Here is a 72,089-nt window from a genome sequence, read left to right on the forward strand (position 1 = left end):
GCTATTGAGGAGCTAGGAGTCTGTAGGTAAGGGACCCTGCTTCTTACCTTCCGCTCTGCGTGCCAGCATGGAGGTCCATGTGCTGACCGGACACTTAGTGAGTTCCTCCGGTCTTCAGAACGCTCCTCATCGCATCCCGATACTTTCGGTGCATTGCAATGATGTCACAGGAAGTTGCATGCATTCCACATGAGTCCAGCGGTACTTCCGGTATGCGTGACGAATGTAAAGGGGGCGGAGCTCAAATGACGCAGAGATTAAGGCGGAAGTCGCCCTCTGATCTGAGGTCTGCAGGTAAGGAGAAAAAAAAAGGGGGACAGACCTTGGAGAGGCCTGACAGTATGTCGGAATTAGGATCAGGCCAGATGGAGTCCTCTAGTGATGACCGAGCATGCTCAGCCGAACACGTGTTCTGCTCGAGCATCTTGATGCTCAGCACATGGTGGTACTCGGCCGAGTACCACGTGTGCTCGAGCGCAATGCTCGAGTCTTCTCCCCGCACGTTTCTTGGCCAATAAACGTGCAGTGAGGTACTGTCACACACTGTAATGCCGTAGCCATGTTGGCTACTGGCATTACATTGATTGGCTGGCCGGAACGCGTCATCGGGTGCTATAAAGCACACGATGACACGTGTTCGGTTCAGTCTTAGTCAGGGAGGGCTGAGCGTAGGAAGGGAAAGACAGTGTAGGGAGTGTTATTGGAAGAATAGAATATATAGCAGTAATATATGTTTGTAGCGCAACCTGCGCTAAATTGCTCAGTCTTAGGGAGAGCTGTGCATAGGAAGGGACAGAGTGTAGGGAGTGTTATTGGAAGATTTTTATTAGAAAAACTTTTCAGAGAATCAAAAGTCCTTTGAAGGACTATTGTGTGTGACAGCAGCAATATATATTTTTAGCGCATCCTGCGCTAAATAACGTCTAATAGGCCGCTGCGGACAGTTAAATGATCTGCTCCACATCTCCTGTGTAAAGTGTGCTCATCCCTAAAATATTAGTGACATCCAGTGTACTTTTTCCGTAGACGGTGTCCGCAGTGGACAGTTAAATCATCCGTGCCACATCTCCTGTGTAAAGTGTGCGCATCCAAAAAATATCTGTGACATCCAGTGAACTTTTTTAATAGATGGTGTCCGCTGTGGACAGTGAGATTAGCTGCGCCACATCTCCAGTGTAAAGTGTGCACATCCAAAAAATATCTGTGACATCCAGTGTACTTTTTCAATAGACGGTGTCCGCTGTGGACAGTGAGATTAGCTGTGCCACATCTCCAGTGTAAAGTGTGCGCATCCAAAAAATATTTGTGACATCCAGTGTACTTTTTCAATAGACAGTGTCCGCTGTGGACAGTGACATTAGCTGTGCCACATCTCCAGTGTAAAGTGTGCGCATCCAAAAAATATCTGTGAGATCAAGTGTACAGTACTTTTTCAATAAACAGTGTGTCCGCTGCGGTCAGTGACATTAGCTGCGCCACATCTCCAGTGTAAAGTGTGCGCATCCCTAAAATATCCGTGAAACCCAGTGTACTGTTTCCGTAGACGGTGTCCGCTGTGGACAGTTAAATTATCTGTGCCACATCTCCTGTGTAAAGTGTGCGCATCCCTAAAATATCAGTGACATCCAGTGTACTTTTTCAATAGACCTTTTTTTTGTGCATACACTTCCAAACCCTACCCTACTGTACGTGTGACATACTTTCAAGCATATATCACATTTAAAATGAAGAAGGTGAGCAGTAAGGTACGGGAAAGTGGCTGTGATGCTGATGGTGCACGCAGAGGCCGTGGCCCTGGGCGCGTTGAAACTGTGCTTGCTGCCAGAGAACAAGAAAAACAGTCATCCACGATACTTAGCTTCATGTCCCAGTTTGCAGGGCAGCGCAGGACACCACACTTGAAGTCAGACCAGTGCGACCAGGTGGTCAGTTGGATTGCAGCAGATAATGCTTCCAGTCAGTTAAGCACCACCCTGCCTTCCACCAAGTCCAGTCTTGATACTCCTTTCTCCCACCATGGAGAGTCTGGCCAAACAAGTGATCCCACGCTCAGATATTCCGAGGACCTCTTTTCCTCGTCATTCCTTGATTTGGCCCTCTCGCCAAGCATGCTTGAAGAGGGACAGATCTTGTGCCCTGATTCCCAAACTCTTGAGCATCCACAGTCACAAGAAGATGACAGTGGGGAACGGCATTAACTGTTTAATGAGGTGGATGATAATGAGACACAGTTGCCAATTACTTAACAACAATTACTGTCTCAAGAGGTTGAGGATGAGGATGAGACACAGTTGTCTCACTGAAGTTGTGGTTAGGTCAACAAGTCAGGAGAATGAGCAGAGTGAGGAAGTGGAAGAGCAGGTGGTGGACGATGAAGTCACTGACCCAACCTGGGAAGGTGGAAAGCCGAGCGAGGACAGCAGTACAGAGGCGGAGGGATATGCTGCACAGCAACAGGCTGGAAGAGGCAGTGGGGTGGCAAAAGGGAGAAGGCGGGTCACACCAAACAGGCCCGCAACTGTCCAGCGGAGCTCCCCCTTGCGGAAATCTCCCTTGCCAAGGGGTAGGTGTTCCGCAGTCTGACGCTTTTTTGAGGAAAGTGCAGACGACAAAAGAATTGTAATTTGCAACCTGTGCCATACGAAAATGAGCAGGGGCGTGAACACTAGCAACCTCACCACCACTAGTATGATTCGCCACATGGCATCAAAGCACTGTAATAGGTGGGCCGAACGCCTGGGTCCACAATTTGTGTCTTCGGGTCACACCACTGCCTCCTTTTTCTAGGTGTTACGTGCTGGCCAATCCCCTGTCAAAGGCACAGGCCCAGATGCCTCCTGCCCTGCACCTGGACCTTCGCAAGCACCATCAGTGACCATATCCACTTCCGTGTCCCAGCGCAGTGTACAAATGTCCTTACCCCAGGCATTTGAACGCAAGCGTAAATACCCAGCCACCCCCCCCACCCACAGGCCATAGCACTAAATGCGCAGCTTTCCAAATTGCTGGCCCTGGAAATGTTGTCATTTAGGCTTGTGGACACTGAGGCCTTCCGCAGCCTGATGACGGCGGCCATCCCGCGTTACGCAGAACCCAGCCGCCACTATTTTTCAAGGTGTGCCGTGCCCGCCTTACACCAACATGTGTCCCGTAACATCACACATGCCCTGACCAACGCAGTTACTGGGAAGGTCCACTTAACCACGGACACATGGACGTGCATTCGGCCAGGGATGCTACATTTCCCTGACGGCACAATGGGTGAATGTTCTGGAGGCCGGGAGCGAGTCGTACCCTGGGATCGCACAGGTGCTACCGATGCCAAGGATTGCGGGCCCTTTGTCGATCAGGGTTTCCGCAAGCACCTACTTTAGTGGCTCCAACCCTCACTTCTCCTCCTCTGCCTCCTCTGTGTGCAGCACCAGTCAGTCATCAGTCAGTAGCTGGAAGCAGTGTAGCACTGCAGTGGGGAAGCAGCAACAGGCCAAGCTGAAACTGATATGTTTAGGGGACAAACAGCACACCACCGCAGAGCCTTTGCAGGGGATAACAGACCAGACTGAGCTGTTGCTCTCGCCACTCAACCTAGAACCAGGCATGGTTGTGTCTGATAATGGCCGTAACTTGGTGGCGGCTTTGGAGCTCGGCAAGCTCAGACACGTACCTGAGCTACTGGTGAAGGTGCGCCGCGTGTGTGCCCATTTCCGCAGGTCATCGACAGCTTCTGCCGGTCTGGCAACGCTGCAGTAGCACTTGCAATTGCCAGCTCACTGACTGTTGTGCGACGTGAGCACGCGCTGGAACTCGACGTTCCACATGTTGGACAGGCTTTGTGAGCAGCAGAGGGCAGTAGTGGAATACCAGCTGCAGCATGGTCGTCGCCTTTTCACTCACCTTCTGCTATTTACAAGCAAAGAGTGGGCATTGATGTCTGACCTCTGTGAGGTTTTACGCAACTTTGAGGAATCAACACAGATTGGGAGCTGCGATAACGATATTATCAGCGTAACCATCCCACTTCTATGTCTACTCAAACGCTCGCTGCTTACAAATAAGGCGGACGCTTTGCATGTCGAAGAGGTGGAAATGGGGGAAGACATTACACAGGGTGATAGCCAGACAACCCTCAGTTCGTCTTCTCAGTGCGAATTGGATGATGAGGAGGAGCAAGAGACGGTTGACTCCGCTACAGAGGGTAGTACCCATGGAAGTTTTATTCTATCTGTTCAGCGTGGATAGGTAAAAGAAGAGGAAGAGGATGAAGAGATTGAGAGTCATCCTCCTGATGAGGACAGCGAAGTCTTGTCTGTTGGGACTCTGGCACACATGGCTGACTTTATGTTAGGCTGCCTTTCCCGTGAACCTCGCGTTGTATGCATTTTGGCCAACACCAAATACAAATTGTTCACCCTTCTCGATCCCCGCTACAAAGAGAACTTCTCATCTCTGATTCCTGGATGAGAAAAATGGTGCAATACCAGAAGGTCTTTGTGGAAAAATTGCTCCAAAAATTTCCAGCTGGCAACGCTGGCTGCAGAGTACGTAGTTCCTTGGCCAACCGAGGAGGGGAGACGAGGGGAACACACAGCAGTTCCAACAGAGGCAGGGCAACACTCTCCAAGGCCTGGGACAGTTTTATGACACCCCGCCAGCACCCTCAACCTGATGTGCGGCCTAATGTCACAAGTAGGTACAAATTTTGGAAGATGGTGAAGGAGTACGTAGCAGACTGTGTCAGCGTCCTCAGTGATCCCTGTGTGCCTTACAACTATTGGGTATCCAAGCTGGACACGTGGCACGAACTGGCGCTCTACGCCTTGGAGGTGCTGGCCTTCCCTGCCACCAGCATTTTGTCAAAGCGTGTATTTAGTCCTGTGGTGGGCATAATAACTGATAAGCGCATCTGCCTGTCAACTGAAAATGCTGACCGGTTGAACAAGGCCTGGATTGCCCCTGACTTCTCTACTCCACGAGAGGAAAGCGGCTGAACATAAGGCACTCTAAATGTGGCTTTTATGGTGTATTAATACACTGTATTCCTATGCACCCCTTCCACCACTAAGAAGGGTATATGGTTCAATCTCCCTTTTCTCGTCCTCATCCTCCATCTTATCAACATACTTATTAGGCTGCCCTCGCTCCTAATGTCAGCTCAGCAGCGGGCCCTCACCTATAATGTTTTAGAGGGTCGCAACAGGCCCTCACCCATAATGTTTTTGAGGGTCACCAGCAGGCCCTCAACCATAATGTTTTAGAGGATCAGCTCAGCAGCAGAACCTCACACCAAAATTTTTAGATGATAAGCTCGGCAGCAGGCCCTCGCCCATAAAATTTTTTAGATGGTCATCTCGGCAGCAGGCCCTCCCCCATAATTTTTTAGATGGTCAGCTCGGCAGCAGGCCCTCGCCCACAATTATTTTTTGATGGTCAGCTCAGCAACAGGTCCTCGCCCACAACATTTTTTAGATGGTCAGCTCGGCAGCAGGCCCTCACTCCTAATTTTTTAGAGGGTCACCAGCAGGCCATCAATCATATTTTTTCAAGGGTGTGTATGATGCTCTCCTCTATGTGTAATAAAGGGTGTACTGGAGAGCCGCGTCTTTGAAATTTTTGGCAGCCCTTTCACTTAGTGCATAGGCTTTATGAGTTTAGGAGTCCCTCTACCTGAGCAATTGTACCACAATGTGAATGAGGCCCTCCATTATGTGATATACAGGTTGTATCGGAGTGCCTCTTCCTTGTAATTTTTGGCAGCACTTGCACTTTATATACAAGTAAATATACAGGAAAGAATGTTTCCTAACAATTTTCCCTCTAAAATCGATTTTATCTTCGGTTTGCTGCGTATTATCATCAGTCTGTAAAAGTGGCGTACTACTCGGACAACATCGTTCCCAGCAGCGGCCTGGGATCCAAGATGCATCCAGACATCCTCCCCATGCTGTTCCCGAACCATTTCAGTGTTTTTTCCATCAATTTCTGACCTTTTCCTGTGAACCAGGCACCCTCCCCTCTTCAGAGCAGGGGGTGCCTGGTTTAATACTCGGGTTCTCCCATTGACTTCCATTGTGCTCGGGTGCTCGAGCATCCCGAGGTGTTCTACTCGAGCACCCAAGCACCCGAGCACTTTGGTGCTCGACCAACACTACTGAAGACCCATTTCAAGATCAGTCTCAACATCCTGGGCAAAAAATCTAATGCTTCCATAGAACAAATTTGTAGGGCAGAAACATGGCCAAGCTCTCATACATTTACCAAACATTACAGAGTGGATACTAAGGCAAATCAAGATCTGTCTTTCGGAACGAAAGTTTTGCATGCCATAATCCCTCCTTAAGCAAGATTTAATCTGTTATATCTCATGGTATGCCGTCATGGAGGATGAAAGGGAAAAACCATATTACTTACCAGTAATTTCCTTTTCATGAATCCTCCATGACGGCATACCATGAGATATAACAGATTAAATCTTGCTTAGGGAGGGACTATGGTATGCAAAACTTTCCTTCCGAAAGACAGGTCTTGATTTGCTCTAGTATGCACTCTGTAATGTTTGAATCCCCCCCCCCCCCCCCCCCCCCCCCCAAAAAAAATAAAATAATAATATTTGTATATTTAGGTGTTGGATAAATGTTGGTGTGAGTGAAAAAAAAAAAAAAAAGGGAAAAACTCTCTAGGCTGTTGGTACAGAAAGACACTGAGGAGCCGAAGGAGGGTCAATTTTATTCTTCCTGTCCCTAGCTGGTTGGAAGCGGGTCATCTCTCATGGTATGCCGTCATGGAGGATTCATGAAAAGGAAATTACCAGTAAGTAATGTTTTCTTTAACCGGATTAACCCCTGAAAGGCCTTAATTTTAATCTCAGATGTCGCAATCAGTGATGAACACGGCAACTGAAGTGTTCAATGATGGGGGGTGGTGCGATCACCGTTCCCAGTCTTTGCGCCTTCTACCTACAAAGAAATGCACTTTGTGATGAAGTAATTAATCACAAATCAACTTTCTTTGTGAAATTCGGAGAAACAGGCAAATCAATTTTTTCATAACTTCTCGTATCACTACTGGTGATATTCAAGCTACTGACAGATACAGTTAATAAAATAAATGTTACTATAATATATAATGCTAATTGAGGTTATGGAGTTTTTCAGTTTGTGGAAACTATCAGAAAAGCATATACAATACCATTAAAAATATTCCGACCATAAGACATTTCTTTACCAAGCGTAACCATTAAGAATGAGCTGAGCAGATGAGTTACATTAATGAAGTATAAGCTATGCCACCAGGTTACTTCCGTTATAAATAAACTTTTCATATATTTGAAGGTTGCATATTGTATTTGTACCTTTGAGACACTAAAATATTTATGGCATTACTAAAAAGTTCTCATCTGGATAAAAACTGACATTAGCTATTCATACCAGTAACAAGTATTTAAAGATTAGGCGGTCATCAAAGAGAAAAAGCGAAAGCTCCTGTAGAGCGCTGAGACCTGCTGGGTCTTGCATACAAATTACTATAATTTAATTTATATACTTTATATAAATTTTTCCTATTTGCTATAAAGATTTGTATTCTTTTATTTCTCTTTAAATAAGACGACTATAGTCATTAAGGCTGACCTTCTGTACCTATTGTGAGATTCATGAATCCATACAAAGCCTCGAAAAGAGATTTTGAATAAAAATGGAGCTTGTGTATCCTGCATGCAGATGACAGCTTTGTAGTGTATGTAAGTCTATGTACAATGAAACTGATTGTCAAAGTCCATTTTGTAGTTACCAAATTTAAGTCTTAAAATATCCTTCAAATTCAAACTTTCTGAGAGATCTACAATACAATGATTTTGTCAATGCCCAATAAAACTATCAACTGACTTTGCAACATTGCACTGAAGAGACCGGAGAAGGTTTATGTTATTAATAGTTGGAAATAATCGTCCATAAAGTTATACTGTAGGTTATGCTTATTATTAGAGATGAGCGAATCAATTGCAAACTAATTAGATTCGACACAAATTTGATGAAAATTCATGGTGGTTCTGAATCTGGTTTGGTGATTCAGGAGAATTTTGGCAAAAGAGAGAGATAGAGAGAAAGAGGCTCAAGGAGAAATTAATACAAAACCTTTAAAAATGTGAGAAACAAGAGAGAGAAAAATATCCAGGGAGACCTCAGAGTGTCATACGCCAATTTTTGGGCCAATTGGAGTACCTTCTATTAAGGTTGAATAGATTTGGACATGGATCGAATCTGCCAACTAATTCAGCCAAATAAAAATTTTAATAATTTGCAATTTATTATAATTTCTTTAAAATGTAGAGGGGTATTCCCATCTAATAATGTTATGGCATATCAAAAGGTTATGTCATAACATATCTTCATATACTGTATATCACATATATATAATAAGGGAGCAGTGGAGGCTAACTAGTGCTATAGCTCCTTCATTCTGATTGGTGGATATTTCAGCCTGGATCAGAACCTAACGTAGCGATATGGCGTTATTTCTAATAATGGAATTTCCCTTAAAATGTGCTGCCACCTGAGTGTGCAAAGTAATATAGTTATTTAAAAAAACTGAGAAGTCCTATAGATAGAGCTGTGCAATACTGACACCATTAATATACAGTTGCAAGAAAAAGTATATGAACCCTTTGGAATGATATGGATTTCTGCACAATTTGGTCATAAAATGTGATCTGATCTTCATCTAAGTCACAACAATAGACAATCACAGTCTGCTTAAACTAATAACACACAAAGAATTAAATGTTACCATGTTTTTATTGAACACACCATGTAAACATTCACAGTGCAGGTGGAAAAAGTATGTGAACCCCTAGAATAATGAAATCTCCAAGAGCTAATTGGAGTGAGGTTTCAGCCAACTGGAGTCCAATCAATGAGATGAGATTGGAGGTGTTGGTTACAGCTGCCCTGCCCTATAAAAAACACACACCAGTTCTGGATTTGCTTTTCACAAGAAGCATTGCCTGATGTGAATAATGCCTCGCACAAAAGAGCTCTCAGAAGACCTACGATTAAGAATTGTTGACTTGCATAAAGCTGGAAAGGGTTATAAAAGTATCTCCAAAAGCCTTGCTGTTCATCAGTCCACGGTAAGACAAATTGTCTATAAATGGAGAAAGTTCAGCACTGCTGCTACTCTGCCTAGGAGTGGCTGTCCTGTAAAGATGACTGCATGAGCACAGCGCAGACTGCTCAATGAGGTGAAGAAGAATCCTAGAGTGTCAGCTAAAGACTTACAAAAGTCTCTGGCATATGCTAACATCCCTGTTAGTGAATCTATGATACTGTACGTAAAACACTAAACAAGAATTGATTTCATGGGAGGATACCACAGAGGAAGCCACTGCTGTCGAAAAAAATCATTGCTGCACGTTTACAGTTTGCACAAGAGCACCTGAAGGTTACACAGCAGTACTGGCAAAATATTCTGTGGACAGATGAAGCCAAAGTTGAGTTGTTTGGAAGAAACACACAACACTATGTGTGGAGAAAAAGAGGCACAGCACACCAACATCAAAACCTCATCCCAACTGTGAAGTATGGTGGTGGGGGCATCATGGTTTGGGGCTGCTTTGCTGCGTCAGGGCCTGGACAGATTGCAATCATTAACCCCTTAAGGACTTAGGACGTATCGGTACGGCATGGGTCCCGAGTCCTTAAGGACCCATGACGTACCGGTACGTCATAACTTGAAATCGGTATTCCGGCGCCCCAGGGGTTAATCGGAACGGGATTTCGGCTGAAATTATTCAGCCGGCATCCCGTAACAATGCAGGGGGGGTCATTTGACCCCCCCGCATCGGCGATCGCAGAAAACCGCAGGTCAATTCAGACCTGCGGTTTGCTGCGCTTTCTGCAGTTTCTGATCCCCGCGGGCCCTGACCGCGGGGATCACAAGCTTTAGTGTCACTAAAATATATATTTTACACCCCCCCTGCACCCCTGCATGATTTTTTGCCGGCGGGTGGTGCAGGGGGGGGGAGTTGTGGGCGGTGGAGGCGGTGGGGGCGGTGCGGGAGGCGGGCGGTGCGGCAGGCGGGATCACGATCCCCCGCCCGCCTCCCCTTGAATAATCGTTGGTGTTCAGTGGGTATACCAGGGTGCCAGCACATTGCTGGCACCCTGGTATAAACGGCTGACATTGATGATGCGATGTCAGCCGTTTAACCCTTTCCATACAGCGGTCCGTACGGACCGCTGTATGGAAAAAGTTAACAGTAAGAGGGAGCTCCCTCCCTCTCCCATCGGGGGGCTGCTGTGCCTTTACAGCCCCCCGACAGCCCCGTTTTTACCCTTCCCCGTCTGCGCAGTTCTGACAACTACTGAGCAGACGGGGAAGGTTCCCATGGCAACAGGACGCCGTCTCAGGCATCCTGCTGTCCATGGTGCTGAACAGATCTGTGCTAAAGGCAGAGATCTGTTCAGACAAAGTGTAAGCAAACTACAGTACTGTACAATATATATTGTACTGTACTGTATTACACAGACATCAGACCCACTGGATCTTCAAGAACCAAGTGGGTCTGGGTAAAAAAAAAAGTTAAACAAAGTGAAAGAAAAGTAGAAATAAAAAAACACTTTTATCACTGATTAAAAATGAAAAAAAAAAAAATTCCCTACACATGTTTGGTATCGCCGCGTCCGTAACGACCTGATCTATAAAACGGTCATGTTACTTTCCCCGCACGGTGAACGCCATAAAAAATAAAAAATATTAAGAAATTTAAATTTTGCCCTCCTTACTTCCCAAAAAAGGTAATAAAAGTGATCAAAAAGTCATATGCACCCCAAAATAGTGCCACTCAAACCGTCATCTCATCCCACAAAAAATGAGACCCTACTTAAGATAATCGCCCAAAAACTGAAAAAACTATGGCTCTTAGACTATGGAGACACTAAAACATTTTTTTTTGTTTTAAAAATGAAATCATTGTGTAAAACTTACATAAATAAAAAAAATTGTATACATATTAGGTATCGCCGCGTCCGTGACAACCAGCTCTATAAAATTACCACATGATCTAACCTGTCAGATGAATGTTGTAAATAACAAAAAAAAAAACGTGCCAAAAAATCTATTTCTTGTTACCTTGCCGCACAAAAAAGTGTAATATAGAGCAACCAAAAATCATATGTACCCTAAACTAGTACCAACAAAACTGCCACCCTATCCCGTAGTTTCTAAAATGGGGTCACTTTTTTTGAGTTTCTACTCTAGGGGTGCATCAGGGGGGCTTCAAATGGGACATGGTGTCAAAAAAACCAGTCCAGCAAAATCTGCCTTCCAAAAACCGTATGGCATTCCTTTCCTTCTGCGCCCTGCCGTGTGCCCGTACAGCGGTTTACGACCACATATGGGGTGTTTCTGTAAACTACAGAATCAGGGCCATAAATAATGAGTTTTGTTTGGCTGTTAACCCTTGCTTTGTAACTGGAAAAAAAATATTAAAATGGAAAACCTGCCAAAAAAGTTAAATTTTGAAATTGTATCTCTATTTTCCATTAAATCTTGTGCAACACCTAAAGGGTTAACAAAGTTTGTAAAATCAGTTTTGAATACCTTGAGGGGTGTAGTTTCTTAGATGGGGTCACTTTTATGGAGTTTCTATTCTAGGGGTGCATCAGGGGGGCTTCAAATGGGACATGGTGTCAAAAAAACAGTCCAGCAAAATCTGGCTTCCAAAAATCATACGGCGCACCTTTCCCTCTACGCCCTACTGTGTGCCCGTACAGTAGTTTACGGCCACATATGGGGTGTTTCCGTAAACGGCAGAGTCAGGGCAATAAAGATACAGTCTTGTTTGGCTGTTAACCCTTGCTTCTCAAATTTCATCCCCATTTGCCAATAACTCTTGTGCAACACCTAAAGTGTTAACGAAGTTTGTAAAATCAGTTTTGAATACCTTGAGGGGTGTAGTTTATAGAATGGGGTAATTTTTGGGCGGTTTCTATTATGTAAGCCTCGCAAAGTGACTTCAGACCTGTAGTGGTCCCTAAAAATTGGGTTTTTGTAAATTTCTGAAAAATTTCAAGATTTGCTTCTAAACTTCTAAGCCTTGTAACATCCCCAAAAAATAAAATATCATTCCCAAAATACTACAAACATGAAGTAGACATATGGGGAATGTAAAGTCATCCCAATTTTTGGGGGTATTACTATGTATTACAGAAGTAGAGAAACTGAAACTTTGAAATTTGCAAATTTTTCAAAATTTTTGGTAAATATGGTATTTTTTTATGCAAAAAAATTAACTTTTTTGACCCAATTTTAGCAGTGTCATGAAGTACAATATGTGACGAAAAAACTATCTCAGAACGGCCTGGATAAGTCAATGCCTTTTAAATTTATGAGCACTTAAAGTGACACTGGTCAGATTTGCAAAAAATGGCCAAGTCCTTAAGGTGAAATAGGGCTGAGTCCTTAAGGGGTTAAAAAAATAAATAAAAAAAATACCAAGTTTATCAAGACATTTTGCAGGAGAACTTAATGCCATCTGTCCACCAGCTGAAGCTCAACAGAAGATGGGTGTTGCAACAAGACAACGACCCAAAGCATAGAAGTAAATCAACAACAGAATGGCTTAAACAGAAGAAAATACGCCTTCTGGAGTGGCCCAGTCAAAGTCCTGACCTCAACCCGATTGAGATGCTGTGGCATGACCTCAAGAAAGCGATTCACACCAGACATCCCAAGAATATTGCTGAACTGAAACAGTTCTGTAAAGAGGAATGGTCAAGAATTACTCCTGACCGTTGTGCACGTCTGATCTGCAACTACAGGAAACGTTTGGTTGAAGTTATTGCTGCCAAAGGAGGTTCAACCAGTTATTAGATCCAATCACATACTTTTTCCACCTGCACTGTGAAGGTTTACATGGTGTGTTCAATAAAAACATGGCAACATTTAATTCTTTGTGTGTTATTAGTTTAAGCAGACTGTAGTTGTCTATTGTTGTGACTTAGATGAAGATCAGATCACATTTTATGACCAATTTGTGCAGAAATCCATATCATTCCAAAGGGTTCACATACTTTTTCTTGCAACTGTACAACTAGGAACTAGGAACAACTGGCAGTTAACCTTACCTATAACCCCTACTATATAAGTCTTATCTTCGAATCTTTCCTCGTGCTTCGTGGTAGCGAATCGATTTTCCATGAATGGTCGTAAAAAAATAAAAATTTAATTTTAACGGCGTGGGGTGGATCATATGATATTTTTTTTAAAGAGCTGGTCGTTATAGAGCGGAGATGCCAAATGTGTCTTTTTATTTTTTTCTATTTTGTAAAATTTAAAACTTTTTAAAAACCTGAAAATTATGATTTTTTAAATATAATACTTTTAAATTTTATTTTTATTCTTTGTATTTTACACTTTGTGTCCCCCCATAAGGTCATAAAAGACATTACTTTTTTTTGAATTGCTGATTTCCCCTGTAACTGGGGCTGACATATTATAGCCCTAATTACAGAGGGAGTACAGCCCCCAGAAAGGCTGTACAGCATTATACAGCGCCATACAGCATCACTGCAGGGCTGATCGAGGTCTCAGGAAGACAGGGTCAGAACAGGAAGTGCTTCGTGAGCTGTATACACAGTGCTTCTTTAGCACACTGTCTACAGAAATCCAGAAGGCAAGGACTCTGAAGAACGGCTCTTGCCTTCTCTATGGGAAGCCCTGCTGTCACTGACAGTGGGCACCCGACTCAGCAGTTGCACGATTAGCGTGGAGTTGCGATCTCTGAATGGACATTTCAGAATGTCCATTCCGAGACAAGTACTGACCGCTAGAACATTTATAGTCAATGGGCAGTGAGGAACAGATTAACAAAGCTAGAACCAGCCCTCTACCATACCTCACATGAATACACAGATCTCACCATTTATTGCTAAAATAGCTCTGCTAGATTTATTTCAAGCTGGCAGCTCAGGTGTGTGCCCTTTCTAATGGAGCATGTTCTTCCTGCTGAAGTTATCGCTCTCTCAAAATCACAACTTAGAAGTGTGTATCCTTTCTGTTGCACTGGATAGACTGTCGGATCCCGGACAACCCCTTTAACCCCAACCAGACTGATTTTTGCAAATCTGCCATGTGTCACTTTATGTGGTGATAACTTTAAAACGCTTTTACTTATCCATTCTGAGATTGTTTTCTTGTCACATATTGTACTTCATGACAGTGGTAAATTTGAATCAAAATATTTCATTTTTATTTATAAAAAAATACCAAATTTACCAAACATTTTCAAAAATTCGCAACTTTCCAAATTTCAATTTCTCTGCTTTTAAAACAGATAGTGATACCTCATATAATAGTTATTACTTTACATTTCCCATATGTCTACTTCATGTTTGGATCATTTTGTGAGTGCCATTTTATTTTTTGGGGACATTAGAAAGCTTATAATTTTAGAAGCAAATCTTCAAATTTTTCAGAATATTTCCAAAACCCACTTTTTAAAGGACCAGTTGAGGTCTGAAGTCACTTTGTGAGGCTTACATAATAGAAACCACCCAAAAATGAACCCATTTTAGAAACGACACCCCTCAAGGTATTAAAAACGGATTTTTCAAACGTCGTTAAGAAAAATCACTAAAATAAAGTGGCCTAAATGGGAGGAAATGCTTAAAAACCCTAAACACTTTTATAACCGGGGGAGCAATTCCTCCGCATGTGATCCGTTGCTAGCAGAAATCCAAAGCAAAAAATTCATACAATGGAGGATGTCGGCAGCGGACCACATGCACCACAAAGGCATCCTACACAAGATGGAGCAGTGTGTGGATGAAAATATACAAATACATAAATCACTGAAAATATTTAACAGCTTTGCTTTCTCCTCGTCTCCTTTTTGAGTCCAGAGGGGAAACAAACCAGGCTGGTGTATTGAGCTGCATTTATATTTATATAAGGAGATATATAACGCGAGTTTGACCGCGACGCGTGGTTGATTAAGTGTGGTTGCGTAAGTGTGTGACTTAAGATTAAGTGACTTTAGATTCAGGGACTTCAGTGGGGGACTGCAGTTAGCCTGTTTCTTATTAATACATTGTATTGTATTTTTTGCTTTTGTGGTGTAATCCCCATTTAGTATGTGTTGCACAATTGACAACGCAGTCCAGTGCACATCTTGCATGATGTAGTCCTGGAACAGCCGTTCAAGGGTGTATTTCTTTGTTCAAGATGTGAGCAAATTACCCGTTTGGAATCGCTAGTCGAGTCTCTAAATGGGCAAGTTGCAACACTGAGAGGCAATGACAATTTGCAAAAGAGTTTGCTTCTCACCGAGCAAGCACTCTTTGGGGTAGATGAGGGGGAGGGTGACAGAGAGGAGGCTGAGGAAAGTGAGGTAGCTAGCTGGGTAACAGTTAGAAAGCGGGGTAGAGGGAAGAGTGCCAGGGAGGCTAGCCCTGATCTGACACACCCCAACAAGTTTGCACGTTTGGCAGATGAGGGGCATATCAGTCCAGGGACGGCACTGCCGCAGCCGGACACTTCCTCTGCCAGTCAGGGGAATGTCAGCTCCGGTAAGCAGGGGACCAGGAGAGCAGGGCAGGCCAGACAGGTGCTGGTAGTGGGAGACTCAATTATTAGGGGAACACATAGGGAAATCTGTCACAAAGACCGTGATTACTGGGAGGGGCTGGAGAAGATCCAGCGGTCATGGTCCATATCGGAACCAATGATAAAGTTAGGGGTAGGTGGAGAGTCCTTAAAAATGATTTCAGGGATTTAGGTCAAAAGCTTAGGGCAAGGACCTCAAAGGTAGTATTTTCCGAAATACTACCTGTACCACGGGCCACACAAGAAAGGCAGCGGGAGATTAGAGAAATTAACAAGTGGCTCAAGAACTGGTGTAGGATGGAGGGGTTTGGGTTCCTGGAGAACTGGGCCGACTTCTCTGTCAGCTACAGGCTCTATCGTAGGGACGGGCTGCACCTCAATGGGGAAGGGGCAGCTGTGTTGGGGAAGAAGATGGCTAGAAGGTTGGAGGAGTGTTTAAACTAGGGACTGGGGGGGAGGGTAATTACACTATAGAAGGGGAAGATAGTGCAGATAGAGACCGGGGGCAAGGTAGTGGGACTGGTGGAGGAATGGAAGGAGGGACTAGAACAGTTCAGAAGGAAAGGTGTAGGGTAAAAAATATACATAAACCTCTCAAATGTATGTATACTAATACCAGAAGCCTGACTAATAAAACTGGTGAACTGGAATTAGTGATGTGTGAGGAGGACTATGACATAGTGGGAATAACTGAGACATGGCTGGATGATAGCTATGACTGGGCGGTTAATGTACAAGGTTACAGTCTGTTTAGAAAGGATCGTCAAAGGGGGTTTGCCTTTATGTAAAGTCCTGTCTAAAGCCCACATTCCGTGAAGATATAAGTGAGGGACATGAACATGTGGAGTCACTGTGGGTAGAGATACATGGAGCTAAAAACAACAATAAATTACTAATAGGAGTTTACTATAAACCACCTAATATACCAGAGTCCACAGAAAATCTACTACTAAACGAGATAGACAAGGCGGCAAATCATAATGAGGTGCTTATTATGGGGGACTTCAACTACCCAGATATAGACTGGGAAACTGAAATTTGTATATCTCATAAAGGAAACAGATTCTTGGCAATAACCAAAGACAATTACCTCTCCCAACTGGTTCAGGACCCGACTAGAGGGACGGCCATACTGGACTTAGTATTAACCAATAGACCTGACAGAACAACAGACGTGCAGGTTGGGGGACACCTGGGAAATAGTGACCATAAAGTAATAACCTTCCAATTATCATTCAAAAGAGCGTTTCTACAGGGAGGAACAAAAATACCAAACTTCAAAAAAGCTAAATTTAGCCAACTAAGAGAGGCCATAGGCCTAACTAACTGGGACAAAGTCCTCAAAAATAAAAATACAGCCACAAAATGGGACATCTTTAAAAACATCCTAAAATCTCATTGTGAGAGGTACATACCGTATGGAAATAAAAGGTTAAGGAACAAAAAGAAGGTAGGTAAGTTCTAGACTTGACAGCGGCGAATCAATGGATGTCGTATATCTGGACTTCTCCAAAGCATTTGACACTGTACCACATAAAAGGTTAGTATATAAAATGAGAATGCTTGGACTGGGAGAAAACGTCTGTAAGTGGGTAAGTAACTGGCTCAATGATAGAAAACAGAGGGTGGTTATTAACGGTACATACTCAGATTGGGTCACTGTCACTAGTGGAGTACCTCAGGGGTCAGTATTGGGCCCTATTCTCTTCAATATATTTATTAATGATCTTGTGGAAGGCTTGCATAGTAAAATATCAATTTTCGCAGATGACACTAAACTGTGTAAAGTAATTAACACTGAAGAGGACAGTATACTACTACAGAGGGATCTGGATAGACTGGAGGCTTGGGCAGATAAGTGGCATATGAGGTTTAACGCTGAGAAATGTAAGGTTATGCACATGGGAAGAAATAATGCAAGTCACCCGTACATACTAAATGGTAAAACACTTGGTAACACTGACATGGAAAAGGATCTAGGAATTTTAATAAACAACAAACTAAGCTGCAAAAAACAGTGTCAGGCAGCTGCTGCCAAGGCCAATAAGATAATGGGTTGCATCAAAAGGGGCATAGATGCCCGTGATGAGAACATATTCCTACTACTTTACAAATCATTAGTCAGACCACACATGGAGTACTGTGTACAGTTCTGGTCTCCAGTGAACAAGGCAGACATAGCAGAGCTGGGGAAGGTCCAGAGGAGGGCAACTAAAGTAATAACTGGAATGGGGCCACTACAGTACCCTGAAAGATTATCAAAATTAGGGTTATTCACGTTGGAAAAAAGACGACTAAGGGGAGATCTAATTACTATGTATAAATATATCAGGGGTCAGTACAGAGATCTATCCCATCATCTATTTATCCCTAGGACTGTGACTGTGACGAGGGGACATCCTCTGCGTTTGGAGGAAAGAAGGTTTGTACACAAACATGGAAAAGGATTCTTTACGGTAAGAGCAGTGAGACTATGGAACTCTCTGCCTGAGGAGGTGGTGATGGTGAGTACAATAAAGGAATTCAAGAGGGGCCTGGATGTGTTTCTAGAGCATAATAATATTACAGGCTATAGCTACTAGAGAGGGGTCGTTGATCCAGGGAGTTATTCTGATTGCCTGATTGGAGTCGGGAAGGAATTTTTTATTCCCCTAAAGTGAGGGAAATTGGCTTTTACTTCACAGGGTGTTTTTGCCTTCCTCTGGATCAACTTGCAGGATAACAGGCCGAACTGGATGGACAAATGTCTTTTTTCGGCCTTATGTACTATGTGTCACTACCAGAGCTTTGGGACGTTCTCACAGCTCTGTTTCTCCACCCCTGTGATGATGTCACTACTAGAGCTGGGAGGAGTTTTCTGTTTCCTTCCTCCCAGCTGCGTTTGATTTCCCTGCCTTTATATTCCCCCTCCTCCTATTGTAGGTGTGGATTATATTTCTCATTTGGGTTGTAGCTCTTGCTTGAGTATCTTCCCTTGCATGCTATCCTTTCACTGGACCTGTGTTCTGCTGCAGCAAGTACTCCGGATATTGCCAGCCTGTCTTTGGATCTGTCTTCACTCCGGCTGCAGCCCCTTCAGCTAAGTGTGCAGACATTGTTGTGTATCTGTGTGTTTTCTGACTGGATCCGAGGCGACCACGGTTCCCTCCATATACTGAGCAGGGCACCGGTGGCCGTGCCCCTTCCACTATTGTAGGGGTTACAGTGGTCATCAGTCTTAGGTACGCGGGCATGCCTCCCTCCACCATTTGGATCCGGGCATGGGCTTAGCAGCATAGGGAGAGCTTTCGAGGGTCTGACAGGGGTAACCCTTTATCCTCCCTAGTTTGGGTCCGGTCAGTATCTCTATTTTCTGTGCATGCTCTTGTTGCTCACATACAGCCGTGACATTATAATCCACCAAAACCGTCTTTTTTTACATGGATCCGCTTTCTGGCCTGGTTGACCGCATGCAGGGTCTTTCTTTGGAGGTAGCGGATCTCCGTCAATCTATGACTCAGCTTCAAGCATTGGGCTCTGCTCCGGCCCATGGAGTCTGTTGCGAGCCAAAGGTCTCACTTCCGGAAACGTTCTCCGGGGGCAGTGAGAGTTTTGTTCGCTTCAGAGAGGCATGCAAACTCCATTTTTGCTTGTGTCCACATTCCTCTGGTAATCAGGAGCAGAGGGTGAGGATTGTCATCTCCCTGCTCAGGGGTAATGCTCAGACTTGGGCTTTTTTGCTGCCATCAGGGGATCCCTCCCTTCGATCCGTGGAAGGATTTTTTGTGGCCCTGGGGCAGATATATGATGACCCGGATCGTGTTGCTCTGGCCGAATCTAACTTACGTTTTTTATGCCAGAGCAAACTGTCTGCGGAGCTTTATTGTTCTGAATTTCGGAGATGGGCAGCTGATTCAGGTTGGAATGATGCTGCACTCCGGAGTCAGTTCTGTCATGGTCTCTCAGAGAGATTGAAAGATGCGTTTGCTTTCCATGAGAGACCAACGTCCTTAGAGTCTGCCATGTCATTGGCGGTACGCCTTGACAGGCGTCTAAGAGAAAGAAACGAGACCTCTCTGTCCTGCCATTGTCAGTCTAGGGGCAGTGGTGCGGACTCATTCAGTGTGCAGGGGCCTCATCCTGTCTCGCTCCCCTCTGAGGAGGAGCCCATGCAGCTAGGTCGACTTGCCCCTGATAAAAGAGGATTTAGTCTTCAGAGTATGGTGTGTTTTTGTTGTGGGGGCATAGGTCATTTGGCAAATGTTTGTCCGTCTAGGAGATTCTTGAACTGTACTAAGAGCGATAATAAGAGAAAAACCTCAAAAGGTAAATCATCAAACTCTGCTTCATCTGCTACTTTAGGCAAAGTTGATGTAGGAATTGATGCTTTTCCTCGGACCTGCAGTTCCCATTTTCTCCTGTCTGCCAGGGTGGCGCTAGAGAGCAAAGTCATTTCTTGTGAGATTTTTGTTGATAGTGGAGCGGCCGTCAATCTTATTGACACTCAATTTGTAGCCATGCATGGTTTTCAGGTTTGCACATTAGAAAAGGATATACCTGTTTTTGCTATTGACTCTGCTCCACTCTCACAGAGATCTCTGAAGGGCATTGTTCACAATATCCGGTTAGCTGTAGGTGACACTTATGTGGAGGATATATCTTGTTTTGTCCTTAACGGATTGCCTTCTCCTCTAGTTTTGGGGTTACCCTGGCTCACTAGACATAACCCCACTATTGATTGGCAAGGAAGGCAAATAAACGAGTGGAGTGACTTTTGTAGAGAGAATTGTCTTACAGCGACTTTTGCAGAGGTGTCTACTAAAACTGTGCCATCATTTCTCTCTGATTTCTCGGACGTGTTTTCCGAGAGCGGTGTTCAGGAGTTACCTCCTCACCGGGAGTTTGACTGTCCCATTAACCTCATTCCCGGCGCCAAGCTGCCAAAAGCTCGCCTCTACAATCTCTCACAACCGGAAAGAATCGCAATGCAAACCTATATCTCCGAAAGTCTCGATAAGGGGCATATTCGTCCCTCAAAATCACCTGTTGCCGCTGGTTTTTTTTTTTGTTAAAAAAAAAGATGGCTCTCTGAGACCTTGCCTAGATTTTAGGGAGCTGAACCGTATCACGATTCGCGATCCCTATCCCCTTCCTCTGATCCCGGACCTCTTCAACCAAATTGTTGGGGCCAAGGTTTTTTCCAAATTGGATTTGAGAGGCACGTACAACCTGGTCAGAGAGGGGGATGAATGGAAAACGGCCTTTAATACCCCTAACGGGCATTTCGAGAATCTCGTTATGCCTTTCGGCCTGATGAATGCTCCGGCCGTCTTTCAGCATTTTGTTAACAGTATTTTCTACCATTTAATAGGGAAATTTGTATTGGTGTATCTTGATGATATTTTGATTTTTCCCCCTGATGTTCAGACCCATCAGGATCATCTTTTTCAGGTTCTGCAGATTCTGCGGGAAAATAAATTGTACGCCAAGCTGGAGAAATGTGTTTTTATGGTATCGGAGATTCAATTTCTGGGTTTTCTCCTCTCTGCTTCTGGTTTTCGCATGGATCTGGAGAAGGTCCGTGCTGTACTTGAGTGGGAGCTTCCTGAGAATCAGAAGGCATTGATGCGCTTTCTGAGTTTTGCGAACTATTACAGAAAGTTCATTTTGAATTATTCCTCTGTTGTCAAACCCCTCACTGACATGACAAAAAAGGGGGCGGATTTTTCCTCTTGGTCGGAGGAGGCGCTTGCAGCTTTTTCTAAGATTAAAGAGAGTTTTGCATCTGCTCCCGTTTTGGTGCATCCCGATGTTTTCTTACCTTTTATTGTTGAGGTGGATGCTTCCGAGGTGGGTGTGGGTGCGGTTTTGTCCCAGGGCCCTTCTCCTGCCAAATGGCGACCCTGTGCCTTTTTCTCTAAAAAACTCTCCCCGGCAGAGAAAAACTATGATGTGGGAGATAGGGAGTTGTTGGCCATCAAGTTGGCTTTCGAGGAATGGCGCCATTGGTTGGAGGGGGCCAGGCACCCTATCACCGTTTTTACCGACCATAAGAATCTGGCATACTTGGAGTCGGCCAGGCGTATGAATCCGAGACAGGCCAGATGGTCTCTGTTCTTCTCCAGATTCAATTTTGTCGTCACATTCCGCCCTGGGATCAAAAATGTGAAGGCTGATGCTCTCTCTCGCTGTTTTCCGGGAGGAGGAAACTCCGAGGACCCGGGTCCCATTTTGGCAGAGGGGGTAGTTGTTTCTGCTCTATATTCGGATTTGGAGGCCGAGGTCCAGGCTGCCCAGACTGAGGCACCTGCCCGTTGTCCTTCTGGGAAGTTGTTTGTGCCTCCTGAGCTACGTCACAAACTCTTCAAGGAGTATCATGATACTGTTCTTGCTGGTCACCCCGGGAGTAGAGCCACGGTAGATCTCATTGCTCTGAGATTTTGGTGGCCGGCTCTTCGTAAGTCGGTGGAGGGTTTTGTGGCTGCTTGTGAGACGTGCGCTCGCGCTAAGGTCCCTCATTCACGGCCTTCAGGTTCCCTTCTCCCGTTACCCATACCTTCCCGTCCTTGGACACACCTGTCCATGGACTTTATCACGGATCTTCCTCGTTCCTCAGGGAAGTCGGTGATCCTGGTGGTGGTGGACCGTTTTAGCAAGATGGCTCATTTCGTACCTTTCCCTGGTTTACCCAATGCTAAAACGTTGGCGCAAGCTTTTGTCGACCATATTGTTAAATTGCATGGCATTCCCTCTGATATTGTTTCCGATAGAGGCACGCAGTTTGTGTCCAGGTTCTGGAAGGCTTTCTGTTCTCGCCTGGGGGTTCGGCTGTCCTTCTCTTCTGCTTTTCACCCGCAGTCGAATGGTCAGACTGAGCGCCTCAATCAGAATCTGGAGACATATTTGCGCTGTTTCGTGGCAGAGAACCAGGAGGATTGGTGTTCATTTCTCCCTCTTGCTGAGTTTGCTCTGAACAACCGTCGTCAGGAATCTTCTGATAAGTCGCCATTCTTTGGTGCATATGGGTTCCATCCGCAGTTTGGGACATTCTCGGGAGGGGCTCTTTCTGGTTTACCTGAGGAGGAGAGATTTTCCTCGTCTTTGTCTACCATTTGGCAAAAGATTCAGAGTAATCTTAAAAAGATGAGTGAGAAGTATAAGCGTGTGGCTGATAAGAGACGTGTGCCTGGTCCGGACCTGAGTGTGGGTGATCTGGTGTGGTTGTCTACAAGAAATATTAAACTGAAGGTTCCCTCCTGGAAATTGGGTCCCAAGTTTATTGGGCCTTATAAAATCTTGTCAGTCATCAATCCTGTTGCCTTCCGTCTTGATCTTCCACGGGTTTGGAAGATACATAATGTATTTCACAGATCTCTCTTAAAACCATATGTCCAGCCCACGGTACCCTCCTATTTGCCTCCTCCTCTGATTTTGGTTGATGGCAATCTGGAGTTTGAGGTTTCCAGAATTGTGGACTCTCGCATTGTCCGCAGTTCTCTCCAGTACCTCGTTCATTGGAAGGGTTATGGTCCTGAGGAGAGGATGTGGGTTCCGGTGTCGGACATTAAAGCCACTCGCCTCATCAGGGCATTTCATAGGGCTCATCCTGAGAAGGTGGGTCCTGGGTGTCCGGAGTCCACCCGTAGAGGGGGGGGTACTGTCACTACCAGAGCTTTGGGACGTTCTCACAGCTCTGTTTCTCCACCCCTGTGATGATGTCACTACTAGAGCTGGGAGGAGTTTTCTGTTTCCTTCCTCCCAGCTGCGTTTGATTTCCCTGCCTTTATATTCCCCCTCCTCCTATTGTAGGTGTGGATTATATTTCTCATTTGGGTTGTAGCTCTTGCTTGAGTATCTTCCCTTGCATGCTATCCTTTCACTGGACCTGTGTTCTGCTGCAGCAAGTACTCCGGATATTGCCAGCCTGTCTTTGGATCCGTCTTCACTCCGGCTGCAGCCCCTTCAGCTAAGTGTGCAGACATTGTTGTGTATCTGTCTGTTTTCTGACTGGATCCGAGGCGACCACGGTTCCCTCCATATACTGAGCAGGGCACCGGTGGCCGTGCCCCTTCCACTATTGTAGGGGTTACAGTGGTCATCAGTCTTAGGTACGCGGGCATGCCTCCCTCCACCATTTGGATCCGGGCATGGGCTTAGCAGCATAGGGAGAGCTTTCGAGGGTCTGACAGGGGTAACCCTTTATCCTCCCTAGTTTGGGTCCGGTCAGTAGCTCTATTTTCTGTGCATGCTCTTGTTGCTCACATACAGCCATGACACTATGTTACTATGTTACTGCAAAAGGTGCACCACAATTATAATACTGTGTGGTCCGCTGCCGGCATCCTCCATTGTATGCTTTTTTGCTGGGGATTGCCGCTAGCAACGGATCACAGGCGGAGGAATTGCTCCCCTGATTATAAACACGCTACAGTGTTTGGGGTTTTTGAGCATTTCCTCCCATTTAGGCCACTTTATTTTAGTGATTTTTCTTTATATGTATGTAATGTGCCATTGCGCAATGCTGGTAACATTCTAGTGCACCTGGTAGCCTGTGTCACGTTGTCTGTTATAGGTGGGGCTTCCAGCCCTATCCCTTCTCCCACTGCATGAGTGATCTCACTATGGAGGTATGAGGGAGCTTGGATGTGAGTTAGATCTTAGCACCATTCAGATCGTGTTCACACACCATAGGTAGTCTAGTGGTAGGACCCATGCCTCACTGAGATACCTTGACGGTGGTGCAAAAGGGCTCCGTTGTGTTCCTGACTGGAATACATTGGCTAAAGTCTCAGTTTTTACCATCAGCCTGAGGGATTAGCCAGTATTGTCAGTTGCATATCATTGTGGTGCACCTTTTGCCGTGATTTATCCAAAGTTGTTAACCCTTTAGGTGTTCCACAAGAATTAATGGAAAATGGAGATTTTTTGGGCAGATTTTCAATTTTAATCATTTTTTTCCCCGCTAACAAAGCAAAGGTTAACAGCCAAACAAAGCTCAATATTTATTGCCCATTGGCTGGCCCTGTCAATCAACATGAGGAGGGGGCGTCATTATGAATGGAGGATGCGGCTGCTAGCAGCAGGTAGCTGCTCTACCTGCTGCTAGAGAGGTAATTTGCATATTATAAAAGTCCGTTTTTTTTATATAACTACTGAACCAAACTGAGTAATAGCCCTATATATTGAGAAATCGCAGCATAATGATTTTAAGGAGACAAAAAAAAAATAATGAGTTTAGTGGAGTGACAGAAGCCCTTTAAGGTGTATAATTGATCAGAGAATGGTTGAACTTGATGTATCTATCACCTTTGTCTTTATTCAACCTATGTAACCTTGTAATTAGTACAGGTAGTAGAATGAAGGAGCACAGCTCTACCAGATGCATATGATGTTGCTATGATTCTGCCATCTTTTTTTACATTAAAATAACAGTTGTAGGAAATTGTCCTTGAACTGCCTCCATAGATTACTATAATAGCAGACTTGGGACAAGGTGATGCCTAGTTTTCCCCAAGCACACATATACCATCCCTATGTTCACAACGTTAGGTCAAAGAGAACTTTACTATCTTTACAAATTATATCAACCTTTAAACAAAATTTACTGTAAATACAAAAGCCACATGATTTAAGTAAGTGACAGAACATATAAAAGAACCAAAACGGAGCTAAGAACTTGAGAATATGTGCAAGTTAAAAGAAATTAAATACCTGACCAGGAACATTATTTCCCAAGGCTGGACACTTTTAGCATCCTTTAATATTTTACTTTGGATAGCCTGTGAATATTAATCATTTCAGATGCTACATTCTGTAAAGACATTCTGAGACTAGATGTACAGTATGTTATGTTTAAATGGAGCCTGTCACCTACTTTGAGCGTTTTAGACCACTCATTTCACAATTTAGCACAGTTGCAACATAAAAATAGTACCTGTATTGTGTCTTTCACATGTCCACAAATGAAAAAAAAACACTTTATAATGATATGCAAATTAGGGCCTGCAAGTGCCCAGGGGCAGCGTTATGGCCGCAAGTGCCCAGGCCTCTCTCTGATGTGCTCAGATAACTGCTCCCCTTGGATTCCTTTGGCCTGCCCTTCACTTCTAATTCATCCTCCTCCTCTGGTTTAGATTTCATGTGAACACCGGTCACTGCCGGGCCCACGCATGTGCACTATTAATATCAGTGCCTCTGCCAGTAGTGGGCAGAGCAGTGCGAATGCGCGGGCTTGACTGACCAGCGCTCGCAAGAGATCTAAACCAGAGAAGGAGGATGAATAAGGATAGGAGGGCGGGCCAAAGGAATCCAAGGGGAGCGATTATCTGGACACATCAGAGAGGGGCCTGGGCACTTGCCGCCATAATGCCACCCCTGGGCACTTGCAGGCCCTAATTTTCATATTCTGCCTGTTTGTTTGTTGCCTTGTGTAGCTGTTCATCTGATTGAATTTTCTAACACTAGCATTATATTAATATATGCAAATTCACAGAGGATGCCAATGCCAACTATTACCTACAGCAAATCTTAGACTACATAATAAACATGCATTTCTTGGCCCCTGTAGTGCATCCCACAAGGCTAAATTCAATGTATTTTTAAGCTTTGTTCATGAACTAATTAAAATACTTTGAAATGAGAAATATTTTTCATTTTAGGTAAGACAGAGCGTTTTGTGGAGCTTCAAAATACCTTAAATTATGCTGTAAATAATACATAAAGGTCAAAGAGACTGAAGAATGGCTGCAAGTAACTATATAATGGGAAATTGCTGATATTTTCTTAAACTGATCTTGTTCAAACTAATCTTCAAACCCTCCAGTATTAGCACCATGCAGTTGAGGCCTACCATGCCTGACTCTTTGTGAAGGCCATAGTGGAATCCCCTAGGACCAAAATGGTCTAACATTAAGGGTAGGTTCACATCTCCATTAAGGTAATCCAGTAGTCTGTTCTGGTAGAGGAACAGACAACCAGAGTAACTGTATCCGGAATAGCCAGACACCACCAAGTGCTGCCGGATCATCATTCACTATAATGAATCTGATGGCTTTCCAGCTTAAATGCCACCTTCCTGCCAGAAAAATACCTCTTGCATGTGTAGGAGACTGAATACCGCATACAACAATATTTGTACAGCAAAAAGCTAGCATTTAAGTATTTTCATTGTAAATGAGGATTCGGCATTGTGTAACGGTGTCTGGCTATGCTGGATACGGTAACTACGCTAGTCTGTTCCATTTCATTTTTACTTTTCATTTCACAATTCCTTTTTCATTGCTGTCCTTGCAACCACACAAGACTTTCCAATCATGCATTCAACCTTAATTAACCGCTCATTCCAAGGACTGTCTGCTTTTGATTTAATCATGTTGTATTATTAATACAATACTTTATTATGTATCTGTGATTTGAATCACTTGTTAGGTGAATAATTAGTAATTTACTTGCTAATGAAATGCATGGCAGGTCAACTTTGTGAATGGATGTCACCAGGGAAACAATTGCCAACATGTTCTAGTAATTTCTAGGGAACACTGCTGCTGTGCCAGTGTGTGGAAGCCTATTGTGCCCAGTACTTTCTGCAAGAACCATGCAGCACAAGAGTCAATTAACACATAGATGCTGAATTTTAATATAAAGTATAATTTTACATTTTAAATAGGCTGTTCAGGAATTATTCGAAAGTTGATTTTTACTAAGGTCTAATGACAGTGGTTAGAATTAATAAATCAAGGATATTTTACAAATGATCAAATAGTATTTTTCATCATGTAGTTCCACAGTCGTCCAACAACGAGGGTCCTGTTGGTTGTTTTTTCTCATAGCATATTTTTAGGATTGTTGAGTTATAAGTTATTTTTATATGTGTTAAAGGGGTTCTATCTAAATTCTCTATTTCAGGTAACCTGTGGAAGGGAGTTTCAGCAGTAATTACCCCTCTGTTGCACCGCAAATTCAGCAATCTCAGCTGCGATCACCTGAACACCTGACTGGCTGCGGGCTCTTCCCTAAAATCCTCACTGGATGTGCTCCTGTTTCTTCCTGTTCTGTTGCATAGTGTACACAAGATCTGCTGTTATGGAGATGCTCTTTCTGTCATCTAGCCTTCATAATTTTGCTCTTGTTAACGTTGTACAGATCCTTATGCTTGCCCATTTTTCCTGGTTTCAACAACTCAGCATCAAGAATTTACTTTTCACTTGCCTGATATATTCGACTCTTGACAGGTCCCATTGTAATGCAAAAATCAATGTTCTTCACTTCGCTTGTCAGTGGTTTAATGTTTCGGTTGTTACGTATATATACAGTGCACTTTATTTTAACTCACGATTGCCACTTTAAAGGGCTTATTAATAAATGCCACAGGGGTCGGACAGCAGTTCCTTGGGTTAGGGCTTCCAACCAGAATTTTTCTTTTTTTCTGGACAACTTACCCCAAAATCACGGACAGCCATCTTTTTTACGGACAAATTCGAAAACCATAATGAATCATAAATTATATAAGTAATACATGTCTATAGCTCAAAATACTGATAAGAACTCATTATCAGCATTTACTTTGAGCTGTAAAATGATGATAATTATCACCAAAATAATCTAGTCAAGTACCACCAGCCTCAAAAAAGTCACAAACACATCTATTTTTTTCACGAACATAGGAAAAAAGTAACTTATTTTCACGTACTGTCCAGAAATTTCTGGATGGTTGGCAACTCTGGGACTAACGGAGGAAATTATTCTCTGGGCCCAAATCCCACATCATCAATAAAGTCTATCAGGTTTCTATTCAAAGAAATAGACCTTAGTGGCAAGTTATTGGCACCAAAGGTAGCTCCAGATGTTTAGACCCTGGGTCCACTGGAGGATCCTTTGGTACTCTGGTGGGTCATTCGGATGCTGGATGTCACTATACCCAGGGAAATAACCATTTGGGATACAGAAGTTACAGCAGTTACTAGGATCTAGCAGTAATGGCTCCTATGCCACATTAGTGACCAGTAATACTATAAATGCGTATAGTTGCCAACAGTCCTGATTTTGCTGGAACAATCCCGCAAACTGAGCTGGGAAAGGAGTGGGGCTTATGCACGCTCGCCCTAAAGTGAGTGGTTTGTGGGCATTCTAGGCTGTTTTTACGTGTTCCTGACTGATCAGTATGGTGGGGCTTTAATTTCCCAAATTTTACATTACATGTTGATAAGTATGCATGTGATGGTTGTACACTGGGGCTCAAGAGCTTCAACCGCCTTCTCTGAATGCATCCAATAGTACTAGTTATTCCAGAGTCATGAATAAAAAATTAATTAATCTGTTTCATTCTGTTCAGGGATGAGATCCTGCTGTACCACGTAGCATGGCAGTATTAATATAGATTCCGCTATGTTTGAAAAACTGTAGCTCCAACTCCTGTAAAGATCTGGAATGACATTACAGTACACATTAACTTAATAAAAAACTATAAAACATATTCCACATCCTCTATTTGTTATAATATCCCACATGACTGGGAAAAGCTTACATACTATGGTACTACCATTCCACGCAACAAAGCATCTAAATTCCTATAAAAATATCCACTTTATTAAAGGGGTTCTCTGGGCATTTCCTCTAATTAACTTATGGTGCTAAACTGTGGAGGGAAGATGTTTCACATAGTACTTACCCTCCTTCACTTCCCTGATTCAGCTGTCTCCCCGATGCACTGGCGAGCTGTGGACTCCTACACCCAGGTCTCCACTGGATATGGCCACTGATTTTCCAGTTCAGCTGCAATGACTATAAGATCTCATGCACATGAACATTTTTTTTTTCAGGATCCAATCCGCATTTTTTGTGGATTAAATGCAAACCCATTCATTTCAACGGGGCCACACAAAATGCGGATCGAACACTGTGTGTTGTCCCCCTTCGTATGTTCGCATGTCCGTCCCACCAAAAAAAAAAAAAAAAAAATTGAATGTCCTATTCCCTATTCTTGTCTATTTTACAGACAAGAACAGACATTTTGACTAAGGGGCTGTCTTTAAAAACATGCACAATCTAGAAATAAGGGAAGAATCTGATAATAATGTCTGGAGTAGTCCAAACCACAAATCCTTTATCTCATAGACCTAATACTACAACTACTACTGTAACGACTAAACATTACCATCCATTTGTTTAATAAGTGACATTCTTTCTAACCAATGCAAAAGAGGGTGCCCCGACAATCTTGTAGAGTGTTTTGCATGTTGCTTTGTTCGGATATGTTAATTGAAAAACATGTAGATTTGTTGGCGTTGTCACTGGGCTCACTTATTCTAAGATTGGCTATGGGACCCTTTTATTTCTGTGTATGTACTGGGCATTAGGGAATTATGCTTCAGCAGAAAGGATAAAGAAATGCTACAAATAAAGCTCCCTTATTTAGTTTACCGCATTTTTTGGTAAGATTCTCAAGCAGGAGTTAGGAACCTTTTTGCCAGCGTATATTTTTTATCAACCAAAACGAATGTGATCATCCTGAAGTCTGCAATCTAACTGATTGTGTTTTGCTCATTTCTTTTTAAAGCACTCCAATGCCGTTCTAATTGCTGGAACAAATCTGCAAATATTCCATCTTCCTAATGTAAACACTTATGTATTTACGTCCCCGTGGGAAACGCACAGATCTTCCCATCCCTGCTAGATGCAGCTGCTAAAGCAAAATGATAAGAGCACCAGAAGGAAAAACACGGATCAGAATAGATATGCGTATACACGAGGGCTGCAGCAATTTCCCCCCACTACATTATTGAATACAGAGCTTACAATATGGTTGATGGCTCTGTGCTCATATCTGCACATTCATTAGTAGCACTGGCTAAGATATCTTCAAAAACAATGCTGTAATCATTTTTTTTGTCATTGAACATGTTTGGAGATCCAGAATCGAAGCATTCACCTATGAAGATTATCACTAGAGAATATATAGCTGCCTCCATCTAGTTCAAGGGCATAGCCTTCGTATGAAAGCCACAGAGATAACTGCCTGAGGCATTGCTTATCTCCGAGTGCTAAAATTAAAGCCAACATATGCTTCATAATTAATATATTACACACAGCTAAGTAAGAAATCCCTTCTCAATACAATACTATCTTAGTTACCTAGTGATTACAAAATATAAATGAAATAAAATATACTATAAAGAGCAAAGAAAATACTTTATATTGGAAAGTACATATATATTTGAAGATGCAGCCAATTTTAGTGTCAAAATTTATACATTTTTGCCTAGTGTAATTACTTAGGCTATATTCACATCTGCGGTAAACGTATCGACAGACTGTTCCAGCAGCGGACAGCCTGCCAGAGTTCTGCAACATTTTTTTGACCAGCTGAAACCCGCCATTTTACTGGAATCGTCCCTGCTGAGCTTCGGCAGGCTGTTCTCTGCTGAAATAGCCAGATACATTTACTGCAGTAGTGAATGTAGCCTTATTATTATTATTATTAAAGCGCCATTCATTCCATTGCGCATATGAAAAAGGGTATACATACATAATACAGACAATTGCACTAAGCATAAACAAGACGAGTTACAGACTGGTACAGAAGGAGAGAGGGCCCTGCCCGTGAGGGCTTACAATCTACATGGTATGGGAGAAGTTGGTCATGGCGGTATAGAGGCAGCAGGGTCACTGGTTGTAGGCTTGTCTGAAGAGGTGAGTTTTCAGGTTTCTTTTGAAGGATTCCACTGTAGGTGAAAGTCTGATATGTTGGGGTAGCGAGTTCCAGAGTATGGGGGATGCACGGGAGAAATCTTGGAGGTGATTGTGGGAAGAGGTGATAAGAGGAGAAGAGAGAAGGAGGTCTTGTGAGGATCGGAGAGTGCGTGTGGGGGTGTATCGGGAAAGTAGCTCAGAGATGTACGGAGGGGACAGGTTGTGGACGGCCTTGTTTGTATTTGTTAGTATTTTGAAGTGAATTTGCTCAGCAATGGGGAGCCAGAGAAGGGATTGGCAGAGGGGAGAGGCAGAGGAGTAACAGGGTGAGAGGTGGATTAGTTGGGCAGCAGAGTTTAGGATGGATTGGAGGGGTGCGAGAGTGCTAGATGGAAGGCCACAGAGGAGAATGTTGCAGTCGTCTAGGCGGGAAATGATGAGGGCATGTACAAGCATTTTCGTAGATTCAAAGTTAAGGAAACCGCGGATGAGGGAGATGTTTTTGAGTTGGAGGCGTCAGGCATGGTGGCTGATATGAGTCATGGGGCTCTTATCTGATGTATGATTGGGGGTCATTCACATTGGGGTATGAGCTCAGGTCTGATTGGGGGTCTGATCTGAGGTCTTATTGGGACCTTATTAATTTTGGGGGTCTTATTCGGGCTGTCAGCTGAGGTCTGATTAACATTGGGGGTCTGATTTGTAGTCTGACCTGAGGTCTAATGAAAAATACTTTCTTATTGTCCTCCTCTAAAACCTAGATGCATCTTATGGGCCAGTGCGTCTTATAGGGCAAAAATACGGTAAATAAATAACAAATTAATAAAAAATTGTAAAATAATTAAAAGTGAATTAGTTATAGCTACAGGGAGTGCAGAATTATTAGGCAAGTTGTATTTTTGAGGATTAATTTTATTATTGAACAACAACCATGTTCTCAATGAACCCAAAAAACTCATTAATATCAAAGCTGAATATTTTTGGAAGTAGTTTTTAGTTTGTTTTTAGTTTTAGCTATTTTAGGGGGATATCTGTGTGTGCAGGTGACTATTACTGTGCATAATTATTAGGCAACTTAACAAAAAACAAATATATACCCATTTCAATTATTTATTTTTACCAGTGAAACCAATATAACATCTCAACATTCACAAATATACATTTCTGGCATTCAAAAACAAAACAAAAACAAATCAGTGACCAATATAGCCACCTTTCTTTGCAAGGACACTCAAAAGCCTGCCATCCATGGATTCTGTCAGTGTTTTGATCTGTTCACCATCAACATTGCGTGCAGCAGCAACCACAGCCTCTCAGACACTGTTCAGAGAGGTGTACTGTTTTCCCTCCTTGTAAATCTCACATTTGATGACGGACCACAGGTTCTCAATGGGGTTCAGATCAGGTGAACAAGGAGGCCATGTCATTAGATTTTCTTCTTTTATACCCTTTCTTGCCAGCCACGCTGTGGAGTACTTGGACGCGTGTGATGGAGCATTGTCCTGCATGAAAATCATGTTTTTCTTGAAGGATGCAGACTTCTTCCTGTACCATTGCTTGAAGAAGGTGTCTTCCAGAAACTGGCAGTAGGACTGGGAGTTGAGCTTGACTCCATCCTCAACCCGAAAAGGCCCCACAAGCTCATCTTTGATGATACCAGCCCAAACCAGTACTCCACCTCCACCTTGCTGGCGTCTGAGTCGGACTGGAGCTCTCTGCCCTTTACCAATCCAGCCACGGGCCCATCCATCTGGCCCATCAAGACTCACTCTCATTTTATCAGTCCATAAAACCTTAGAAAAATCAGTCTTGAGATATTTCTTGGCCCAGTCTTGACATTTCAGCTTGTGTGTCTTGTTCAGTGGTGGTCGTCTTTCAGCCTTTCTTACCTTGGCCATGTCTCTGAGTATTGCACACCTTGTGCTTTTGGGCACTCCAGTGATGTTGCAGCTCTGAAATATGGCCAAACTGGTGGCAAATGGCATCTTGGCAGCTGCACACTTGACTTTTCTCAGTTCATGGGCAGTTATTTTGCGCCTTGGTTTTTCCACACGCTTCTTGCGTCCCTGTTGACTATTTTGAATGAAACGCTTGATTGTTCGATGATCACGCTTCAGAAGCTTTGCAATTTTAAGAGTGCTGCATCCCTCTGCAAGATATCTCACTATTTTTGACTTTTCTGAGCCTGTCAAGTCCTTCTTTTGACCCATTTTGCCAAAGGAAAGGAAGTTGCCTAATAATTATGCACACCTAATATAGGGTGTTGATGTCATTAGACCACACCCCTTCTCATTACAGAGATGCAAATCACCTAATATGTTTAATTGGTAGTAGGCTTTCGAGCCTATACAGCTTGGAGTAAGACAACATGCATAAAGAGGATGATGTGGTCAAAATACTCATTTGCCTAATAATTCTGCACGCAGTGTATAGTTATTAGTTTTAACAACAGTATGGCTTACTACGTACACTCATACACATATTTTCCCCCTTTTTTTTACATTTAGACTGGTGCTGGATGAACTGAAGTTATGTGGAGGCCGGCTCCTCTTCATAACTTCGGCAGATCGACCACCAGATATAGAGGTTATTAAGACCGTCGTCTTAAACGCTGGTCTTAATAAATGACCCCTAAATTCATTATCAAAACGTCTTGAAACTACAGCCCTAACTTTAGGTGTTTTACATGCTGCTGCACTTGTGGATGTGTGCTCATTTGGATGCAGCGCGCACAATAGTGAACCTGTGGGCTTGAGCCTAGCAACAGCCGCTGTGAAGAACTGTACATATATATTGTGGTAAGGTGTACAGTAAAGTGCTGGAAGGGCTGTATATTTCACCCACAATCCTCAGCTGGGTGAGAAATCCAGAAAGCTGCAGTGGTTTCAGCCAAGTGTAATTTGCTAAGGCAGCTTTGTTTAGATCCTGTTCTGGGCTGGATTTTATTTGGACTGGTTGGTAAGGCTACTTTCACACTAGCGTTTTTGCTGGATTCGGCAGGGTTCAGCAAAAACTCTTCCATTACTGATAATACAACCGTCTGCATCCGTTATGAACGGATCCGGTTGTATTATCTTTAACATTGCCAAGACGGATACATCATGAACTCCATTGAAAGTCAATGGAGGATGGATCCGTTTACTATTGTGGCAGATTGTGTCAGAGAAAACGGATCCGTCCCCATTGACTTGCATTGGGGGTCATGCTGGACCCGTCTTGCTCCGCATCCCAGGACGAAAAGCAAACTACAATAGGGCGCCCCACGTCATCCATGCGCGTGGGGCGCCCTGACGTCACTCTGAAGCGCCCCGGGAGCCGCACGGACGGTAAGTATACTGCTCCCCCGCTCACCACTACACTTTACCATGGCAAACAGGACTTTAGCGTCCTTGCATCCATGGTAACCATTCAGAAAAAGCTAAACGTCGGATCCAGTAATACGCCGAAACGACGTTTAGCTTAAGGCCGGATCCGGATTAATGCCTTTCAATGGGCATTAATTCCGGATCCGGCCTTGCGGCAAGTGTTCAGGATTTTTGGCCGGAGCAAAAAGCGCAGCATGCTGCGGTATTTTCTCCGGCCAAAAAACGTTCCGGTCTGGAACTGAAGGCATCCTGATGCATCCTGAACGGATTTCTCTCCATTCAGAATGCATGGGGATAATCCTAATCAGGATTCTTCCGGCATAGAGCCCCGACGACGGAACTCTATGCTGGAACAAAACAACGCAAGTGTGAAAGAGCCCTTAGCTGGCTGCACATGAACCCTTTTTACAGTGCAGTGCAGCTATAGTGTAATAACAGTGCAAATGAACAGTATATATTAAGATAAACATATAAATACAGTTCAACAATATGACACAGTATAAGTGCACACAACAGCATAAGTCATAGTGCAAGTTAACCCTTTAATGTGCAATAAGGTGGAGAGTTTATGGCTTTGCATGGTAGAAATAAGGACAAATGTCCATAGTCCAAAGTACCCTTGCTCCAACACTATATTAACATCAGTAGAACAGCAATGGTATGTGAGTTTCATGGCATGGGTTTGGCCAAGCAGCAATATACAAGCCTTACATTACCAAGCACAGTTCTAAGCGTCATATGGAGTGGTGTAAAGCATGGCACCATGGACTCTGGAGCAGTGGAAACATGTTCTGTGGCGTGATGAATCACACTTTTATGTCAGCCTAATGGAAGAGTCTGGGTCTCACAAATGCTGGGAGAATGTTAATGGCCTGACTGTATTGTCCCAACTGTAAAGTTTGCTGGAGGAGGAATGATGTTATGGGGCTGCTTCTCAGGGGTTGGCCTAGGTCCTTTATTCCAGTGAAGGAAAATCTTATTGCTTTAGCATGCCAAGACATTTTGAACAATTGCATGCTTCAACATTGTTCAGCTTGGGGAAGGCCCTTTCTGTTCCAGCACTACTGTGACCCCAGTGCAAAAAGCAAAGTTCAATAGAGGCATGGTTGGGTGAATTTGGTGTGGAAGAACTTGACTGACCTGCACAGAGCCCTGCTCTCAACCTTATCAAACACCTTTTTGAAATGCGCTGTCAGTCAGTAATTTTTCTCTTTTATGGTTTAATAAAATTATATTTTTTAAAAGTATCATGGAATTCTGTGGAATCCTTTCTGAAAGCTCTGCACCACTGCTGGACATATTGTTTTTGTTGTATTGTGATTTATCTTCAGTTTGGGAGTGCATCTTCAGACAGCTCATCCTTGGGTGCAGCATCCTTTGTGAATATGCCCACCGCCATAAAAAAAAGCACTAGTTGAGTCTCACACAACAACCCCAGGTGAACACCCTTGGGTACCATGCTTGGGCTACTTACGCCAATAGCTGATTACCAAAGGGAACTCTTTGTCTGGTCTTATCTCTACCTAAGCCCTTGCACCAAATGGAGAACCTGCCTCTATGATGTCCATATGCTCTAATAAGGCACATGGACTGTGGTTGTCTTAATGAGAAAACTACTTTAAGTGTGCTTCATGCCTTGATAATCTCTGACACATTCATACTGGAAGAAATATGTATTCATATATTAATCAGACAGTTGGAAGTTCATGTGTTCATGGACATCAGGTAATAATATGTTAATGAAACTGACTTGAGTATTCTCACAATTCAGAAAAAGAACAAGGAAGTCATAATACTGATGGCTTCAAGGAAGCAGCTGATTTTTTTCTGCTGTATATAGAGTAGACATGAACTGAAGAAGAGGTGAAAACAGTCAAAAAATTGACCTGAGATTTATTATTTAGGTTTTATATTTTCTAATTGTATAGATTGATTTTAGTCATTTAGTTTAAATAGGTTTTTCCACTATAGACACCTGTGACTTATCAACTAGATATACGATAAATGTCTAATAGGTGAAGATGTCCAAGCATTGAAGCTAGAGATGGCTGCAAATGTGCATGGCTATCTCTTTTAAAATCTATGGGAGCAGCTACTTCTCCATGCAATTTAAGGCTGGAAGCATTGGCTGGCGGCAACCTCATCTGGTAAAAATCGAAGTTAGGGGAACCTCACTCTACCAATATGTGGGGGTTCTAGAAGTATGATAGAGTTGTTGTATGCCATAAATTTCTATGGTATAAAAACTCCTTTGAATCAATACAAAAAACATCCATTGTTGCCCCTATTCAGTTTGGTGGCCCCATAGGTCCTCTCATGCTGTCTTATAATAATTTTGTGGCAGCACAACATTTCACATACAAACGATAAAACTGAAAAATAAGAGTCATTATAACTGAAAATGGTATTATACCTAATATACTGTAGATGAAAAAAAATAGAAGCTCTTTGCGCACATTTTTGATCAAACGTGTGTCGGGCCCATCTACCAGGCGTAAAGGTGGCTTCTGCAGATGGGTCTCTAGCACTAACAGAACTGCCTCTCCTGGGCTTGACTAAGCCTACAATATTCAGGGCAGTGTAGGAACCAGCTACAAACATATTCTGCTCAGAAGCCCTGGGCAGATGGGCGGGGAGTGCTCAATCTAAAAGAAGCAGCTACCCTCAACATATACTACAAGAAAATTTAGACTAGCACATTCATAATGGCAGATGCATATCCATAAAGCTTCCTGCATGTTAGCTTTATGGCTATGCATCTGCCATTATGAATGTGGTAGTCAAAATTTTCTTGTATTTTAATAATTTTGTAACTTCACTTTTATTCCTTATTGTGGATTGCAAGATTTGGAGTTGCACTGATCTCCTTCTCATGAAGGGCTGCTTTTTCCCCACTCTGCCTCTCACTGCCCATAGGCCACACACTCATTTTGGCTCTTAAAGGACCAACGCACATGCACCTTAATCTTCCCCAGCCTATGGCTGATATTGCCTGTTGGAGGCTGCCTAAGCAATAAGTTCTTGTTCACTAGTTTGCTGCAAAAATGTGCACTACTTGTCTTGTTTGCTCTCTTGTATACCAACTTTTGCCTGCGTGACCCATGGACTCACATTAGATTGCAAAAAACTCTGCCTGTCCTGACTTCGGCTTGTTCCTGATGGTGATTTTGCAATGGTATCTCTTGATCCCCATGGGTCAGCAGTCTACTAAACAGAGAGCCAGGAGATAGAGACCTGTAGTGGAGTCCAGATCCCTGTATAGAGGGTTAAAGGGTGAAGACTAAGGGAGGCCACTTTGAGCGCATATCCACATCATAACACCATGTAAAAAGACAATTTGTATGTGACTTACAGTTTGGTTTTTGGTTTACAACAACTTGTATTTTTAACAGTTCAATGACTATCAATTCTATACAAAGTTTCACATTTCTACCTTTGTTCTGACACAGAATGCATATCATTGCTGTTTGTCACTATGAGGTCTCATATAGAAAGGAACAAATGTTACTGTTGGGTTTGCAGTCGGTAGCAGTCAAATTATGAAGGGGAATCTAAATGAAAATGTTTGCATACTTTGGTGTTCTGCTGCTTTGTATTAGAGCAGTACATGAAAAGTATGGTAATAGTATGTGGCTGACTGTACTGTGCGCTCTATAGATGAGCACAATCTGATGTTTTATGAGAGTACAAAGCCCTGCTGTTCTCAAAATCTGATGTTCATATTCTGCGTCCTTGTAAGGTATTTGCTATTACAGCTGGGACTGCATGTCTAATTCTAAAATTGCAGTTACTTTTTGTTAAAACATGATGCAGCTGCTGTAGCATAACAGTAAGTTTTCTCTTGGTACACCGTCAGTTTACATTGCATGGAGCATGAATCGATTCAATTATAGTTACAACGGATTTTTCTTTATAATGTACGGAGCTTCATAACAGCAGATTGTGTCAAAGGAGTTCTCTGTCTGGCACTATAATATTATGAACATTGTTTCTAAAGGGGTTTTCAAGTACTAAGAAACTGAAGGCCTATCCCAAGAATCAGACATCAATATCAGACTGGTGGGGGTTAGACACCCAGCATCTCCACCATCTGCTTTTTCGGACAGCCGACACATATTATATAGTGGACAAAAGGCTCCATTCACTGTCCAGTTTCTGGTGCCTTCATACAATCAAGTGAATGGGAGCTGAGCTGAAATACCCCCGCATGGCTGCTACAAAGCGTACAGAACCTTCAGCTTCCAACTCCACGGTATAGGTAATAAATCGTAATGAGTAAATTTCTTGAAACTCGATTCGGCTTTAATTCAGCTCAATCGGTCTACCAATTTGATTCATGTTCAAACAAATTTGATCCAAGTTGAAAGTTTTCTATTTGCCCAGAAAAGTTTCGGATGACATTCTGGGGTCTCCTCGGACTGTATGCAAGACATTTTTAGCTATTAAACATCAAGACAGCATTAGTAACCTTAAAGTGACAACATCCTATATGGCTACAGTTAAACGCATGGCTCCTGGTGGTGAAAAACAGCCTCTTCAAAGAGGACCTGCCTCCAAAAAATGCAGTGCAATGTGCAGGAAGCATGTTTTAGAGCAGGAAAAGATGAGCTGATTTATATATATAGTTTTGTTGGAAAAGATTCAGTAAAATTTGTAATGTACGTAATTAAATCCCTGCTCTTTCTGACTTCATTCTTCACGTGGGAAGTGTTATCAGTGAGATCATTCTCTGTGTAGGTGTGTATACAGAGGTAGCTGTCAGTCACTGATAAAACTTCCACCGTGAAAAATGAAATGAGAAATAGCAGAGATTAACAGAATTAAGAATAGCAGAAATAAAAATATCAGAAATACAAAATGTAATAAAAAAAATCCGCCAGATTGAGCCTTTTATAGGCTGCACAGAGTGTAAAATAAATAAATACATGAAGACAAAGCAAAATATATATTTTTTTAAATAACGAGAATGCTACCACTAGCCCACACCGCAGCATCTAGCCAAGGCATAGTGGCTTGTTTTCACTCGTCTAGTATTGGCGAAGTATATATGGTTTTGGATTGCTCTGTCCAGTGATATTGTGGACTAAATAGACTCTAATAGGGGTCAGTACAGGAAGGAGAACAGGAATAAGGATGAGTGAAGCGGAGAACCTCCTAACTGTCTTGTACATAAGGGTGTTTTGTGTGTTATAAGAGTAGTGACCCATATAAAGGGGTTTGAGTGGTGTGAAAGGTCTTGTGTGTTTAGATCCAGAACATTCAAGTGCCATTACCCATGAGAGTGACCAGTATTGTGTCCCTTTAAATGGAACTGTAACCACAACACTTGCTGTGCCTCTGTCAAGTACTGCCTGTGATCCATTCTTTTAATGCATTACCAGTTGGAAACACCATATTACAAGGTAAAGGGGTGCAGAGATACCAGCGGCACCGGGGCTTGGTAACTGAGATATCTTAAAGGTCCCAATTTCAATAAGAAGACCTCAGTATTATGAACTACACGATATAGTTGCTGCTTTTGCGTTCTGGAGCTTCATGTTACACGTCTGGGTTGAAGCATGACTCTTGTGCAAGAAAGCACTTGTGTAGCTTGGGCCTAACTGGAAAGAATAGTATTGTAGGCTGAAGTCATTTTATCTATTAAAAAAAGCATTTGAAGTGCATTTTTTCATCTCACCAAAGGAAGAATTGCATAACAGATTACTTTGAACTGAAACAGCACATACTACTGTATGTTTACGTTAGGGATCTCTATATGCGTTTTTACTGACCTGTGCTGGATGGAGTTGGTGCTCAGCAGTTTAATAAAACATACAATGCAACAGCTCTCTGCAGACCAAATAAAGTACAAAAATGCATAATAATTGCTAATGCTATGCTTATAAATTAGAGATGCCTGGCAAATCATTTAGTACAAAATTATTTGAACCTGTCCGACGCATGTCAAGGCAATCTCTGTAAGACGGGTTCCTAACACAATTCTACCCTTTATGTGCCATGAGGGCGGGCTACCATACAATTCAGGGAGTGTAGGTCCTACATGCATGCTGGGCCTGCTTTAATTTCTGTCATTTATGGTGCCAAAATGGTCTCCATTATATCCAAGGAATGCAGGTACCAACATGCACGCCGAGCCCACTCCACACCACTCCTGGTGCCAAATGGCCACCAAAAAATGCAATGAGAGTCCACAACTATATCTCTCCTGGTGCCAAATGGCTTCCAGTGAGTGAGGGAGAGCAGGCCAAGCTATATACTCACACTAATTAAAATCAGCCTATGGGGCAGACGAGCTGGTCAGGAGTGCACGACTAAGGAGGCAGCCACACCTCCAGTACAAACTGCAAAGAAAAACGGGGTCAGTCAGCACATCCCAATGTGCAGGGGCACGTTGCTATGGCTGAGAACAACACTGTAAAACAAAACATGCAATGCAACAGCTCTCTGCAAACCAAATAAAGTACAAAAATGCATAATAATTGCTAGTGCTTGGCAAATAATTTTGTACAAAATTATTTGAGCCCGTCTGCCGCACGTCAAGGCGATCTCTGTCAGACGGGTTCCTAACACTAAATTCTACCTGTTACGTGCCATGACGGCTACCATACAATTCAGGGAGTGTAAGTCCCACATGCATGCTGGGCCTGCTTTAATTTCTGCTTGCCGTGCGGCAGACGGGCTCAAATAATTTTGTACAAAATGTATTTGCCAAGCATCTCTAATTTAGAAGTATAGCACTAGCAATTATTATGCATTTTTGTACTTTATTTGGATTGCAGAGAGCTGTTGCATTGCATGTTTTGTTTTACAGTGTTGTTTTCAGCCACAGCAACGTGCCCCTGCGCATTGGGATGTGCTGCCTGACCCCGCAGTTTAATGACAGCAAGGTTTCTGCTGTAACTGCAGAGAATGGAGAAACCCACTGGTCAATAGTAACTGAGGCATCTAAATGGGGGCTGATGGTTGATATAGATGCTGGAGTCCTAACAATGGCCCCTGCACCTGCCAGAGACAGGGTATAATAGTCATAATATACTGCACTACAGAACTAGTGCAATTTATTTTGTTGGCAATAGAATACTTGCATGTCCCCATCTGAGACCAAAAATGCAGTTAATAAAATTTCAATAACGTTTTTTTATAAAAAATCCCCAATTAAGCCCCCTCCCCCAAATGGTATTCCCACTTTTGGAACAACCTGAACTGTGAATTTATCACATATATCCCACACAGTAAATGCCATAAAAATACTTTAAATAAATGCTAAAATTAAATGCCAGAATTGGTGTTTTTTGTTCTTTCAACTTGCAACAAATGGAAAAACAAGATATGAAAAAAATATCTAGTGACTGAGTAGGTGAGCCCTCTCTAATTTCTATGAAAAAAATTACGTTTCCTAAAATGGTGTCAATTGAAACCACAACTTGTCCCACCTCCAACTACTGTCAAATGAAAAATGTTATGGCTCTTGGAAACTGGTGACAGAAAATCAAACAGAAACTAAAAAACCAAATAGACTGCTAGAAAAAAAACCATATTGCTTTGGTATTGCCACAGTTATATTGGCCAGAGAATACATTAACCATGCTATTACTGGTATAATCGTTGTTATTCCCCCCCCCCCCGAAAAAAAACTAAAACTATATATATATACAGTGGATATAAAAAGTCTACACACCCCTGTTAAAATGTCAGGTTTCTGTGATGTAAAAAAATGAGACAAAGATAAATCATTTCAGAACTTTTTCCACCTTTAGGCCTCATGCACACAACCGTTTTTTGGGTCCGCATCCTAACCACAGTTTTTGCGGCTCGGGTGCGAACCCATTCACTTCAATGGGGGCGCAAAAGATGCGGACAGCACTCCGTGTACTGTCTGCATCCGTTGCTCTGTTCCGAGGCCCCGCAAAAAAATATAACATGTCATATTCTTGTCCGTTTTGCGGATGAGAATAGGTATGTCTAAAATAAGCCGCCCGTTCCGTTCCGCAAATTGCGGAAGGCACACGGCAACTTCCGTTTTTTTGCGGATCCGCGGTTTGCGGACTGCAAAAAACGGAACGGTCGTGTGCATGAGGACTTAATGTGACCTATAAACTGTACCACTCAATTGAAAAGCAAACTGAAATCTTTTAGGTAGAGGGAAGAAAAAATATAATAATAAAATAATATGGTTGCATAAGTGTGCACACCCTTAAACTAATACTTTGTTGAAGCACCTTTTGATTTTATTACAGCACTCAGTCTTTTTGGGTATGAGTCTATCAGCATGGCACATTTTGACATGGCAAGATTTGCCCACTCTTCTTTGCAAAAACACTCCAAATCTGTCAGATTGCGAGGGCATCTCCTGTGCACAGCCCTCTTCAGATCACACCACAGATTTTCGGATTCAGGTCTGGGCTCTGGCTGGACCATTCCAAAACTTTAATCTTCTTCTGGTGAAGCCATTCCTTTGTTGATTTGGATGTATGCTTTGGGTCATTGTCATGCTGAAAGATGAAGTTTCTCTTCATGTTCAGCTTTCTAGCCGAAGCCTGAAGGTTTTGTGCTAATATTGACTGGTATTTGGAACTGTTCATAATTCCCTCTAGCTTAACTAAGGCCCCAGTTCCAGCTGAAGAAAAACAGCCCCAAAGCATGATGCTGCCACCACCATGCTTCACTGTGGGTATGGTGTTCTTTTGATGATGTGCAGTGCTGTTTTTGCGCCAAACATATCTTTGGAATTATGGCCAAAAAGTTCAACCTTGGTTTCATCAGACCATAACACCTTTTTCCACATGCTTTTGGAAGTCTTCAGATGTGTTTTTGAAAAATGTAGCCTGGCTTGGATGTTTTTCTTCGTAAAAAAAGGCTTTCGTCTTGCCACTCTACCCCATAGCCCAGACATATGAAGAATACGGGAGATTGTTCTCAGATGTACCACACAGCCAGTACTTGCCAGATATCCCTGCAGCTCCTTTAATGTTGCTGTAGGCCTCTTGGTAGCCTCCCAGACCAGTTTTCTTCTCGTTTTTTCATCAATTTTGGAGGGACGTCCAGTTCTTGGTAATGTCACTGTTGTGCCATATTTTCTCCACTTGATGATGACTGTCTTTAATGTGTTCCATGGTATATCTAATGCCTTGGAAATTATTTTGTACCCTTCTCCTGACTGATATCTTTCAACAATGAGATCCCTCTGATGCTTTGGAAGCTCTCTGTGGACCATGGATTTTGCTGTGGGATGCGACTAAGATTTTTTTTAGGAAAGACCAACTAGAGCAGCTGAACTTTATTTGGGATTAATCAGAGGCACTTTAAATTATGGCAGGTGTATGCTGACTCCTATTTAACATGATTTTGAATGTGATTGCTTAATTCTGAACACAGCTACATGCCCAGTTAGAGAAGAGGGTGTGCACACTTATGCAACCACATTATTATTAGTTTGTTTTGTTTTGTTTTCTTCCCTCCATCTAAAAGATTTCAGTTTGTTTTTCAATTGAGTTGTACAGTTTATAGGTCACATTAAAGGTGGAAAAAGTTCTGAAATGATTTATCTTTGTCTCATTTTTTTACATCACAGAAACCTGATATTTTAACAGGGGTGTGTAGACTTTTTATATCCACTGTGTATATATATATATATATATATATATATATATATAAATATATAAAATATGGGCATTATAATGGTGCTATTAAGAAATACAACTCGTCCCAAAAGAAAATGCCTTACTTTTAATTAGGATTTTAAATTAAGAGATTTACAATTTCATTGCAATTAGCTGCATGCTTATTTCCCAAAGAATTAAAGATGCTCCCCTCCTGAACATGAAATGCTTCTTTAACATTAAACCAATCTATTCACTCATGCAAACATAACAGCCTCACCCTTCAGCACAGATAGACACATGGATGTCTTCCAGAGGGATAGCCTTACGTTGTTTGACATCTGCCAGCCACATCTGTGTTCCTTTGGAAAGTCTGAGGTTCACACATTTGGAGTACAGCATACTTAGCCTAGATTTGTGTTCTCCTGAGGATCAACCCTCTCACTGCCAAACATGCCTGGCAAAAACATTAAGCTGAACAGAGCAAGACTCACTTTCCAATGGGCTAAACACCAGATAGGATTGGCTTCATCATAGAAGTTACCAGACTCAAGTCTAAATGACATCCATAAAAAGTATTACTAGGGCAATTCAAATGAAGTTTAATTGCAACATACATGCAATATAAATATTGTTTCTTTTATGTCCATTACCTTTCCTTCTCTGGTAGTGCCCCTTGTAGTTTATCCTTCTGCTCCATCTTTTCTCTGCTCCTTCCCTCAGTGCTAGCATACAGATGAAGTGGCCCAGACATGATTCATTCATTCATCCGTACATCTAAATTCATAGAAACATATAGCCAGACCTCCCAAGTGTCCCTCTTTTGGAGGGACAGCCCCTCTTTTTGACCCAAATTCCTTTGTCCCTCTTTGCTCCTTAAATGTCCCTCTTTTTGATCTGAAGTATTTACAATATAGATCCAGAAATGCTTGTCTGGTTCCTCTCTGATTCTTAGAGGTTATATAAACTTATAATTATTAGTTGCAATTTGGATTTTAGAAATGTCTTTATTCAGATAAGTGTTGCACTATTGTGAAAAGAAAACTTTTGAAGTGTATAGATATGCAGGGAAAATGGATCTTTCACACAGTGAACCAAAATTGTCCCTCTTTGACAATTGGGAGGTATAATATAGCTATATCTGTCTCTAGACAGCGGAAAGGGTATTTGGGGAAGCATTACATACTATAGGTGGCTATAGTTGGGGGACCATTTTCTATGCAGGAGAGGAAGGGGCCAATACTAGCTAATTGCAATGCATTGTAGAAGATGCAGGTCCTTGCTGAGCTGCTGCCCATCCACAGAAAGGCAAGAAAATCCTCTTGATACATGAGCAAAACTGTTTTAAATTTGATGGCTGGAGGGTCACAACCAATATGGCTGCCATTCCAGTTATTACAGAAATTGCCTGTGCCTGTATAGGGTTAACAAATGTCCCTGAAGGAAAGACCCCTTATTGGTTAGGAGCTCCAAATTACGGTGATAGAAAACTCTGGATGGGTAAACACATCAGGTCTCCGCACGTCTGTGCAGGCTTTAGTAATGATATGGTTTATTAACATATGATTACTTGGGCTGTGCTAAACTGCGGTGATTGGTCGAAAGGGGTATAAAGAGTTTGGATTGCAAGCAAAATGTATGTTGGGGCAGGAGCTACAGAGGGTCTGTGTATTTACTGTATTTGCTTTGCACTTTTTTTATGTTTACTTTTAATTATTTTACAGCGTTTTTTGCTTTATGAATTTTTCTGCTTTACATATTTATCGTAGATTTGCACTATACACTGTATGAGGAAATTTATGCAGGAATTTTGGCTGATTTACAGATATTATAACTCTTTTTTAGTTAGACCACTTATGCTTCAGTATTTATGTTCACTCATTTTTATCCAGTGTTTTATATATATGTTTTGAATATGGATTAAAAAAGGTTGTTATCCTTTTTTTTTATTCTGTGTGGGAATTCTTTTTTATTTCAATAGTGTTCCTATTTACTAAGTAAAGAAAAGGCATATATTGCAAGACTAAATATTCATCCCATTACAGTTAACGACTCAGAAACTCTTATGTAATGGTGCCTAGTTGGGTCACTTCCATTTAATTCAGACTTAATTCAATGTGTGAGGATTACAGGAATGACCTTGAAACTACTTGTCAGCTAACAATAAGCTGACACTAAAACATATACTCATGCTGAAAAAAAATTATCTTTCTTACAAAAGAGTAAGAGATTTCTTTAAAAAAAAAAAAAATTGCATTTTGAGCTGAACAAATCTGTAGTTGTCTGTCCCTAGAACCAAAAGATGAAGTAGTGTACAAGAATCAAAATCTAACATTTATTCTGCAAGGTCTTAAAGCCTGAGTTAGTAGTAAAAGCGTTGAGGTTGTCTTGAATATTGCAGAATTAATTCATCCAGATACAGGTAACCGCAAGCTTAGTTTAATAAATAAAAAAAGAAAATAAATGAATCGCGCATCCAGCTGCTATGCTTTGATCTCATCCCTGCTACTTTTGCAGAAAACATCGCTAAATAGCGCATGTGTACCACCTCCTATGCTACATGCTAAATAAGGCATTAGTGTACATTTTGATCAAAAGGCATAAGCCCACTCACCACGCCAAGGTTGCCTTTATGAGTGGGTACTACTCTAAAATTGGCGCGGCGCTGCACGGCAACCACCAACGCTGTGGTGCCAATCCGGCAGTTTAATAAAATGCCATGTATTTGAAGGAAAAAAATAAAATAAAATTAACAGGGTATTTACATTCTGGTGGTCTGGTATTTGGTCACTATTAGAAATTATGGATCCTTGTGCTGTTTAGGACAAAAATTTACTGGCAGAAGAGACAACCGCTGGTACTTCTGGATCAATGAATTTTTTAATAATACCTCTGTAAAGGTGTTCTTTGACTTGTTCAGACTTGGCTTGGGTTTCAGGTATAGACAGAAGTTAAACTCGATAGTGGGTTGAAGTGCTACCCAGGTCAATAGGACAACAGGCATCTCTTGCAGATGTTGGGGTACAGGTGAATTCTGGACAGACTGTACAGTAGTCAGGCATAAAGAGTGACAGACACCAAGACAGTTCCAGCAGAAGTGTACTGGTAGATACAGGCAACATGCACCGGAAAAAAAATTCTGAATGAAGCTCCAAAGTCGCAGTGATGCACTGGATGGTCTCAGAGAGTCTTTCTATTGACAGAGGTAACCACTAAGGCCTGTCCAGGCACTGGATGGGTATACGGTACTGGTTCACCAAGGCCTGATGCAGGAAGCTTTCAGATGAAACCAAGTCTAGGAAGACCTTAATGGTAAACGGAGTACCACCGCAAGACAGGATACTGGTAAATTCAATGTTGGAGATTGCTGGCCTTCACCTATTGTCATCTCTCATAAGGTCCCTAGCTTGGGAACTCTACTTTGTTACGACAAGTGTAGACATAGTGGGGGAGATTTATCAAACTGGTGTAAAGTAGAACTGGCTTAGTTGCCCATAGCAACCAATCAGATTCCACCTTTCATTTTTCACAGATCCTTTGGAAAATGAAAGGTGGAATCTGATCCACTTGCATGGGTTCTGGTGCAGGTGAAGAAGAAGGAATCAGAGATCTCTGGAAAGAAGTCACCAATTGAGGAAGTCTTCTCTCATGGATTTGGCATGTTCTTGGAACTGGTAATAAATGCAGGTAGCAAGAATGATCATCACGACTCACCAGTTCATCTTTAACAAGACAGGCCCTCCCAGAATGCGGTCAGTAGAGATGAGCGAAGTTTTAAAAAATTTGATTCGTCTGGTTCACCGAACTTTGACAAGAAATTTGATTTTTACAAATCAATTACTCGCAAATTAATATAAATCAGGTATACCCAGCCTCTCAGTGTGAAGGCTTGGAAGTTAACCATTTCCTGACCGCCGACAGTATACTTACGGCAGCAGACGGGCAGACACTTGGCACTAATGTCTGCGACAGCAACCTTTCAGATGCTACCGATGTACTGTAGTAGAGTTAACACTCATGCTTTCTGAGATTTCTGAGATGTGTTAATTAAAGGGCTTCTGTCACCCCACTAAAGCGATTTTTTTTTTGGGGCTAGTTAAATTAGTTATATAGCGATATATGAAAATATAATTGTGTTACTTACATTGATCCAGCAGTTTATTCAAAAAACGAAGTTTTATCATATGCAAATTCGGTCTCTACCAGCAAGTAGGGCGGCTACTTGCTGGTAGCTGCTGCAGAAATCCGCCCCCTCCTCTTGTTGATTGACAGGGCCAGCCAGGATCTCCTCCTCCGGCCAGCCCTGTCGGCATTTCAAAAATCGCGCGCCTGTGTTGATTCGGCGCAGGCGCTCTGAGATGAGGAGGCTCGTCTCCTCAGAACTCCCTCAGTGCACCTGCGCCGATGACGTCTTCTATTTCGGTGATGTCATCGGCGCAGGCGCACTGAGGGAGTTCTGAGGAGACAAGCCTCCTCATCTCAGAGCGCCTGCGCCGAATCAACACAGGCGCGCGATTTTTGAAATGCCGACAGGGCTGGCCGGAGGAGGAGATCCCGGCTGGCCCTGTCAATCAACAAGAGGAGGGGGCGGATTTCTGCAGCAGCTACCAGCAAGTAGCCGCCCTACTTGCTGGTAGAGACCGAATTTGCATATGATAAAACTTAGTTTTTTGAATAAACTGCTGGATCAATGTAAGTAACACAATTATATTTTCATATATCGCTATATAACTAATTTAACTAGCCCCAAAAAAAAAAAATCACTTTAGTGGGGTGACAGAAGACCTTTAACTAAACTAAGCAAACACCTTCAATTGCTTTTCAATGGCTTTTGTTTCAAGATAACATGATGATTTAAGAAATTTGAGTTAAGAGTTTCAGTGCTAACCCTTCTACATCTGTATTTCCCCATACCAGCAAAAGCCCGTTTGGTCACCATATGGCAGCTAGTGTTCAGGCTCCTGTCTCTTATGGCAATAATCCAGCAGCCCTGTTTGATCCACGCACCATGTTCGGCCCATCTGGTTTTAACCCTAATACATTTTGAAAGCAAAATACCATTATGTTCATAGTATGGAGGGATCCACATAGGTTACAATTTTTGGAGTGATGCAGAATAAAACTTTCACTTCAACAGAATGTGTTAGCTAGGAAGGAAGAATTTGAGTCCAGCTGGTGGAGTGAATTGTCTGGTAATACCTTCGTAGTTCTGACCATAAATGATTGCAATAATGACGCAGACTAATTCTTTTGCCATCATCGTCATGTTCTTCCCTTTGCCGACAGGTGTTAATCGTCATAGAAATCGGGGATTGCAATATGGAGGCAGATAATTTTTTTTTGCAAATAGATTGTATTAGCAATAATGAATTTTGGTCCACTGCACATTTGTACAGGGTGAAGTGTTTAACTAACTGTATCATTAAAATATTGGACTAACTCTGAATGTCACTGCAGTAGAACATGATGCACACAGTGATATACTGTATTACGATGTCTAGCAAAAGAAAGTCAGTCATGTAGTTCTTTTAGATAATATTGAGTACTTGCGCTGCAGGTCCTTGTAGTGTTGTGGGTCAATTCACACCAGTTTCCAATGCGTTAAAGTAAAGAACCGCGCTGCCTGAACAAGGAGGCCATTTGGCACCAGAGGAATCCAGGAGGTGTGTTTGGAATCCAGAGCCGGGAAGCACTGTTATCCTGTATCAACTCGGTGGGCTTACAGCACGGTTGGAAAAATTCCTTGTTCAGGCAGCGCGGTTCTTTACTTTAATACATATACTGTATTACACCTACAGCTGCAGTAAATAAAGCTCCAGTGTGTATTTGTCACGCCATTGACAGGTTTGAGAAGATCTGAAAGATTATCTGCTCATTAGTGATCTGACAACATCTTTTGGTTTCACTTTGTCTATGTGTTGCTTGTATGTCCACACCTCCTGTTCAGGTGTGGATCATGTGAATTTTACCTTCCCCTATTTAGTTGGACTCCACCCATCACTCCTTGCTCTGGATTGCTTCATTTGGTGTTGGAAGAGCTGGAGTGTGGTTCTAGTTGAAGTCCTGATCATCCATCATCCTTAGAAGTTAAGTGTTCCGCTTGTTGTGTTTTGTATTCCTTCCCCCTCTGTTGTTTACTAGGCCTCAGTGAGACGCTGGTTCCTTCACCAGGGAAGGAGCGGGTTGTCTCTGCCCTGTCATAAGTCTAGGGAATCTGAGGGTTAGTAGGGCTCCTGAGGTTCCGGAGTATGAGCCCTCCTACCATCTGGGTTGGCTCATACCGATAGGAGTTAGGGCCAGGAGCAGGGTTTCATAGGTGGTGACCCTTTTCCTTCCCTAGCGGTGAGGCCTAGTTTCTTTTCCCTTCCGTCTTGTTGTGTTTTGGTGTTCTCCCCTACTTCATCCGTGACAGTATTAAAGATTGATGAAGTTAAGAAGTTCGTTGTTGGATCTTTAACCTTGGCCTAATACTGACGCTATGTAACGCAACAGCTAACATAATATATTCGCTATGATAAATTTCAGTCCACTGCATGTGCAGTACGCCAGTCCTTCAGGGTGAGCGAATGTGAGGTCACGGGGGTCAGTTAACAGACCGAGGGTTGCTCTTAGTACTCACAGTTTGTAGTATACCCTGGGCAGGCGCACAGCAGTGATGAAGAGGCTGGCACGTAGATCCTCTGGGGCACTCTCTAGATATAGGGACCAGGCCGGGTGATTGGTGAGGTGCCCCGGGTGTTAAAAGTTTAGCGTGCCTGTGGCAAGATCCCTTACAGTTCGTGACACCAGTGCCGGTAATGGTGGCACACCGATTTGTTAGGAGGAATAATGGAGGTACACACGATTGTAGTGAACTAGAATTCCTCTTTACTGAACAGTTCAACTATATACAAGCTTCAAATAGTTCCATAGGAAGTAGATTTGGTAACAGGCAGGCTTTACATAAATGGAAGGTAGAATCCTAGCAAGATAACTCAGAGGGAATAAACTCACAGATCAGGCTGTACTTTCTGCAGAATCCTGTCTGACTTTCTCCAAGGCCCAAATGCCTAATAGCTGGCTTTATCCTTGGGTAGGGAAATTTTCCTCTGGTATAAATCCTCTTGCTGTAAATAAACTTCTGCCTTTCAGCTTTCTACTTGGCTGGATACGATTAGCACTGCTCTGTACTTTGCTAGATGCAGGAAAACTTCAGGAGGAAACTTCTTCTCCTGGACTAACCTCTGAGCTTCACTTGCTCAGCACTTTCAGCAGGCTAGACTGAACTAACTCTTTCCTGTCTGGGCCTAACTATATATACTAGGGGGTTCCCTAGCTCCCTCTACAGCTTAGGAGGAGAAACTACACCCCTAGCAGGCCTGGTACACATGAATTAACATGAATATATGCATTACAATGCAATACCAAACACCATGACCATGTTCCACAGGAGGTGGAGAACAACATGACCCAATTGACCCTTGAGTAGTTCCCACCTTTACGTAGTGGGACACTACACATGGACTTAACTGTGCAGTGCCCCAAGATTCAAGTACTGACCCCATGACATAATGGGGTGGGTGGCAGCAGTTGCAGTACCAGTGACAGTAGTGGCCCCATGACAGAGTGGGGAGGGTGGCAGCAGCAGCAGTGGCAGTAACAGTGACCATAGTGGCCCTATAGCAGAGTGTGGGGGGGAGCAGCAGTGGCGGTAAGACTGTGTTCACATTACGGTTTAATTTTTCGTTCTTCTGAGCCATCAGAAGAACAGAAACCTAAAAAAATTAAGCCTGTATTTTGAGCATCCATAAAGCCTCTTTCAGATTGAGGCACAGTAAATCTATGTATAAACTAACAGATTAACTGGGATTATGAGTGCAGTTCAACAAGATGCACACGGCAAAATATTAGGCCGCCTTTTAATAATGAGGCACAGTAATTCTATGTATAAACTAATGGATTAAAGGGGATTGTGGCAGCAGTTCAACAAGATGTATGCAGTGATATATTAGGTCACCGTTCTTTAATACTGAGGCACAGTAATTCTATTTATAAACAGACATATGAACTGGTATTGTGACAGCTGTTCAACAAGATGCACACAGCGAGACTCAATCTGCACTGTTCTGCAGTCTCCCTATGTTCTCCCTACAGACTCTAAAAACTCTCCCTGTGATCTCCCTACACTGTCTCTGCACTCTCCCTATCCAATATTCTCCTATTAATAGCTTTCTGAAACACTGTCCCTAGCGCATAAGTGCTTGTTACGTCTTTCCCTAAGCTCAGCTCACAGTGAAATGGCGGAGACTGTGCGGGATGAAGCTTTTATAGGGCTATGACATCACAGGGGATTGCTATTTGCTGATTGGCTGACTGCATGGCATTATGGGTGATTTTGCATTCTTACTTTCATTTTGTAACATGTGCTGCAGACATTTTTGAAATAAAAATATTAGTTAGCACGAAGCACAAGGAAAGTCGGATTCATAACAAATCAAATTTTTCCTAAACTTTGTATCGCTTCCATTTTGTCCCTATTCATTGTCAATGGGGACAAAACGTAACTGAACAGAACGGAATGCTCCAAAATGCATTCCGTTCCGTTCTCATACTGTCATGCTGCGGTTTGCTTTCTGTCCTGCGATGCGGAGCAACATGGATCCGTCATGACCCACAATGGAAGTCAATGGGGACGGATCAGTTTTCTCTGACACAGACTTACACAAATAGAAAACAGATCCATCCCCCATTGACTTTCAATAGAGTTCATGACAGATCTGTCTTGGGTATGTTAAAGATAATACAACCGGATCAGTTCATAATGGATGCAGATGGTTGTATTATCAGTAACAGAAGCGTTGTTGCTGAACCCTGTCTGATCCAGCAAAAACGCTAGTGTGAAAGTAGCCTAAATTACAATGGCCACATTGGCCTCGTCAGAAGAAAACTGATATGATTGTAACTAAAACAGTGCATTGGATAAGGAAGCCACGACACAGCTTGGGATCTCCATCATAATCTCCATCATAATGTGGGAGTAGTGACAAATGTAAATCGGACCCTCCTGCAGGCAGTACTTGAGGCAGAGCTAAAGCTGCAGCAACAGTCAAAGCATTCAGGTGGGTTAACATAGCGGTCATGCTGTTGAGCCAGCTCCTGACATACCTCAAGTAAAATTAGTGGTAAAAGGTGGGTCAGAAAAATCCATACCCTGAGCAAACTGTTACTTGCAGTGAGTGTGGACCCACTGCACCGAACAACCAGTTCGACTTTGGGCTAATCCTGAGGGCATTATCCTGGCAGTCCCGTTTTTCACCCTTTAACCCCTATACAGGGATCTGGACTTCACTGCAGGGGAGCTACAAGGACTCTTGGAATAGTACATTGTGGTTGGCTACTGACCCACAGGGAACAGGCAATGCACATAGAATAGTTAGATAACAGGCAGAGGTCAGGGTTGCAGAGTTCATGCAAAACCATAAAATAATCAAAAGGTCAAGCAAGTAGCACAGGATCAATACTGTTCTAACAGTGGCTGCTGTGCGCCGCTGTTCCCCTGCCTACTGCCGCAGTCCTGGGCCCCGTGTTCAGCGGTGATCTGCTGCCAGTGCTTCCCCATTCACCGCTGCAGTCCTGGGCTCTGTCCTTGTAGGTACTGTCTGTTCTGGGATCAGCTCTACAGTTTCCTTTCAGCCCTGGCCACAGCATCTGTTTGTTCCCTGCATCACTTCCTTAAGGGCCGGTGCGCATCACTTCCTGTGCTTTTTGGGTTAGATCATGTGACCCTGCTGACCAGTCCTAGCCTCCTGGATGTATATAAGTGGCTCAGTCCCCTTCCCAGATGCCTAAGCGTGAAGGTCCTAGAGTCCTGCAAAGTTTGCTGTTACCTGCTTGATCTCTGTCTGCTTGCCTTAAATCTCCTGTTGCCGACCCGGATTGCCTGACCTGTACCTGTGCCGCCTGCCCTGACCTATTGCTTGTTTTACTTCGCCTCTGCATCATCCTTCGGTCCTGCACTGTTGCTCCTGGTTACGACTCAGCCTGCTGACTACATCTGTATCTCTGTTACCTTGCTCTGGTACCTCCTGGTCTGTCTGGATGAGCTGCCTTGTGTGCCAATCCTCCTCCTGGTGTTCCCCTTGGGAAAGTCTATCCCCACCATCAGGGGTACTGTAAAGAACGAGGGGTTCCTTCAGACAACACCCTTAGAGGTAGGACACGTGGCACATTGGGTTCACAACTCTGAACAGGCTCAGGTAAGGTTGTAAGGTTTTGGAACACAGGGAGAACATACAAACTTTATGCAGATGTTGTCATTGGTCAGACCCAAACCTAGGACCCCACTGCTGAAAGCACCAGTGTTAACCACTGAGCAACCATGCTGCCCATATACTGTATATTGCACACATATAACTGTGCCTCTATTGAGTACACATAGTATGGTCTAAAGTCCCTATTAATAAACACAAATTGTATGGTCTGAAGTATACATCTATACAGGTCCGTTAATGTGTGGAACTTCAAATTCACAGTGTCTGGGTTGAATAATTCACCGAATTCGCGATCAAAGGCGGAGACACGTGGGATGCCAAGACTATAGTACGAGACACGTGGGACACCGAATACAAACTTTCTACACTCCACAGCATACAACCTGATTGCTGCTACAGAGACTATCAGCGGATGGCCATATAAAAGTTCTTACGCAGAAAGATAAGTACAGATTATATGTACACTACTTTGTCGAATATTGCTGCTTTGTTGAATATGCTATTATACGAAAACGTGGGAACCACAAATTATTTTAGCATGGACTGATTCCAAACATGCGATTTTGCACGTACTCATATTGAAACTGTAGTATACGATAATATATCGGAAGTCCTTGTGCACACAAAAATATGATCTTTGGTTAGATGTGTCATTGACTTTCACATTTTTTCAGTTGCGGTTTTAGCCGTATTTTTTATTATCAGTATATCATCTATCCATTGTTTTATCCATTTGTTCTATGTTATTTGTTTTATGATATCTCGTATTATCGCATAGTTTTAGACATGTGTTAAGGCTGGCCGCAGGCTAGCCTGGATTTGTGGGAGGGGCCGGTACCTGTCTTAAGCAGTCTGGCTCTTCCAGGTAGCACGTCGGCATTCGGACGTCTGCTACTTCCGGGTGTGACGTCATCAGCAAGCGTCCCGCACGAGTCGGATCTCAGAGAAGCCGGGTGTACCTTTCACTTCAGTCTGCAAGCTGTTCAGATCGTTTTCCAAGATAACTGGTTTGTTTGGGGAGCGTGGCAACGTGGAGGAGGGTAGGAGGGTGTGTAGAGAGGGGGAAGTGTGCCGGAGGATCGCTTCTCCTCACTGCGTTCAGGCACATGCAATTCAAGTTTTGGCACCAATGGGCAGCATCACATAGTTGGAGCTCATTGCCTGTCTCAGCATAACCTGTATCTAAGTTCATACAGGGGCTGCGAGTCATCTGGGCTCAGCAGGTTAAACTCTGGCAGCTGGGTCCTGGTGCCATTACTGAGTTGATTACTTACAAGGTTGCTGCTTGTGCACATGTTTGACACTCATCACATACACTACATACATACCTTAGACACATAGTTCGCACATCAGGCAGTTTGACGAAAAAAAAAAAAAAAAAGGGTACAAGTGGATTGTTAAATAAAGTAAAAAAAAAAAAAAAAAAAAACCTTTATCCACCAAGCTTCATCCATACACCTCTAGCATAGGTACATCCGCCAATACAGCTACACGCTCGCACGACATAAACACCCCGTTTCATCTCGTAGACTAGTGTCATACGTCATACGGTCTGTTTTCCACAAATCCTATACTTACATACATCACCTACCACGTCTGTAGGTTCTTTAGCCCGCAGTATTCGTTTTTAATTAATCTGGCACGTCACAGATTCACACAAACTCGGGCTCGCTTCATACGTCAGTGGAAACGACTATCATACTCCCTGTCAGCCTCGAAGGCTTTTCGTTCAATCGTTTCACGCTGCTGGGGGGGGGGGGGGGGGAGGGGAGGGGCTTAGATTCCGTCATCTTGTTTGTCAGCTTACGGGCAGCAGGTCGTAGGGTTAACAGGTTGATTTTTGTTTTTTTTCTCTTCTCTTTTTCTTTCTTCGTTTTTTTTTTTTTTGTTGTTGTTGTTTTGTGATGTTTGTTGTGTTGTTTGCAGTGGTCTACGCCATCTGCAACTTCAGCCAGTGCAGGCTCCTGCATGTCTGTGCCACATGTTTTAGGGCACATCCGGTCACGGTCTGCACATTGAAGCCGGCGTGACTGAGCCGGGTGAATGTGGAGGCACTAGACCAGCTGCTGCGGCTTCATCCGGTTCAGCCGTTCCTTACATTCCTGGTGGAAGGGTTTTCACGGGGGTTTCACACTGGGCTCATCACCTTGCCCCAGCAGACTCATGAATGCCCCAACTTGCAGTCGGCTTCTAAACATGCTGGTCTGGTGGATTCACTCTTGGCAGTTGAGCTGGACAAGGGTTTCATCATTGGTCCTTTCCAGTCCCCTCCTTTCTGCACTTGGAGGGTGAGCCCGGTGGGGGTGGTGCAGGGAAAATATTCCAATAAATTTCGTTTGACTTATGATTTGTCTGCTCCACATTCTTCCCACGTTCCTAGTCTCAACTCGTTGATTCCGTCCGAGGAATTTTCCTTGAAGTATACTTCCGTAGACCAGGCTATCCAGGTCATTCTTCAGACAGGCATGGGGGCTTGGCTGTCCAAAGCAGATGTCTCTGATGCGTTCAAACTGCTGCCCATTAGCCCATCTCTCTGGCAGTGGCATGGCATCAAATGGAGAGATGCGTACTATTTCGCCACCAAGTTGACGTTTGGTTCCTAGAGCAGCCCCAGTCTGTTTGACAGGTTAGCGCAGGCACTGGAATGGATTTTGTTGGAACAGGGTTGCCAGAATGTCATTCACTACCTGGATGATTTTCTGTTGATCGAAGAACCCACACAGGCACCTGTTGACCCTGCAGGTTCTCTTGCAGGTCTTCAAGGAGTTAAACATTCCAGTGGCCGAACACAAAACAGAAGGGCCTGCGCAGGTTGTCACGTTCTTGGGGATCTCTCTGGATTCACGTGCCATGTCAGCCAGTCTGCCACAAGACAAACTCGACAGAATCAAATCAGGTGTCCGTTCCTTGCTCATGTCTCAGGTTTGCACCAAGAGAGAATTGCAGTCTCTGTTGGGCATGTTATACTTTGCCATGAGGATCATTCCTCAGGGTAGATCATTCATTTCAAGATTGCTAGTCTTATTACAACAGACCAGTGATTTGGACGCATCAGTGCATCTTAATGCGAACACCCGAGCAGATCTGTTCATGTGGGACAGATTTCTCAGTGGGTGGAACGGCATTTCCATGTTTATTCCGAGGGCCACTTCTGATTCTCCACACGTATTTTCAGACGCGGCTGCCTCGGTAGGTTTCGCGGCCATATTTGGCTTACATTGGTTCGCCGGCTCATGGCCCACACACGTGCTACAGTTGCCGGGGTTTTCTCAGATGTCGGCATTGTTCGAGATCTATCCTATCGTAGCAGCTGCTATAGTCTGGGGGCATAGGTGGTCGGGTCACACGGTGGTTTTCCACACTGACAACATGGCGACCGCAGAGATCATTAACAAGGGCAGATCTAAATCGTTACTCATCATGTCTTTAATGCGTAGATTGACCTGGATAGCTCTGGAACAGGGGTTTCATTTTCATGCCCTGTTTTTGGACGGGGTCAGCAACGTTGCAGCTGATGCTTTATCTCATTTTGATTTTTCTCGCTTTTTCTTACAGAACCCAGAAGCAGACTCAGTGGGCACCCCGGTACCGGACTGGCGGCTGCTGGTCTTGGATTAGACTCTCTGATGGTGGTCGCCAGTTCACTCATTACCAAGTCTTTGTCGGCCAGTACGTTGCGGTCGTACCGCCGAGCGTGGGTGGTTTTTTCGAACTTTAAGTTGGCATATCCTAGAGGTGACACAGGTCAGGTCAAGTATATGGTGGCTTTCGTGTCTTATTGTCATTCGGTATTGGCTTTATCCTACAACACCATTAGGCTATATTTGGCTGGGGTGCAGCATTTTTTGGCACTTCAAGAGCCAGACAGACCCTCTATATTTTCAGCTCACCCGATCAAGGCCATCCTCAGAGGCATTCAGAAAAGCCAGGTCACGGTCAAGTCGGTGTCATGGTCTTACCTGCTTGCTGCTCTCCTTCGTTTGACATGTGCTGGCGGCCATCTTGGGTCCTGGGTTTCTTGTAGCCTTCCACCCTGCGGCTCCTCCTTCCCCTGGGAGGAGCTGGATGCCTAGCTCATATATATAGGAGGTCTGTGGCTTCAGTTCCTTGCTTGGTCCTCTTGTGTTCACATGCTTCTAAGACTGCTGCTGCTTCTGGTTCCTGATCCTGGCTTCGTCTGACTACCCTGCTGGTTCCTGATCCTGGCTTCGTCTGACTACCCTGCTGGTTCCTGATCCTGGCTTCGTCTGACTACCCTGCTGGTTCCTGATCCTGGCTTCGTCTGACTACCCTTCTGGTTCCTGACCTCTGGCTTCGCAAAGACTCTGCTCGGTTTCACCATCCGTTTGGACTTTTGCTTTACAGCTTTATTTTCAATAAAGCCTTCTTATTTTCACTTATCTCTTGTTGTACGTCTGGTTCATGGTTCCGTGACATTAGGACCAAGCCATGAATTCTGACGGTACAGGGCCATCCTCGCTACCCACGCTGGTTGCCAGACTTGATCAGCAGGATCACCTGTTGGGTCGGTTCGCTGTGGCGTTGCAAACCCTGCTTGAACGCACGGCTCATTTCGCTCCCGTTGCCGATGGGTCGGTTGTCGCTCCTGGGCTCGCTCCTACTGCCGCTCCGGTTGTTGCGCCAGAGTCTACCCCGACACCTGTTGTTGCGCCTGCGGTGTTTCGGGGTATGACCGGTTCTGCCCCTCTTCCACAGCGCTTTGGGGGAGAGCCAACTCAGTGCCGAGGTTTCCTTAACCAGGTGGGCATTTATTTCGAGTTGCTGCCACATGCCTTTCCTACTGAGAGATCAAAGGTGGGCTTCTTGATCTCACTGCTCTCGGACAAGGCCTTGGCCTGGGCCAGCCCTTTATGGGAGAACAACAATCCGGTGGTTGCCGAGTTTTCCGGTTTTGTTGCTTCTCTTCGGAAGGTATTCGATGTGCCGGCTCGTGCTTCCTCTGCTGCGAAGCATTTTCGGTTGGCATGTCCGAACCGTCCGGGAAACGCTCGTACCCTGAGATCCTGTCGGGGGCAGATCTTGGGTGGAGTCTCCTCGTCCCCGGTTTCCCGTGTTGACAAACCACTGATCACTGTTGTCCTCTCCTGGGTCGGGGGCTCGGTGACGACCCAGGCGTTGGTGGACTCTGGTGCTGGTGGTTTGTTCATTGATAGTGTGTTCGCTGCCGCCAATTCCATTCCTCTGCAGGCTCGAGGTTCCCCACTGGCTCTTGAGGCGATAGACGGCAGACCCCTTCTGCCGCCACACGTGACTCATGAGACCCTTCCAGTGGGGATAGCCATTGGTGCCGTTCACAGAGAGTCGGTCTGCCTCCAGGTTATTTCGTCTCCACACTACTCGGTGGTCTTGGGGTACCCCTGGCTCCAGAAGCATAATCCGACTTTCGATTGGAGATCGGTCGAGATCCTCTCGTGGTCACCGCAGTGTGGGGCTAGTTGCATCCATGGGTCTGTCAAGTTGCTGTGTACTTCCTCGGACTCTCTGTTGCCTCCTGAATACGAGGAGTACCGGGATGTATTCGATAAGGTGCGCGCGGTTGTCCTACCTCCGCACCGCCCATACGATTGTGCCATAGAGTTACAATCTGGTGCCGTTCCTCCTCGTGGCAAAGTCTATCCACTGTCGGTAGCGGAGAATGAGGCCATGGAGGAGTACGTGAGGGAGGCGCTTTCACGCGGACACATTCGCAAATCTTCGTCCCCGGCAGGGGCTGGATTTTTCTTTGTGAAAAAGAAGGGCGGTGAGTTGAGGCCTTGCATCGATTACAGGGGTCTCAATCGCATCACGATCAAGAACGCTTACCCGATACCCTTGATTTCCGAGCTGTTCGATCGCCTTAAAGGGGCCACGGTCTTTACCAAACTCGACCTGAGGGCGGCATATAACCTGGTAAGGATCAAGGCGGGCGATGAGTGGAAGACCGCGTTTAACACCAGGACCGGTCATTACGAATCCTTGGTTATGCCCTTTGGGTTGTGCAATGCGCCCGCAGTCTTTCAGGAATTCATCAACAATGTTTTCCGTGACCTGTTGCAGCAGTGTGTGGTAGTCTATTTGGATGACATCTTGGTATATTCTGAATCCATGGAGGCCCACATTCTGGATGTCAGACGAGTGTTGCAACGGTTACGAGAGAACAAGCTGTTCGGTAAGCTTGAGAAATGCGAATTTCACCGATCCCAGGTAACCTTCTTAGGTTACATCATTTCCGCTGAGGGGTTCTCCATGGATCCTGAGAAGGTTTCGGCTGTCTTACAGTGGCCCCAGCCCAGTGGTCTTCGTTCCCTGCAGCGCTTTTTGGGCTTCGCCAATTATTATCGGAAGTTCATCAGGGACTTTTCCATGCTGGCCAAGCCTCTCACGGATCTGACCAGGAGGGGCAGTAATTCCCAGGTCTGGCCGCTCGAGGCCATCCGAGCTTTTGAGGCCCTAAAGTCCGCCTTTGTGTCGGCTCCGATTCTGTCGCATCCCAACCCTGGGTTGCCCTTTGTCCTCGAGGTGGACGCGTCTGAGACGGGAGTAGGCGCCCTTCTGTCTCAGCGTAGAACACCAGAGGGTCCTCTGCTTCCTTGTGGGTTTTACTCCCGGAAACTGTCTTCCGCGGAGTGCAACTATCAGATTGGTGACAGGGAGTTATTGGCCATCGTGCAGGCCCTTAAAGAATGGAGGCACTTGCTCGAGGGTTCGGTGGTTCCGGTTCTCATCCTGACGGACCACAAGAATCTGACCTACCTTTCTGAGGCCAAGAGATTGACACCACGTCAGGCCAGATGGGCTCTGTTCTTGTCACGTTTTAATTACGTGGTCTCCTACCTACCCGGTTCCAAGAACATCAGGGCGGATGCCTTATCACGGCAGTACTCCGAGCTGTCCAGGGAGGAGTCGATTCCGACTTCGGTCATACCTCCGAATCAGATCCTGGCCGCCATTCGCACCAGCCTGACCTCTCCCCTGGGTGAGCAGATTTTGGCGGCTCAATCTGGTGCTCCCTCTGGGAGACCCAACGGCAGATGTTTTGTGCCTGAGGAGTTGCGCACTCGGTTGTTGCGAACCTACCATAACTCCAAGACCGCGGGGCATCCTGGAAAGAATCAGCTGTCCTGGGCTGTTTCACGTCTGTTCTGGTGGCCTTCCCTACGTTCCGACATCGCCGCATATGTAGCGGCATGCTCCGTTTGTGCCCAGAGTAAGTCCCCTCGGCACCTTCCGTTGGGCCTTCTGCAACCCATAGCCACCGGGGAGCACCCATGGTCACACCTGGGGATGGATTTCATTGTGGACCTCCCTGCATCCCGAGGCCATACGGTCATTCTCATGATTGTGGATCGGTTTTCCAAAATGTGCCACTGTGTTCCTCTCAAGAAGTTACCCTCTGCACAAGAGTTGGCCACGATTTTTGCCAGGGAGGTCTTCCGGTTGCACGGTTTGCCTAAGGAGATTGTGTCGGATCGGGGGAGTCAGTTTGTGTCCAGGTTCTGGCGCGCCTTTTACTCCCAGTTGGGGATTCATCTCTCCTTCTCCTCGGCCTACCACCCTCAGTCCAATGGGGCCGCAGAACGATCCAATCAGGCCTTGGAGCAATTCCTTCATTGCTATGTCTCCGATCACCAAGACAATTGGGTTGACCTCCTGCCTTGGGCTGAGTTTGCCAGGAACACGGCGGTGAACTCTTCCTCTGGGACGTCTCCCTTCATGGCCAATTATGGGTTCCAACCTGCCGTGTTACCGGAGGTATTCTCTCCCCAGGATATTCCGGCTGTGGAGGATCACCTTTCCGTCCTACGTGCTTCTTGGGTACAGATCCAGAAGTCCCTTGAGGTCTCTGCGCAGCGCCAGAGATTCCAGGCTGATCGCAGACGAGCGCCTGCTCCTTCCTACCAGGTCGGAGACCGTGTATGGTTGTCCACCCGCAACCTCAACCTTCGAGTGCCCACTCCCAAGCTGGCGCCTCGCTTTGTTGGTCCCTTCCGAGTGCTTCGCAGGGTAAACCCGGTAGCCTATGCCCTTGCGCTTCCTCCTGGCATGCGGATCTCCAACGTGTTTCATGTCTCCCTGTTGAAGCCACTGGTGTGTAATCGTTTCACTTCCTCGGTTCCTCGGCCTCGTCCGGTCCAAGTGGGCAATCGTGAGGAATATGAGGTGAGCAATATCCTGGACTCATGCCTGGTCCGCGGTCGGTTGCAGTTTTTGGTCCATTGGCGTGGTTATGGTCCAGAGGAGCGTTCCTGGGTTCCCTCCGCAGATGTCCATGCTCCTGCCTTGCTCCGAGCCTTCCACGCACGCTTCCCTCAGAAACCGTTTTGTGCTCCGCGGAGGAGGGGCCCTTGAGGGGGAGGTACTGTCATGGTCTTACCTGCTTGCTGCTCTCCTTCGTTTGACATGTGCTGGCGGCCATCTTGGGTCCTGGGTTTCTTGTAGCCTTCCACCCTGCGGCTCCTCCTTCCCCTGGGAGGAGCTGGATGCCTAGCTCATATATATAGGAGGTCTGTGGCTTCAGTTCCTTGCTTGGTCCTCTTGTGTTCACATGCTTCTAAGACTGCTGCTGCTTCTGGTTCCTGATCCTGGCTTCGTCTGACTACCCTGCTGGTTCCTGATCCTGGCTTCGTCTGACTACCCTGCTGGTTCCTGATCCTGGCTTCGTCTGACTACCCTGCTGGTTCCTGATCCTGGCTTCGTCTGACTACCCTTCTGGTTCCTGACCTCTGGCTTCGCAAAGACTCTGCTCGGTTTCACCATCCGTTTGGACTTTTGCTTTACAGCTTTATTTTCAATAAAGCCTTCTTATTTTCACTTATCTCTTGTTGTACGTCTGGTTCATGGTTCCGTGACAGTCGGTCCGTCGACCTATTAAGGGGGACACGTTTCGTAGCCTGTCGGAAGTTCTCACATTGTCACCATTCGGAGTCCTTCCCAGCCTGGTGATCAAGGCGGCGATGTACTTGGCGTTTTACGGGTTTTTAAGACCAGGTGAAGTGACACAGGCTAGACAAGGGGCGGTGGCTCTCCGCAAGGGAGATTTAGTCAGGATGGGCAGTAACTCATTTGCAGTTGCCTCACAACAAAACAAGGCAGGTAGGTCCCGGCCATGTAGTTAAGTTCTTCCAGACCACAAACGCATGGTGTCCAGTGACAGTCTTGGACAACCTCTTGCTGGCCCTTAGTCTTCACAGCCCCACCGACCCATTACTTCCATTCCCTGTTGGTCCACTGACGTCCAGCCAGTTCATCAAACATATTTGCATCCTGTTGACCAGTGTAGGATTGAATCCGGCTCAATTCTCGGGGCATTCTTTCCGCATCGGTGCGGCATCCGCAGCGTCCAAGCATGGAGTCCCTGTGCATATCATTAAACACTTGGGGCGCTGGCGCTCGGGGTGCTTTGTACGGTATATCCCGGAGCCACAAGCGGAGCTGGTCCAAGCATTCAGTACATTGGCAGAGTAGCACCTCAGGCCAATCCTTCCCTCACTGGTGGGTTTTGCCCCCTTTTTCAGGCATACCGACCTAGTGAGGCCAAGGCACACCTCAGGCCAATTAGGTAGGGGGGTGGTGGTTGGGCATCTTCCACTCGTTTAGGTCCTGACCACAAGTGTTAAGGATGGCCGCAGGCTAGCCTGGATTTGTGGGAGGGGCCGGTACCTGTCTTAAGCAGTCTGGCTCTTCCAGGTAGCACGTCGGCATTCGGACGTCCCCTGCCCACCCATTCCCATTCTTCATTCAGTCATTCAACCATCACATTCAGGGTATGCCCCCTTTTTCAGGCATAACGACCTAGTGAGGCCAAGGCACACCTCAGGCCAATTAGGTAGGGGGGTGGTGGTTGGGCATCTTCCACTCGTTTAGGTCCTGACCACAAATGTACAATAAATTGTATTATTTTAGATCTCTCTAATTCGGTGTGACTCTGATTGTTGAGTGCCCTTCTATATTTATTTCTGTAACCTCCTGATTGTATTGATTTGGGTGCATCAATTTCAGTTGGAGCACCGAACCTTTCCTGATATAGGATGAGCCGCCCCTATTACCTAATACTTTAGTTTACTTTATAGTCTGCAGAATTTCTGGAGAGAGCACGGATATAAAACTAAAATGGAGGCTGTGTTCTCTTAGTGCAATAGCGGCATCCTATATTAATGTACAATCTGCTTTGAACAATTAGGGGATTCATTTTTTGGAGTAAATAGTATTGCCTGAACTAACTACCTTGGAAAAGAATATAAAAATAATGAGATACTGCATTTCACTATATAAAACCTACAAAATAAAGATATCCACTCCAGTTAAAAATGGGCCCCACTAAAAAATTGTAGATCAAGAAGCAAAATAAAAAAATCCCCATTAGAATGCATCATTCCAAAGTGTGAAATATGGCTCTGGTCATCAAGGCACAAAACAACCCCGGTAATGAAAGGGTTAAGCAAAAATCACCTAAGTATGTACAATATTCTATGTTTTTTGCTTCATACACAATTAATAAAAATAGTAACCTATGCTGTCAATGTAATTAAGCAGAGCCCGTCTCTCTTCGCTGCTGGAGGCCGTCTGCTCTCTTTTGACTTTGTTGTGCATCCTTGTTACATTTTTTCAGTAGTCTCGCAGTGATCATTAAATGAACCTCAGATGATGGCATGGTGGATCTCATTTTATACTCCCGAGGGATGCAGTCAAGAGGAAAGAGAAACAGCTTGTGAAATTCAAAAGGAGATTTTTCCTCAATTCTATTATATATAACAGCAAGCCATTTATATAGAAAGTGTAATGTAGGAGAGGATGGCTGAATACTCAGTGACCCTTCATGTACAGGGAGCAATGAAAAATACAAATGCATATGGGTTTTGCACAGCTGAACATAGTGCATCAAGAATTTGCTGTGTGTTATAATGCTCTTTTTAAAACTGCTTACAAAATGTCAAGTAATTAAGAGAAAACTTCAGCAGGGAGATATCGGGAAAAATTTACTATTGAAAATGTGCCAGAATTCTGGCACACGTCATACACCATATTTATAAAAGGACTTAGGTCCACTAGCTGTAGATGTGCATTACCCTCACAGACAAAAATCATGTCTTCCCTCCTCAGCTGCTCAATAATCAGGGTTTTCTGGCTACATTCAGTCTCAGGGGTTCACCAGAGTCCTTTGGGCATCTATTAAGTTGGTGCTGACCTATAGTTCTAAAAGCAGCTCCTTCAGCATCTTCTCAGGCTGGGACTGTATTAATGGAATCAACAGAGGAGAGGCCAAACTTAAGGGTTAAAGCCTCACCTTTAGAGATGAGCTAATCAAATCCCACGAAATGGAATTCGATCCGAATTTCAGGATAAATTTGATTCCCCTAGAAGCCAAATTTCCTCATGCTTTGTGTCAGCAAATGGATTTAACATGAAATAGTATAAAAAAAACAAAAAATTCTAACTTACCTCCTCCATTTGCTCGTGAGGGGCCGGCCCCCCGCCATCTTGCTTGAAGATCTTGGCCAAAATCCTGTGCGGCATGAGATTACATCATCACGCCGGCCAGCGTGATGACGTCATACATCACCACCCCAGCTGGCGTGGTGATGTAATCTCGCGCCGCTCAGGATTTCGGCCAAGATCTTCAAGCAAGATGGCGGCGGCTGGCCCGTTGCGAGCAAATGGAGGCCATAAGTTTGCAATTTTTTTTTGTTATTGTTAATTTTGCACTCAGATGCTGCGATCATGTATGAACGCGGCATCTGAGGGGTACGATGACAGGGGCGGCGCTATTGCAGCTCCCTGTCATTGCACCAGCTAATTACAAAAAAATGCGCTTCGTGATGAAGTAAATCGTCACGAAGTAAAAAAAAAATTGAAATTCGGTGAATCAGCCGAATCAAACTTTTAAGAAATTCGCTCATCTCTACTCACCTTCTTTCTGAGATTAACCCATGATTTAGTTTACAGCTTGTGCAGATAGTATATATTAAGATAGTATAAAACATTATACAACAGCGCAGAACCTAATTATATATATATATATATATATATTATATCACATAACTTCTGAAAGGATATATTAGTTTTAACCACTAGGAGTGGACTGGTGGGTCACTGCACATACAATTTATCAGATGTATTGAACCTTTGAGGGAGAGTTCACATCACCATTTCATTCTGATCTGTCAGAAAAACAGAAAAAAAAAACAGGATCCTGTAAAAAATTTAATCCTGTAAAAAAAAAAACATAAACTAATCATTTAAAAAACAGATCCCGTGCATCAGTAATGCACATTTGCCATCTGTTTAAGCCATTTCCGTCTGAGATCAGTTTTTTAAGATAAAAAAAAAACATGCATACAGTAATTTGTTCCATAAAAAAAATGGATCTCAGATGGAAATGGCTAAAACGGATGCCAAATGTGCATGCACAGGATCCATTGATGGATCAGAAGAACAGAAATTTAAATGGTGATGGTAACTCTCCCTAAGACTGTAGTGGTAGACACTTGACTGAGATTACAGGTCACACATGCAGATGTTGTAGCGTTGTGTCCCCCAGGATTCATTCTAAGTAGGAAGTGGTCATAAATAGGAGGAACTGGAGTGCCTTGCTGTCAGTTAGCTAGTATATGTTTATCTGGTGTAAGTGCTGCTGAGTCAAAGAGCACCTGCTGCTAGTTACTGTAGTTGGAAGTGGTTGCAGCAGGGCCTGCTATAAGAGGTAGAGAAACCTTGAGATCCAATGGGATGGTTACAGACTACAGCTTATGCAGTGGACCTGTTCTTGATTACTGTGCCACAGACTAGTCCATCTGAGTGAGTGATCTACTCCAGTGAGAAGACCACGCTGAGTAATGTAGAGAGAGAGAGAGAGAGAGAGAGAGAGAGCGCGAGAGAGAGAGAGCGAGAGAGAGATAGAATATAGCACTTCAGCTCTGAGGAAAAGTTTTAGTCCAGCAAGGGACAAAAGAACAGACTTATACATCCAAAGGATAAAAGCAGCAAACCAGGCATAAAGGACCTTTGGGATATTCAGGTGAAAGATATCATAGCCTCCGGCAACCTCACCAAATTACACTGATCCAGAAAACATCCGGCTAAACTCCAAAAAAAAAAGCCTAGAAACAGTGGATTTGCAGAACCAACTCTGTAACATCAGGAGACTATTATATTCACAGCCTAAAGAACGTTTAAAAATAAAAAACAAAACCTTTATTTAACGTCCATTTAAAAGGGGGCAAAAAGCCTATATGTCACAGTCTGTGACCATCAGGCAACCAGTCTCAAAAATGTACAGAGAAGGATAATAAATAAATCCTCTGTACAGTTAAAGGACTGGGCTAAAGACCTGACTTGCTAGCTAGTAATTGCTAAATGGTTGCAAGTCAGAGATTAGGGTACGGTAACCAGTATGAATGGACACTAGTGTGTTTATAACAAGTGACCCTTATGGATACAGATGCAGGTGTGGTTGTACCACCTAGTTAATAGGTCGTATAATGCTATGAGCAGTTGATCGCACTACCTCTACATGAGTGAAGTCTCTATGGACATGTCTACACTCTCATATAGTGCAGTGTTCAGACCAGCCTGCTCATATAGCCTGCGGCCAGTATATGGCTTACAACCATTCACCTACAGCCAGTGTATTATGGCTGTATACAGTCACTCGTAGCCAGTATATTTTGGCTCCATCCACACTGCTATAGCCAGTATATTTTGGCTCCATCCATACATTTGCGGCCAGTATGTTTTGGCTGCATACACATACAGTACACACTCTTAGGCTATCTGGTAGAATATCGCATCTAGTGCAACCCTGCCTAAAGAGCCGTGTCCTAATAAATAACAAACAGCTCTACGCGTTTCCACGTGACATGTGGTAGTCACGTATCTTCAGGAGCTTATTATATGCCTATGTCAGGACAAAGTGCCGCACTGTATCGTGCTATGGCTCCGGCGCTGTAATGGCCGCGCGCGGCCGATAGAACGCCGGCTACATATGGCTGAAGCCCCGCCTATCGGGAGGGGTATGCCGGTTACATCACCAATCAGAAATAGGGGCGCCCTCTGACCGGCCGATGCCATAATGATTCTTGCCCTTCCCGGCGAGTACAGCGCATAGTTCGATTCTTGGGGGAATACGAATCGCGGCCCATATATTATCAATTGATACAGAACGTATCCGCTGTTCGGGAGCCACCAAAATGGTGATCAACCGAAGTAGCAGGTACCGATCCCCATCTCAGTCGTGTATCACCAGCGGGGAGAGGCATCACCACTCAAAGGAGACTATTACAGTGCTACTGCAGATCGCAGCTAAGCATTAGTGTATAACCAATGTACATTATTGTCTGTCAGTATGTACACAGATTGATAAACGGAGAAAGTGAAAAAAATAATAATAAATAAATAATGTCATGAACCAGCACATCAGGAAAACCGCGCAACTCTTGTGTAGGATCAAGCTCATCCTACTACTTGTAGTGGGGCTGATACATCAAATAAAACTGGCATATGATATGGCCTCATTTAGCACTTGCGGTTGAACTGTCTGCAGCTTATAGTTCCACATTGCTTCTTTGCGTAGTAGGGGTATGTCGATATCACCTCCGCGGATTGAGATCTTCACTTGTTCGATCCCCTGTACTCTCAACACATCAGGGTCACCGTCATGCATCTCGCATACATGACGTGCCACTGATGTGTCCCGCTTATTCAGAATGTCAGACATATGTTCACCAAATCTGCGTCTCAGTTCGCGTCTAGTTTTGCCGACGTATTGTGACCCACATTGACAGCTGATTAAATACACAATACCTATAGACGTGCATCTGATGAATGAACGTATGTTATACCTTTTTCCCGTTGTATGGCTAGTAAAGAATCCACCTCTCAGGATATTTTTACAGATGATACATGAGCCACAGGGGAAGGTGCCCTTTAAGGTATTCTTCAACCAAGTTTCTGACTTAGGTTGTGTATATAAGCTGTGTACCAGATGGTCACGTAAATTAGAACTACGTCGGTACGTAATTGAGGGATAGTCCGGAATTGACTCCCCAATGTCTGGGTCTGATTGCAAAATAGACCAATGACTTTGTAAGATATCGCAGACATTTTTGTGGGCCTTATCAAAGGTTGCGACAATTCTGGGCGTAGAGTCCTCACTGCTTCTTGGTTTTGGGACCAAGAGCCGAGTGCGATCTGTACTCATAGAGTGATGGAATGCTCTTTTCAAAGTGTATTGTGGGTACCCCCGATTCATAAATCGGCCTCTTAAGTCAGATGCAACGGCTCTAAAATCACCTAGTTCTGAACAGTTCCTCCTGGCCCTGAGGTACTGTCCCTTCAGGATACCTCTTTTTAGGGCCAGTGGATGACCACTTTCCCAATGCAGGAGATTATTGGTCAAAGTTTTCTTCCTGAATAGGTTAGTGGTGATCTTTCTGTCAGTACCAATGGTGATCATCAGGTCCAAGAACGCGATCTGTTGCTCTTGTACCTCAGATGTGAAAAATAACCCCATCTGATTTACATTTAATGTAACGCTATATCTCCCTAACTGCACACTGGGTAAATGTAGTGGCGGCTGGGCCCCAGGCGGAGAGCTGTTTGGCGCACGTCCTTCCGCCGCCAAGGATCGCAGGGCAACATTCTTTGCCTCCTGTCTCCTCCTCCTCCTACTCAGCTTCCTCCTCCTCTTCTTCCACCTGCTCATCCAGTCAGCCACACACCTTCACCACCAACTTCAGCACAGCACGGGGTAAACGTCAGCAGGCCATTCTGAAACTCATATGTTTGGGGGACAGGCCCCACACCGCACAGGAGTTGTGGCGGGGTATAGAACAACAGACCGACGAGTGGTTGCTGCCGGTGAGCCTCAAGCCCGGCCTGGTGGTGTGCGATAATGGGCGAAATCTCGTTGCAGCTCTGGGACTAGCCGGTTTGACGCACATCCCTTGCCTGGCGCATGTGCTGAATTTGGTGGTGCAGAAATTCATTCACAACTACCCCGACATGTCAGAGCTGCTGCATAAAGTGCGGGCCGTCTGTTCGCGCTTCCGGCGTTCACACCCTGCCGCTGCTCGCCTGTCTGCGATACAGCATAACTTCCGCCTTCCCGCTCACCGCCTCATATGCGACGTACCCACCAGGTGGAACTCCGCCTTGCATATGCTGGACAGACTGTGCGAGCAGCAGCAGGCCATAGTGGAGTTTCAGCTGCAGCACGCACGGGTCAGTCGCACTGTGGATCAGACACACTTCACCACCAATGACTGGGCCTCCATGCGAGACCTGTGTGCCCTGTTGCGCTGTTTCGAGTACTCCACCAACATGGCCAGTGGCGATGACGCCATTATCAGCGTTACAATACCACTTCTATGTCTCCTTGAGAAAACACTTAGGGCGATGATGGAAGAGGAGGTGGCCCAGGAGGAAGAGGAGGAAGAGGGGTCATTTTTAGCACTTTCAGGCCAGTCTCTTCAAAGTGACTCAGAGGGAGTTTTTTTGCAACACCAGAGGCCAGGTACAAATGTGGCCAGACAGGGCCCACTACTGGAGGACAAGGAGGACGAGGATGAGGAGGAGGTGGAGGAGGATGAGGATGAAGCATGTTCACAGCGGGGTGGCACCCAAAGCAGCTCGGGCCCATCACTGGTGCGTGGCTGGGGGGAAACACAGGACGATGACGATATGCCTCCCACAGAGGACAGCTTGTCCTTAACTCTGGGCAGCCTGGCACACATGAGCGACTACATGCTGCAGTGCCTGCGCAACGACAGCAGAGTTGCCCACATTTTAACGTGTGCGGACTACTGGGTTGCCACCCTGCTGGATCCCCGGTACAAAGACAATGTGCCCACCTTACTTCCTACACTGGAGCGTGATAGGAAGATGCGCGAGTACAAGCGCACGTTGGTAGACGCGCTACTGAGAGCATTCCCAAATGTCAGAGGGTAACCAGTGGAAGCCCAAGGCGAAGGCAGAGGAGGAGCAAGAGGTCGCCAACGCAGCTGTGTCACGCCCAGCTCCTCTGAGGACAGGGTTAGCATGGCAGAGATGTGGAAAAGTTTTGTCAACACGCCACAGCTAACTGCACCACCACCTGATACGGAACGTGTTAGCAGAAGGCAACATTTCACTAACATGGTGGAACAGTACCTGTGCACACCCCTCCACGTACTGACTGATGGTTCGGCCCCATTCAACTTCTGGGTCTCCAAATTGTCCACGTGGCCAAAGCTAGCCTTTTATGCCTTGGAGGTGCTGGCCTGCCCGGCGGCCAGCGTTTTGTCTGAACGTGTATTCAGCACGGCAGGGGGCGTCATTACAGACAAACGCAGCAGCCTGTCTACAGCCAATGTGGACAAGCTGACGTTCATAAAAATGAACCAGGCATGGATCCCAAAGGACTTGTCCATCCCTTGTGCAGATTAGATATTAACTACCTCCCTTTAACAATATATTATTCTACTCCAGGGCACTTCCTCATTCAATACTATTTTTAATTTCATTTTACCATTATATTGCGGGGCAACCCAAAGTTGAATGAACCTCTCCTCTGTCTGGGTGCCGGGGCCTAAATGTGTGACAGTGGCCTGTTCCAGTGGTGGGTGACGTGAAGC

Source organism: Bufo bufo, chromosome 8 (genome assembly GCF_905171765.1).
Source record: "Bufo bufo chromosome 8, aBufBuf1.1, whole genome shotgun sequence".
NCBI lineage: Eukaryota > Metazoa > Chordata > Amphibia > Anura > Bufonidae > Bufo > Bufo bufo.